The sequence below is a fragment of the Crotalus tigris genome, unplaced genomic scaffold, assembly GCF_016545835.1.
Source record: "Crotalus tigris isolate CLP2741 ecotype Arizona unplaced genomic scaffold, ASM1654583v1 scf7180000017716.2861928, whole genome shotgun sequence".
Classification (NCBI taxonomy): Eukaryota; Metazoa; Chordata; class Lepidosauria; order Squamata; family Viperidae; genus Crotalus; species Crotalus tigris.
In genome coordinates this window covers 1,158,580-1,225,379 of record NW_024096587.1, presented here as the reverse complement: position 1 = coordinate 1,225,379, position 66,800 = coordinate 1,158,580, and the positions used below count along the sequence as shown (strand labels likewise).

General features: G+C 40.1%; 1 protein-coding gene across 3 annotated transcripts; it reads left to right on the top strand.

Moving 5' to 3' along the window:
- The first annotated feature begins 34,472 nt into the window (after nucleotides 1–34,472).
- ZNF384 (zinc finger protein 384) lies at nucleotides 34,473–53,651 on the top strand. Of its 3 annotated transcripts, XM_039338736.1 has the most exons (10): nucleotides 34,661–34,800; nucleotides 35,763–35,860; nucleotides 36,807–36,877; nucleotides 36,959–37,199; nucleotides 37,671–37,995; nucleotides 46,102–46,326; nucleotides 46,876–47,058; nucleotides 47,848–47,926; nucleotides 49,743–49,901; nucleotides 50,095–53,651. In XM_039338736.1, the coding sequence occupies exons 3-10, from the start codon at nucleotides 36,812–36,814 to the stop codon at nucleotides 50,383–50,385; spliced, it is 1,569 nt and encodes a 522-aa protein (XP_039194670.1). In that variant the 5' UTR covers nucleotides 34,661–34,800; nucleotides 35,763–35,860; nucleotides 36,807–36,811; the 3' UTR covers nucleotides 50,386–53,651. The 3 variants fall into 3 exon arrangements, with proteins under 3 accessions (XP_039194668.1, XP_039194669.1, XP_039194670.1); XM_039338734.1 differs by lacking the exon at nucleotides 35,763–35,860 and having other exon boundaries at nucleotides 34,473–34,800; XM_039338735.1 differs by lacking the exons at nucleotides 35,763–35,860; nucleotides 46,876–47,058 and having other exon boundaries at nucleotides 34,477–34,800.
- Nucleotides 53,652–66,800: the final 13,149 nt, after the last annotated feature.

Sequence of the window (66,800 nt, the reverse complement as noted above, 5' to 3'; positions counted from 1 at the left end):
CAGTTTTAAATTCCTCTTATACCTCTCTCGTAGTAAATAATCAGTCATTCCAGCCATGGCAAACTGTCCATTGTTGGGGAAGAGATTGATTGCAGGTTCTTCCTTGTATCAATGTAAAGGGCTATCCTTGGGCCAACAGAAAATTATAATGGCATAACATTTGCTGCCCCACTGGTGATCCCTGTCTTCCCAGAAGCACAATGCCAGCCTTTAGATCTATAAATGAAACTGTCCTCATTTACAAAGTACAGAGCAAGTTAAGGACATGGACTGGAGAATTCCTCTGGTTTATTTCTCTCCTCTTCCACTGAAGGTCATTACCTGGCAAGAAAACATCTATTATCCACTCTCTTTAACATTGGATAAGGATGGGACTGGCAAAGAAGTGAATTTTAATAGATATTTTGACCACTGGGTTTAGCCATCTATCAAAACTCACTTTTGTTTCATGGGTGTTCTAAGAAGCTTCCTGATATCAGCTGATGCACAGATTCAGTATCATTCCAGAAGGCACTAAATCCAGATTCAAAGGCAAACCAGAACAATAGCTGGGAGTCATGGAGAGACTTGTGCAATGAAGCAGCAGGGAGCTGACTTCCTCTGTCCCACTTCACCATCCAGCAGCCCCATCACCACTCCTAAATAGTTGCTGTTCACTGTTCTATGACATATTGGCCACATAAAGTAGTGTACAAGGACCCACTAGCCAATAGATGTTGAAAAAAAGGTTGCAGGGCATGTTTTTGCTGTAACTAAATTCAAATGAGGAAAGGCTTCAAGATATGCAGGTAAATATTTCAGAGAAGGGGAGAAAGCAGTAGGATAGCAGGGAAAGAGTAGTAGAATGTGGTGAAAACTGCTGTTCATTTCTCTGCTTTCCCCCTAGTTTTCGTTTCCTTAAATTGCTCCAGTCCCATCTCTTGCCCACGACCTCAGTTGTGAAAAATGTCCTGTGCTGCTATCATTTCCATGTAGGAAACTGATGGGAACATCTAGAATAAAAGTGGGCAGTCAAGCATGGGGTACCAGCATGAGATTCAGCATGGTTTCCAGTCAGGAATGAGTTCTGCTATCAGCATTAAGAAGTTTTAATTATTTTTTAATGGTACAATTTTCTCTCAAGCGTGGCACTAGAAATACAGCATCACGGTATAATTGTGAATTTTTGTTTTCTTTTTCTTTTTTTGGGTGAAATGGTCTATTTCCTGAAACACTATGAGATGGCCAAGCACAGGGCAAGGATGGAGAATTGTTAGCAGGCATGGTTAAAGGAAGGGCAGTGTGGCTACTAAATTAAGGGCAACTATGGGCAAGCGATTTCTCTTCCGCCACTGCTTCCATCACTGTCACATGTAACAAATGCCTCCTTTGCTGTATGTGCCATGGAAACCCATCACTACTTGAGGCTACTTGTGGCAGAATAAGTGTGTGTTTATTTGTAACATGTGACAGTATTTACTTGCAGTTTCTCTCATGGAAGTGGAATATTTATGAAACCTTTAGCATGTGTGCAGGATCACTGTGTCTTTCTTCTCCCTCTTCTGCCCCTTGTGCACTGTATGATATATTTTTGTAGAATTCTTTTCTTCTTGTAGTGAAATTCTTAATACCTGTGGAATGTTAAGTTTCAAGAATTTTAAAATAAAACTGCAAAATGATGAAGAAAATGGCTGGCGTGTACGGGACTCTTATTGGCGAAGCTATCCAGATATTGTGAAGAGATGTATTGCATTCTCCACTGTGGGTTCAAGCAGATGAGCTAGAGTCTAGACCAGTGTTTCTCAACCTTTTCTTTTACTCATGGCCCCCTTCCAACCTTATTTTTCTCCCGTGCCTCCCCATCCATGTCCCATTACCACATATGGATACGAGACAGTAACTGGTATGTTTTCTGGTATCAACAAGACAGTATTTGCAATATAATACACTTTGCTTTTCTGCGGCCCCCTCAGCATTCACCATGGCTCTCATTACATGTTTTTTTTTACCTGTGGCTCCCTTAAAACATCATAAAGCCCGCAAGAGGCATATGGTCCCCCAGTTGAGAACTGCTAGTCTAGAAGACAGCTTCCGCAGTCCACAAGAAGTACAGCCGTCGGCTGCGTAATTAAAATTATGAGAATTGCATAATTGCCCCCATCTAGGGAAAAGAATAATGGTTGGCAAGAGTGAGTTGTGGCATAATAACACTCGTGCTTCTTAATATCCCAGTGTGGTCAATACATGATTCCTAAGAGCAGTGCTTGTTTTCTTAAAAAAAAAAAAAAATGTGCCGGAACTCACACATGTCATACAACCTGCCTTGCCTACCCTACAAGGTTTCATCCAAAAAAGGTACCGGAACTCCGTTCTGGGCATTCTATGAGAAAAAAAGTCCTGCCTAAGAGGATCTAATAGTAGATAGAAGATAGTGTTCTGATAGGGATCTTGGGAACATTTCAAATGAAGCTATCAAGAGATTGGACAAGATGACATATTCTATCCCGTACCATTAAGGGAAGACTGGTATACTGCATATTGAAAGGAAGACTTTGGCAGAGCTGAGCAGAAGATTAGATGAAAGCTGGAACCTCTTTGTAGAGATGCTTCTCTTTGGTGTCTATGATGAGATGGTGCATATGCTGCCTGGCATGCACTGGGTACTGTCAAAAATATCAACAGGTTTGGCCCAAGTCACTTTGGCATCTGAGATGAGAAATCTAAATGGCATTCTTCTTCCTGCCAATTAATACAAGACATTAGATTACTTCCACAAAGCTGGTGAAGAAGAAGCTACAGAAGCCCTTGCTGATCATTTGGGCTCCGTATGTCCTACTCAACAATATCTCTGATAGCACACAAATCCAGCATCGCACTGTTTTCCTTCATTCGACCTCCTGGTAAGAACCCTTCTGAAATTTCATCCTTGCTTCTGTAATTACTGCTTTGCCTGAAATGTACCCTTTCCCATCATAAAAACATTTTGTAACATTGTAATTTCAGGCTGCAGCAGGCAAGGGAGGAGGAAGGGGAGACAGAAATAACCAGAAGAAAAGGAAGAACAAGGCAGGGAGCCGAAAGCTCAGATTTTCCACCCTTTCTATTTAAGGCTCTCCTGTGGCTTTCTTTTGTGTCAAGGGTGCAGCTGCTGCTAGAGTTCTAGTTTTCCAAGAAGAAAACTAGAACTCCACTCGCCCACCTTCTACTTTAACACCTTCACTGTGTCAAGCAGGCAATCAATAATGGGAAATGAGTGTGCAGCATTAAGCGGACACATATTAGACCTTGGTTCTCCAGAGAGTTTGAAGTGGAGGATGGATTAATTAACTCCTTTCAGCCACAGTGAGGAGTTCTTTCCCAAAATGAATATAAGAAGTGCCAGAATTCTCAAACCTTTTCAGAAATGAGGCTATCCTCACTCGACATAAAGGAAGACATTACAATTAAAGGTTTTTAATTCAAACGGAACTTGTTCAGGACAGAGCACCGCACGGGGGTATTCTGACTAAACCTCTCTCTTTGCTCTCACCATAAATATGGGGTGGCTGTGCACCAAGCTAGGAGGTGGGTGGTTGAATGTAGACTTTACAAAGAAGTGACGAGCAAATTCACCCACATTTAACTGAGACGGGGGGGGGGGATGCTGAGTGGATCTATACATATTAGTAGAACTGAGGCTAGGCCAATTGTAGGCAGGCCTTTTTGCTCTGTGAAAATGGAATTACACTTGCGAAAGAGCCCAGTAAAGAGAAACAGAATAAGAAGTGGTGAGGATTTTTCTGCTTTAGAATGCATTTTATTCCCCCTTGTTCTTGCTACATTAATTTAATAAACCTACTACTCAATAAGACAGAAAAATGTGGGTTAGACAGCATCAGTGCCAGATGGATTCGTAATTGGCTGACCAACCACACTCAACATGTAATACTTAGAACTGCATCTAAATGGAGGGAAGTATGTAGTGGGATTCTGTCTTAGGCCCAGTACTTTTCAACATCTTCATAAACAATTTAGACCAGTGATTCTCAACCTGTGGGTCGGGACCCCATTTGGGGTTGAACGACCATTTCACGGGGGTCGCCAAACAACGCAGCCTACCATTTTTTTCCCCTTTTCCTTAGCTGTGCTACTCCCTTTTATTCTATTGGCTTTTGAAAGCCAATAGAATAGACTCTCTTGAATAGAGTCTAATTCTATTGGCTTTCAAAAGCCAATAGGAATTGTCCAGGCTGTCTCTGCCCTGCTGAGCCCGCCAAAAGTCCCATTCTGCAAACAGTGCTGCACCAGTTGAGTAGTCCTCGACTTACGACCGGTTGGGGGGTCGCAGCATTAAAAAGATTGAGAACCACTGATTTAGACAAAGGGATAGAAGGGGAATTTTATATTTCCAGATGAGGCTCAAGATCCAGAAGGATCTCAACACACTTGAACACTGGGCCCTATCTAACAAAATGAAACTCAATTGAGAAAAAAGTAAGGCTTTACACCTAGGCAAGAAAAACCAAATGAACAGGTATAGATTACCTGGCTCAATAGCAGTAACTGCAAGAGGGCTCTAGGAGTCCTAGCAGACAACCACTTAAATATGAGCCAGCAGTGTGCTGCAGTCACCAAAAAAGCCAAGGCAATCCTAAACTGCCTTAAGAGAGGGATAGAATTAAGATCATGTGAAATGCTAGTATCATTTCTTACTGCACTAGTAAGACCACACTTGGAATATTGCATCTAGTTTTGGTCACCACAATATTAAAAAAAGATGTTAAAACCAGTGGTGGGATTCAAATATGTGAAAAACCGGTTCTCTGTGTGGATGCCACTTCTGGAAGTCCATTCTGGGCCTGGGCAACTAAAAACTAGCTACCAGTTCTGCCAAAGTGGTGTGAACCGACTGAATCCCACCACTGGTTGAGAATCTAGAAAGAGTGCAGAGAAGAGCAGCAAAGATTATTAGGGGATTGGAGACTAAAACATGTGAAGAAGAGGAATTGGGTATGTCTGGTCTAATAAAAAGAAAGACTAGGGCTGATATGATAGCAATGTTTCAATATCTAAGGGGGTGCCACAAAGAAGAAGGGGGGGGTGTCAACCTATTCTCCAAAGCACTGAAGGCAGGACAAGAAGCAATAAATAAAAGCTAATCAAGGAGGGAAGCAACCTAGAAATTTCTTGACAATGTGAACAATTGACCAGTGGAATGACTTGCCTTCAGAAATTATGGGTGTTACATCACTAGAGGCTTTTAAGAAGAGGTTGGACAGCCATTTGTCTGAAATGGTATAGGGTCTCTTGCTTGAGCAGAAGGTTGGACTAGATGACCTCCAAAGTCCCTTCCAACTCTTCTGTTAATATCATACTTTGACTGCAAAACAGAATCCCATACTTGAGGTTAGAACAGTGGTTCTCAACCTGTGGGTCGGGACCCCATTTGGGGTCAAACGACCATTTCACGGGGGTCGCCAAACAAGGCTGTCCGCCATTTTTTCCCCCTTTTCTTTGGCCACGCCCCTGGCACCCGGTGATGTATAAGTGGTTGGGGGTCACCACAACATGGGGAACTGTATTATGGGGTCGCGGCATTAGAAAGGTTGAGAACCACTGCCTTAGAAGAGTTCCAAAAGGGAGAGTAGCAGGACTGAGTTAGGCAGGGAGGGAAATTTGTATCAAAAGCCCTCTTGGACCAAAATAGAGACTAGTAGAACAAACCCTGCAATTCCTGCCTTGTAAAGTAGGGTAGATCGAAAGAGCAGTCAACTTTATTGAAAAAGTACAATGATTTTTCCTTTAAGAGTTTTCCTTTAACTAGGATTTTTTTTTTTTACATTTCTTTGCCCTCTTCCTTTTCAAAGATGGGGCTCTCACAAAAACCCATGAATATTAACTTATGTTGGATAACCCAGTCTATTAGCAGCTACGCTAAAGTCTGAAAGAATTGCTTTCTTCTTCATCAAGCAACTTGTCATAAGGATACAATCACAAGGCTCCAAATTCAACAGACTAGTCAATTCTGGTAGTGAGCAAATCCTGAGGACCTCCTCCTTCTTGATTTAATGTGTTTCAGCTGCTTCAGCCAAGTCTTAATACTGGAAAAGAAATGTCACCTCCAAGGTTGATTTATCAAACATAGGAATACATTACTTCAAATGAAGAGTGGAAAAGTGCTGATAGTCATGAATATTCAGGAGATAATTCAAATAACCCCAGTAAGGAAATTAATTACAAGAATGATTAGGTCTGTCAGTTCCTTTTACTTAGAAGCACCAACAAGTGCCTTTACACAATCTAGTTCACCGGGAGAGGGGGGGAGGGTGCATTTGCAGAAAAACTGAAATCCCACTTTTCTGGGTTGTAATCTAGACAGTGGGCATAATCACACCTCCGTGATGTGTGATTGACTGGAGACATTCACTTTCTATATACTGTAGTTGGAATTAACTTTGCAAGAAGCTAAATGTTAATCTATTGTATGTGAGTATCGTGTTTTAATTTATATTTTTGGCATCATGTAGAGCAGTGGTTCTCAACCTGTGGGTCGGGACCCCATTTGGGGTCGAATGACCATTTCACAGGGGTCGCCAAACAACGCAGTCCGCCATTTTTCCCCCCTTTTCCTTAGCTGTGCTACTCCCTTTTATTCTATTGGCTTTTGAAAGCCAATAGAATAGACTCTCTTGAATAGAGTCTAATTCTATTGGCTTTCAAAAGCCAATAGGAATTGTCCAGGCTGTTTCTGCCCTGCTGAGCCCGCCAAAAGTCCCAGTCTGCAAACGGTGCTGCACCAGTTGAGTAGTCCTCGACTTACGACTGGTTGAGTAGTCCTCAACTTACGACCGGTTGGGGGTCGCGGCATTAAAAAGGTTGAGAACCACTGATGTAGAGCATAATTTTGATCTTCTGCTTCAGGCACCACAAAATACTGTATGACTGGAAAAAATAAGAGAAAGAGAAGTATTGCCCTTGAATTCTGCTTCTGTGTTTTCTCCCAAAATTTATTTCTCCGTCTTGGAAATAAGATATTGGACTTTATCCAGCAGCGTTTTGTATTTATATTTCTGCTAGTAGGACAAGAGGACATGATAATATATGTATATGAAGAATCTCATCACTATATTTCAAAGCTATTGATTTTCAAGAACAGCCCATTCCCAATTTTAATTTTCAATCTTAACTAAAAATCTAATATCTGAAATGAATATTTCTTAATATTTGGGTTTGTCAAAAACAGATCATGCCAGATAAATCTTATTGCATTCTTTGACCAAGTGACAAAATTAGTGGATCAACCTGCCTCCAGAAGCGGTGAATGCTCCAACACTGGAAGTCTTTAAGAAGAGACTGGACAGCCATTTATCTGAAATGGTCTAGGGTTTCCTGCCTGAGCAGGGGGTTGGACTAGATAACCTCCAAGGTCCCTTCCAACTTTATTATTATTATTATCGATCATCGCACAGTCAGCCAGATGTTCAGACTGGATTTGGCATTTTGTTTACCTATCGAGTCCTTACCCAGGACCTGGGATAGGCAGATGTGGATGTTTGATGGTATTACAGATATTGTCGCAGGATGGAAGCAGTTCCTAATAAGGCCGCCTTTTGCAATTGACTAATAGCGAATTTGTCAATGCCAATGGTGTTCAAGTGGTGCTCCAGTTGTTTTGGGATTGCACCCAAGGAGCCTATGACTATTGGTACTACCCTTGCTTGCTTTTGCCACAGTCTTTCTATTTCTATTTGTAGGTCTTTGTATTTTGTTATCTTCTCCAGTTCTTTCTCTTCTATTCTGCTATCTCCAGGCACTGCCACGTCCACTATCCAGACTTTTTTGTCTTTCTTATCGACAATTGTTAAGTCTGGGGTGTTATGTTGCAGGTGCTTGTCTGTTTGAATTCTGAAGTCCCAGAGCAGTTTAATTTTATCATTTTCTATGACTTTCTCTATTTTATGATCCCACCAGTTTTTGCTTACAGGCAAATGATATTTTTTGCAGATCTTCCAATGCACCATTGTTGCTACTTTGTCATGCCGCTGCTTGTAATCAGTCTGTGCAATCTTCTTGCAACAGCTTACCAAGTGGTCCACTGTTTCTTCAGCTTCTTTGCATAGGCGGCACTTACTGTCTGTTGCTGTCTTCTCAATTTTGACTTTGTATGCATTTGTCCTTAAGGCTTGGTCTTGTGCAGCCAGAATTAGTCCCTCGGTCTCTTTCTTCAATTTTCCTGCTCTTAGCCATTGCCAGGTTTTATTATTATCTGCTTTCCCAGCTATTTTTTTCATGTATTGGCCATGTAGTGCTTTGTCTTCCCATGCCTCTATTCTGTTCTTCATTTGGTCTTTCTTGTAGGCCAGTTTGGTCTCTCCAGTAGTTAGTAAGCCTTCCTGATATACTAATTTCAGTGCATCTTCATCATTGTTCTTCAGATATTCTTCCAAAGCCATTTTTTCTTCTTCAACCATCTGATGTACTTGTAGCATTCCACGCCCACCTATTTGCCTTGGTAGATAAAGTCTATCAATGTCACTGCATGGATGAAGGGCATGATTCATTGTCATTATTTTTCTGGTCTGCCTATCCATTGCTTTTAGTTCTGCTTGAGTCCAGTCCACTATTCCAGCTGTGTACCTAATGACTGGGATTGCCCAGGTGTTGATTGCCTTTATGGTATTTCCTCCATTGAGTTTGGATTTTAAGATCTTCTTCACTCTCTTGATGTATTCACCTCTAATCTTTTTCTTGACTTCAGTGTGCTTGATGTTGTCAGCTTGAAGGATACACAAGTATTTGTAGTACTCTTCCTCATCCAGACTCTTAATGTTATTTTCGTGGGGCATCTTGATTCCTTCAGTTTTCATTATTTTTCCTTGTTTGATAGTAAGTGTGGCACATTTGTCCAAGCCAAACTCCATTACAATATCTTGGCTATATTATTATTATTATTATTATTATTATTATTATTATTATTATTATTATTATTATTATTATTATTATTATTACTATGTTTATACAATTTATTCTTTGCCTGTCAGCCGAAGGCAAAAACTGTTGGGCTTTGTGAAAGCATAGATGGAAAGTAAGACTGGGAATGGTCAGGATTGGGATGGAGAATATCCGGGAAATACCTTGGTTGTAAAGTAGACTAGGAAGTTGAAAAATACATCCTGGAAAAGGGTAGTAGCAAATCACTTTGCTATAGAAGCCGAGAAATTTCCATGGAGGTGTTCATGAAGTTACAAGGTTATTAGCTTGAACTGAAGGAGGCTTTATCTTTTTTATATCTTGTACTATTTGTATGTGATATCTTTTATAATATTCTCCTCTGGGTTAAGTAATATTGTGGAAAGCAAAAAAGAATAGGAAACACGGGGCAAAAGAAATTAAAAGCATGAAACAAGAGATAAGAAATATCTAATTAAATGTAGCTTACACCAATACCAGTAATTTTACTTTTCCATATCTTCTTATCTTGCTTTCCCCATATCCATACATTGATTCATAATTGCCTTTTATTTTTTTTCACCTCACTGTCTGAAAATGTCATTAACTTGGTCAGCCACAACCTTTTCAGTTTTCATCTCCCCTCAATTCACTCAATCCGTCTTCGTATATTAATTTTACAGTTTCATCCTCATTAATTCCCTTTCCATGACCAGCACAAAAGAAGTTAGGAGGTGATTTGGCTCATTTTTGTATGTTCATTCATCATCCATTCATTCTTCAGCCTATCCCTTCTTTTACCACGCACATTCATTAAATAGCCCATTCCCATTGCATTCAGTTTATTTTTATATGTCTTTTTACACATCCTATCTTACCTTCACATAATAAGGTAGACAGAAACACACCCATATGCAGCACTTTAATTTATTTAGTCTTTACTTGCAATAGATTACCTCTTATCTATGACCTTTCAACAAACAGTTGCATATGTTAAAAAATTTTTATTCATTTTCATACCCTTTAATAAACTACCAAAGTACACAAATTCATTCAATTGCTCTATTTTGTTTCCATGTATATATAACCTGCAATCATTTATTCCCTTTCCCCTGTCAAAATATAACTACCTTGGTATCTGACACATTATTTTTCAGTTCCTTCCCCTCTGTGCATTATATAATTTATCTAACATTTGCTGCAAATCCTTCATGTTCTCATGTAACATGGAATCATCTGTATACAAAAGTACACACACACATCCATGTCCCCATCATTACCACAGGCATTCATTACACATTTATTCAAAAATGTGTTAAACATCAGATCCTTATTTTATTCCCTGCTCAATTTTGAAGCAACCCATTTATTCTCATCATGCTTTACTCCCATTATTTACTGCTCATATTGCATTTAACATCCACCTTTAACTCCATATTTGAATGAAAATTCCATAATTCAAAGGACTGTTCCTATACATTTTCTTTAAAACAACAAACTTGCTGGAAAGACCCGGTCTGCAACATCTCCCAGCTTGCATAAGTTCACACCGCAAATCCCAAATTGTACTCAAATTTTATTCATTGTCACCTCTTTTGCCCTCTCAGGTAGAAATATACTAAATACTTTCCTGGGCATACAAAACTAATTTCCCTTTCATTTCTGTATTTATTTCCTTGGTAGTAAAAGAAGTAATAACAGTGAAAACCTGGTGGAAACTGATGCAGGTCATATAGGAGGCTTTCCTCCACCAGATATCACTGGATACTCATTTCAGAAGTTGAATAAAAGGTTTGGAATTTCCTAAATCAGAAGCAACCAAAGTTCTTGTCAGGTCTGCCATCTTCAGCTTCTTCCTTTCACTGGCATCCTGTGAAAAATGTCAAGGGAGGGGAAAGAATTTGGGGTGGTAACATGTGGGCCTGGGAATCAGAAGACAATCGGCAGGAGAAGCAGAGATGCCAAACTGGAATGAACCAGCCTCCAAGGACACTTGGCCTGAGAACCGAATACAAAGTTGCAGTGAGAGGCACCAAACATCTGAGCCATTGTCAAAACATCCAAAAGGCATCCCATTGGGCACTGATGGACTGGTCAAAGTGGAGAGGGCCAGGAAGGGTCTTTGTGTGGGAATATTCAGATTTAGCTTTACTTTTGTTGCAACCACTTAACTTTAGTAAAAGAACCCATTACTTCAATCAAATTGAGTTGAGGGTCGTTCTTTCTTAAATGTCTAAGTTGGGGCAGGTCTGACAGTGCTCCTCTGGCTGTTCTTGTACAAAGGGCCACAAATGAACATTGAGAAGGAACAGAATAAACAAAAACCTGATGGGAAAAAAAGTGTACTGTTCTGCTGTCACTCAGAAAACAATGTATAATGGGCAGTAAACTGTATAAAAAATGAATGAAAAAAATGAATAAAACCCAGTCTAAACCACCAGTGTAGAATAAATGCATGCTACAGAGCTCTTCTTCACAGCTGTGTTCCTCCACTCCTTGAGATGACAAAAAAAAAAAAAAAGATGTGCCAACCTGAACTGTGCTGGCCTGGCAACAAATTCTCACCTGCACTCTTAATGAGGCTGGTGAGTGAAGTTGTCATTACAGCTTTAAGGTTACCAAAAAGCAAAACTACTGATCGTGCTAAATGTGGGATGTAGCTGGAGAGGAATCAAGAGCGGTAGGTTTACCTACAGGTCAAAATATGTTCTGATTTTGTACAAACAAGGTGCAAAGGTATCTGAAAGCTGGCTGGGTGACTTTGGGTCAGTTATTCTCTCTCTCGGCCTTACCTACCTCACCGGATTGTTTTTGTGGGGAACATAAGATGTTGGCTTATTAGACGTGTTCACTGCTTCACATTGATGAAATATACTGTAAAGGGGAGAGAGAGAGAGAATAAGGCAGGTAGGCAGGCAGGCAGGGAAGAAGGAAGGAAGGAAGGAAGGAAGGAAGGAAGGAAGGAAGGAAGGAAGGAAGGAAGGAAGGAAGGAAGGAAGGAAGGAAGGAAGGAAGGAAGGGAGGGAGGGAGGGAGGGAGGCAGGGAGGGAGGCAGGGAGGGAGGGAGGGAGGCAGGGAGGGAGGGAGGCAGGGAGGGAGGCAGGGAGGGAGGGAGGGAGGGAGGGCTGCATTCAAAGAATCTGACTAGCTGATATCAACTGATAGGTCAGGCTTTTTTTGCACTTTCATTTAGTGTAATTCTGGAATAGTATTGTTCTAGAATCATGCCAATTAATTGAAAAGCATCTTGAAAAACAACTGATGAGTGAGTACCTATGACGTGAAGTAGAAAAGAGCTCTCCCACTGCATTGAGTAACCACTCCCTGCTCCTGTCAGGTATTTTTAAAGAAGAGTGCCAAGCTGATGTCTAGAAGTTGACAAGTACTGCAGAGGTCATACAATGACTCTCTTCTTTCTCTATGCCGCTCTTCCCCCTTCCCATCTGTCAATTGTGTTTCAGGCTATTTTTAAACACAGGTTTACAAGAGTGCTAAAACCAACTTTAATAGCAGCCTTCACACAGACGTCTCTTGCCATCCCACCCAGTCCTGGCAGCCTAGAGATCAGCAACCATCAGATTTGGGAAGAGTATTAGGAGAGTGAGATATGGTTGAGAGCCCCCCTTTCCTCCTCATAAGATTAATCCCACTACCCAGGAAGTTGCAAGGGGTGAGAAGCAGGCATGTACTATAGCAAAGGTTTACTTTGGTGATAATAGCGCTTGTCAAGAATATATCACTTATCTATTACTCAGTGACGCAAACCCTTTTCCTTCTAAATTCCATCTGGGAAAATGGGACCAGTGTTTAAAGTGATATAGTACTGTACTGGGTACCCAGCTGGATGGTCCAGAAACACTCCCACACAAGGACCCTGAAAAATTAAAAATTGGTCCTTTCCTTGGCAAGAAGGTGTCCTTTGCTTCCTTCCCAGCAGAGCTGCAATGCCTGACTTAGGCTTGCCCGTTTTCCTGCAGGTGAACAAATTGAGTCCTACGCGGCTGTGCAGAATGACTAAATCTGGGTTTCACCAAGTGCTGATCTTGGCCAAGATTTGCAGTGGCTACAGCTGGAACCTGGATTCGGGGGAGTCAGGGGATATCTAGAGGCTGGAAGAGACCATGCAGATTCCTGGAAGGAATCTTTCTGATGATGCATTTGCTTTCCCCCACACACACACACACACCCTCCCCCACCCCTCAGCAAACTTGAAGGTATTTCATATGAGGAGGGATTCCATTTTAACAGCCTGGAAAAGATGCACAAGCTTTGTCAGCAGTCTTGGTGAGCACACCTCTGACGGCAGTAATCTGAACTACCCTCTAGCTGTCTAATTAAGACCCTTGCAAAGGTTTCTTTCCTCTTTGCCCCAAGCCCCACAGAAGATAGTTATGGAAGCCAGATTGGTCCTATAGTTGAGATGGCCATGGAGGACAATTCCCTGTGATCAGAGGGGAAGGGGTGTGACCATGGCAGCCTTACATAGCAATTAGAAGCTGGGCTCTGCCCTGACTGCATCATTGACAAAACACATCGCTTTGCATCTAGAGCAAAAATTGTATTGGGACAAGAGGGCAAATGGCAGTTTTAAAAGTAATTTATTATTTTTACAAACTGGAACAGCTAAATAGAGGTTCAGCCGCAGACTGGGAATGGGAATGGGGCAAAGCCAAATCATAACCATGAGTCCTTTAAAGTGATTAGCAGGGTTTTTTGCCACATTAGTGGGACATGACATAAGCCCAAAGAAATACGTATTTCACTGTGGCGACGTGAAAAAAGATGTGAAATTTCTTTTGGCACAATGCTTTTTTTTAAGGAAAAGATTAGCTGCTGGAGGAAAATGTTTATGCCAAATGAAAAAAATGGACTTTAATCCCATGTCTTTCATATTTGCTTTGATGAAAATCATTCATCTGAAGCTTGTATCTCCTTTGGGAGGAAGGCCCTCAAGGGTACCAATTATTCTAAAAGTGAAAATTCCCAGTCAGCTTCTGCATGATCTAAGACAGGGGTAGTCAATCTTGGCTCTTTTATGACTCATGGACTTCAATTCCCAGAATTCCTGAGCTGGCTCAGGAATTCTGGGAGTTGAAGTCCACGAGTCATAAAAGAGCCAAGGTTGACTACCCCTGATCTAAGATGTGACCTGAGGAGGTTAAACTGGAAGATGACATTCTTAACCTCTTTTACTTATTCCAGTGGTTCTCAACCTTTTTAATGTCGCGACTCCATAATACAGTTCCCCATGTTGTGGTGACCCCCAACCACTTATATATCACCGGGTGCCAGGGGCGTGGCCAAAGAAAAGGGGAAAAAATGGCGGACAGCCTTGTTTGGCGACCCCCGTGAAATGGTCGTTTGACCCCAAATGGGGTCCCGACCCACAGGTTGAGAACCACTGACTTATTTGCTGAAATTACCAAGACTTGTTGCCACTATAAAGTGAACTAGCCTGGATAGGTTGAAAAGATTTTGTCCTTGTTGGTATCTAGGCAGATAGACCAATCTCAGCCACTGCTTCCTGATAAAAGATATTATAGAGAAATATCCAGTTGGATCCATTATGCAGATTTTTAATTTTATTTTTGACTGCCACACAGACAGCCATCAATACAAAACTAATAAAGAAAATTAAATTTACTTAATTAGATGCTATCTTCTTGAGCAGAACCTCAGGGCCCATAACACGTGCCATATCCTTTGCAGAGACGGATTGAAAACGAGAGAGAAGTTCATACGTATCTTTGGTTTGAAGATTATATGCTGTTAGAAAGAGAGAGAAAGTCCTGCTTTTATGGAAAATTTCCAGAAGGGCTTGATACAAGTTACTTTCGTTTCAGGACTTAACCACGTTTTTACTTTGCCCAATACTGTCTTATTTTGCCTAATCTTCCATTTCTTATGTCAGCATGTTTAATTAGCAAGAAAATTACTTAGCAACTGAAATGAACTTCTTAATGATTTCTTACACGCGTGATAAAAGGATTAGTCAAGTATGGAAGAGATGTGAGAAAGAGCTTAAGGACAATACATATCAGATCTGGATTACTCAGGCTTCCCAGCATGGTACAACCTTATTCTATGCTCCATAGAATAAAAATGATTCACGTGAGAACCAGTTTGCTTTAGTGGTTAAGGTGCTGGTCAAGAAACCAGGAGACGGGGAGTTCTACTCTTGCCTTAGAATGAAAGCTGGCTGGGTGACCTTGAAGTGGTCAATCTGTGTCAGCCCAATCTACCCCACAGGACGGTTGTTTTTGTGGGGAAAATAGGAGAATGAAAGAGTATTAAGTATGCTCACTGCTTTGAGTTATTTATAAAGTAATAAAAATAGGATTAAAATTTAATAAGTAAATAATATAAATAACTTGAAGTTTTTGTTTCATAAAAATATGTTTCATTTAGGTTGCCCTATCATTAAAAACTAAAATATCAGCTGAGCTTCTTCATTCTGTACAACTCATTTTTGGGGGGGGGGCTATAAAAATCTGTCTTTCTACCTACTGATCTACTTACCAGAGTTTTTGCGTAGTCTTTTACTGTTTACAAGTGACAGTATACATGGGCATCCTGTACGAAAAACAAAACATTTCTCTGAAAAAGGATTAGATTTATCTCATAGTTCTTTACTAGGTGGGTTTTTTTTCCCCTTCAAATATATGCCACTTCAACACAAGCACAACTATCTTGCAATTGCTGAATAAGCCAGGACTCTCTACATAGTTGTATAGTAAATATGCTATTGAACATACAGCCGATTTCTTTTCAATTTTCCCAAGGGAATAAAATTAACAAAATAATAGTTTATTGTGATATTCAAATCTGAGATCCAGGTTTATTTTCCCAATCGCATCAAAACTGCAGGCCAGCAATAACTTAGCCTGTGAACTTTATCTTGCACAGGAGCTACAGCTTTTTATTTTGTCATAATATACTGTTGTGTCTTAATTAATTTTATATTAATAAATAGAAAGTATGCATTAGCATATTGCTGTTCACTCTAAGTCAAGATAAATCAAGAATTTGGGTATATAGTTTTAGTAAATGGGTCACTCATAATGAAAAAAGTTGTGTTTGGATTTCTCTCTTGCATATACTGACAAGATAGACTATGTTCATACATGATTAATTGAATAAACCACAGTTGCTTGGGTTTCCACTGCATACCAAATCATAGCAATATTTTATAAACCACAACTGGATTTCCATGAGACATTAAGCCAAAGTCAAAAATATAGTCTGGGGTTATGGTTAATCATGATATATGGATTCAATCATTATGCCAGATGGATCTAGTTACCTCCTATAAGAGGTATCTATCTATCTATCTATCTATCTATCTATCTATCTATCTATCTATCTATCTATCTATCTATCTATGATTCTATGATTCTGTGTGGCTTACAATTCAAAGTAACTGTAGGCATGAGGCAATTCTATATCACATAGAAACAAAACAAAGCAAAATAATTAAAGGAACTCAACAACTATCCAATCCCAAGGTCTGGGAGAAGAACCATATTTTTAATTTAGTTTACAGAAAGTATTAGGATATTAAAATAAAATATTACTTTTAGATTTCCAAGATTGATCTCAGCTTTTTCAGATAATCCACAGGAAACATGATCAGATGAACTAATTCTACTTTATTGTAAGGCTACATTAACAAAATCTTGCAAGTCTGAAAATACAAAATTCCTGCCATTTATTTTACCACCTGATAATTTAGGTACGGTGAGGGAAAAAATTATTTAATCCCCTGATGATTTTATACCTTTGCCCACTGACAAAGAAATGATCAGTCTATAATTTTAATGGTAGGTTTATTTTAACAGTGAAAGACAAAATAACAACAAAAAAATCCAGAAAAACACATTTCAAAAAAGTTATAAATTGATTTGCATTTTAATGAGTGAAATAAGTATTTGACCCCTTTGCAAAACATGACTTAATACTTCGTGGCAAAACCCTTGCTGGCAATCACAGAGGTCAGATGTTTCTTATAGTTGGCCACCAGGTTTGCATACATCTCAGGAGGGACTTTGTCCCACTCCTCTGTGCAGATCCTCTCCAAGTCATTAAGGTTTTGAAGCTGATGTTTGGCAGCTCAAACTTTCAGCTCCCTCCACAGATTTTCTATGGGATTAAGGTCTGGAGACTGGCTAGGCCACTCCAGGACCTTAATGTACATCTTCTTGAGCCACTCCTTTATTGCCTTGCCGTGTGTTTTGGGTCATTGCCATGCTGGAATACCCATCCACAACCATTTTCAATGCACTGGCTGAGGAAAGGAGGTTCTTACCCAAGATTTGATGGTACATGGCCCAGTCCATCATCCCTTTGATGCAGTGAAGTTGTCCTGTCCTCTCAGCAGAAAAACCATAATATTTTCACCTCCGTGTTTGATGTGGGGATGATATTCTTGGGGTCACAGGCAGCATTCCTCCTCCTTCAAACATGACAAGTTTAGTTGATGCCAAAGAGCTCGAATTTAGTCTCACCTGACCACAACACTTTCACCCAGTTCTCCTCTGAATCATCCAGATGTTCATTGGTAAACTTCAGACAGGCCTGTACCTGTGCTTTCTTGAGCAGGGGGACCTTGAAGGTGCTGCAGGATTTCAGTCCTTCACACTGTAGTGTGTTACCAATTATTTTCTTGGTGACTATGGTGCCAGCTGCCTTGAGATCATTGACAAGATCCTCCCATGTAGTTCTGGGCTAATTCCTCACTGTTCTCATGATCATCTCCATGAGGTGAGATCTTGCATGGAGTCCCAGACCAAGAGAGATTGACAGTTATTTTGTGTTTCTTCCATTTGCGAATAATTGCACCAACTGTTGTCACCTTCTCACCAAGCTACTTGGCGATAGTCTTGTAGCCCATTCCAGCCTTGTATAGGTCTACAATCTTGTCCCTGACATCCTTGGACAGCTCTTTGGTCTTGGCCATGATGGAGAGTTTGGAATCTTAGTGTCTTTTATACAGGTAACAAGCTGAGATTAAGAGCACTCCCTTTATGAGAGTGCTCCTAATCTCAGCTCATTACCTGTATAAAAGACACCTGGGAGCAGAAATCTTGCTGACTGATAGGGGATCAAATACTTATTTCACTCATTAAAATGCAAATCAATTGATAACATTTTTGAAATGCAGGTTTTTGGAATTTTTGTTGTTGTTATTCTGTCTCTCACTGTTAAAATAAACCTACTGTTAAAATTATAGACTGATCATTTCTTTGCCAGTGGACAAACATACAAAATCAGCAGGATATCAAATAATTTTTCCCTCACTGTAAGTTCTTTCTAAGTTTCTTTGACTACACCCCCCTCTTATCTGATAGTTTCCTAGGCGGCATCTCCCACCCCCACATCTCCTAAGGCAGTGTTTCCCAAACTGCACAATTTTAAGGCATGTGGACTTCAACTCCCAGAATTCCACAGCCAGCAATGCTGGCTGTGGAATTCTGGGAGTTGAAGTCCTCATGCCTTAAAATTGTCAAGTTTGGGAAACACTGTCCTAAGGTCATTCCCACATACCATCATATAAATGATTTTGTCATAATGACAAAATGTCTAAAGTGTCAGAACGGTCTTTGTTTTTCCCGGCCAGTATATTGTCTTGAAACGTAGACACAAATTGGTGACTTCTTGACCATATTTAATGCCAAGCTTTTTATGATAAAATGATTAATTAATTAATCAATTAGTTTAGTTTCCAGAGACAAGTATCCTCTTTGATGACGGCTCTACAAGATATCTTGCAAAAACTGCCTCCTTTCCTGTCCCCAAGCCTGAATTGTTTTTAGGATTACCACATTGCAGATTCAAATTTTAATAGTTTTTCCAATCGCCTTACAAAAATGACAGCGTATCTCTCAGGGAACCTAAGCAAGAATATTTTCTGTCCAAAAGTCTTGCACAAGCCACTGGCTGATACCAAGATACAAGCATGAATATAAAAACTTTCATATAGCATTAAACATCTAATTGCAATTCTCTCTCTCTCTCTCTCTCTCTCACACACACACACACACACACACACACACACATTTTTTTCTCTCTCCTTTAGTTTAAAGCAGATTTGAGAAGGAATTTTGTTCCATGATTCTAAAACTTAACCTTTTCTTTTTTGCCCTGCTACAAGAAACTGTCCATGGTACTGAAATTCAAAACTTTTCTTTCCCAGATCCATATGTCAAACTGTGTTTACAGCTTCTGTCTCCTTGCCCTTTCTCAAGCGTTCTGGATGCTATAGAATTTCCAACTTATTTCTCTATTTACAATATGTACAGGCTATCTATACAAAAAAAATTTCACTCAAAGCAATTTATAACAATAAAATATCAGTAACAAAAACATTATTAAGAATCACCAATAAAATAAAAGCCAGCAAAAATTATCATTAAGATTAAACAACAAACAAAAACATTCTACTAATAACTCAATAAAGCCCTTGGGAGAGAGCTATCCAAAACAAATGGAAGAATATATAAGGATGGAACTGTTTTAATGAGTTATGTAAATGTAAAATATCCATTTATTCATTTCTCTGTTATTCTTTTATCCTTTTTTCTTATTTTTTCTTGTTTATTTATCTCCTTTAAAATATTTAATTAAAAATAGGAAGGAAATTAAAACCCTTCTCATCTGGGCCCACCTATCGAGTTGTTTTTCAAAGAAGAGCAGTAAAGTTTTAATAATCTCAGAAGGCAGGAGGGATCATATTGGTCAACATATCTCTCAAATAATTTGGTCTTGAGCTATTTTAAATTTTAAAATTAAAACTAGTGCTCTAAACTAGATTGAAATCAAAAGGAAAATCAGAGCAGCTAATGTGGTATTTGTGTATTTGTTACATTTGTAAACCATTGAATACTACTCAAAGATTCTTGCAAGTACAACTGCTGCTTACACAACAATAATCTGCATGTAGCATCTTTGGAATTGGTCATCTAACTATGTAATCACCTATAGCCTGACTATCTGCATGAACTAACATTTCTGCTTCCAAAAAGTTCACCCATGTACAGGGCATAATAGGATCTAAATGGAATATCTATAGGACACCAAAACAACATCTCTGTATATTAACTATGATCTTAAATATTTAAAACACACCTGGCTAACACCATAACAGAGCTTCTTCAATTAATAATGAATCCAGGAAGACCCATGATGATCTATCCCTAACCTATTAATGGGTGAAAGCCTCCCAATGGTGCACTCACTGCCATCGGAACAGATAGTTAGCAAAAATTGTCTTATAGATCCTTGATTCCAGAATGATTTCTCAAAATAAAAACAGCCGCAATAGAAGTAAGCTGCAAATGAAATTATAAAAGAGCAAAACTCTTATGCACCGTGTGTACAGCCTTACACATCCTTGGATTTCTATGCTACTGCTGGGATTCAGATGATCAATATGCAAAAAGTGGAGTACACCCTAGTTCAGGGGTAGGCAACCTCGGCTCTTTTATGACTCATGGACTTCAACTCTCAGAATTCTGGGAGTTGAAGTCTATGAGTCATAAAAGAGCCGAGGTTGCCTACCCCTGCCCTAGTCCTTACACATTTTCCACTGTTCTCTCAACTCACACAGAGCTCCTCTGTGTACTCATCTCTTATTATTGTTGGAGTCTGACCAACTATCATCAATCTTGTCATGAAATATTACTACAATTTAAAAAGCAGTTTTCCTACTGTTTTCTCTGTGCTTATTTGTATACATATCAGTTTTGTATTTTTGATATGGCCAAATGACTAAATCAATAACATTCCCATTCTATCCTATTTTAGAAGACAATTTTAAAAAGGGATCTAGCTGTTCTTGGTCCATTCTTGGTTAATCAGTTCATGTCCTGATTTTTGGTAGTTTTATCCATCAGTCATGCTTTGATATCTGCCTGGTCTGTAGCAGCTCATTTTAATCATCCTGCTGCATTTCCATGTATCTCTGCATACAAAGGAACTATATGTACTGTTCTTCATTAATTAGGCTATTTACTGTAGTCATTAAGATCTTTACCCCTCATGATCATTAGACAATACCATTTGCTGATCCAGACTAAAAAAATAAGTTGTATTCCAATAAAATATGGAATATTCAGATATATCCAATAAGGACTGGATATATCTGAATATCCCAAATACTCTTTCAACAAGCTCATGGTTGGATTTTTCAAGAAACTCAATCTCTGAACACTAAAGGGTTGCTCTTGGGAGAAGAAACTGAAACTGTATCTGGAGAAGTCAGATTTTTTTTTTTAATTGATTCCAGGACATATAGGATTAGGGAATTATCATTCTTCGTGTGAGGGTCATAAACGCTAGTGATGATTGCATGCAGGATAATTTAAGATGGAATAGAGATTGAAATTAGCCTACAAAATTGTTCTGCAGCTAGTGTGGGGGGGGAGTACCTTTTCAAGATCCTTCATAGTTTCTGTGCTGAAGCAGATCCACTGGTTACTATTTACTTCCAAATATAATTAAAATACTCAGTATAATGTTGAAAATCTAACATGGTTTAGGCTCTTGTTACTAGTACTAATACTGCTTATTTCCACACAATTTATCCTGTACTTTTTATACATCTCTAGTGAAATCTGCATTTGGTTAAGCATCAACAAATCTGCCTTTTCACTAGTATGGCCTATGTTATGAAACAAATTGCCATTGGAGTAGAGTCTCTATCTTCTCATTACTTTGTCAAACAGGCCTTTGATAGTTACAGTATTTACGGATTTTATCATTATATAAATGCCACCACCTAGTGGCTGCAATGGGTAATTTCTATTGTTATTGTCTATTGCAGGGTTTTTCAACCTTCTCACCGATTGTACCACTTTTAGGATACGGCAATATTCAAGTACCACCAGTCGCCTAGCAAGGTATCAAAAACTTGATGACCAAAAAAAAAAAAAAAAAAAAAGGAAAAAAGTGATAAAGTACAGGTAGTCCTCAACTTACAATAGTTTGTTTAGTGATTGTTTGAAGTTACAACGGCATTGAAAAAAAGGGACTTATGACCATTTTTCACACTTATGACTGTTGCAGCATCCCGAGGGTCATGTGATTTACATTCCGATGCTTCGCAACTGATTCATACTTATGACAGTCACAGTGTCCCAGGGCCATGTGATCACCTTTTGCAACTTTTTGACAAGTGAAGTCAATGGCCAGGGGACCGTGGCCAGCTCAATGTTGCTCAGGTCGCAGGACACCTGTGGGGTGTGTGGGTGAAGCTGTGGGGGGGGGATCTGTGGGTCTCTGGTGGAGGGAGTGGGAGTGGGGTAGACGCCAGGGCATGGTCCACCGGAGGAGCCTCGCCGTCCCTCTTGGGCCATGCGGGGGACTCCCGGACAGTGACGTGGGCTGCCTGGAGCCCTAGGAAGCGGAGGGCAAGCACCCAGCCTGGCTCTCAAGCTCCCGGGGAATCAAGACCCTGCAGCCCAACCCACTCCAGCCCCACTTCCCTGAGGGGATGCCTGGCTGTGCTTACCTCCTCTTCAAGGCTGATGATGATGATATGCCCACTCTCCTTGGCCAGGTTGTTCATGGTGGGTGCAGGAGGGCAAAGTGTTTGGGTCAGAGGGAGGCCCACTTCCTCTCCATGTGAGGAAACCCAGCTTTGTAAACAAAGCATCCTTAGCGATAGGATGGGAGAGCATCAGGATAGGCCAGGAGGGGGCAAGGGGATGGAGAAAGGGCAGCAGGCCTGCTGGTGGCCAAGTGCTAAGGCAACACTTCCCTCAGACCCTTCCTCCCTTTCATTCCAATCTCCTTCCTTCCTTCGTCCCTCCCTCCCTCCCCTCCTTCTTTCCCTACCTCCCTTCCCTCCCTCTCATTGTCCCTTCCTTCCTTACTTCTCTGCCTCCTTTCTCGTTCCCATCTCCTTCCTTCCTCCCTCCATGCCCAGGAAGGGACAAGGGGAGGAGGAGAGCCATGGCTTGAAAGGCCACTGTAAATTCCTGGACAAGAGCCCCACCGCTTTAAGAACAGAGTGGCAGGAAGATATTTGCGATGAGGGAGGGAGAAAAACAGGCAAGAAATGCAGCTGGGGAAGGGTTGCCCTCTGGGAGGAATGAAGAAAGGCAGCATCCCCCAAAGGAGACCAGCAAATGGTCTTTGCCCACTTCACACACCCGTGGACTCCAGGGGAGGGGACGCCACAAGCAGCACACTCTCCTCACTGTGCAGAGGCTGGGCCAGGCAAGGCAAAGCTGGTGAGAAGCCAAACCTGCCTGGGTGCACACAGAGGGGTCGAGCGCCTGGCACAGCCTCTCCACACAGTGAGGAGAGAGCGCTGCTGCCTGCCAAAAATATGCAGCTAGGGTCTGGGCAGCATAGTGTACGTAATGTGGACTCTCACACTGCTCGCAGTGTCCCCTCCCCCGGACTGTGTGAAGTGGGTGTGTGAAGTGGGCGAGGGCTATTTGCTGGTCTCTTTCAGGGGATGCTGTCTTTCTTCATTCCTCCCAGAGGGTGACCCTTTCCCAGCTGCTTTTCTTGCCTGTTTGTCGCTGCCACCTATGTGCGCACTCAGCACAGATAGCAGCCACAGAAGTTGTAGATTGGCTCCCGGACAGCCTGTTTTATCTCCTCTCTCCTCTCCTCCTCTTCTCTTCAATATAGCTCCAGCTGACTCCTATTCATATGGCTGCATCTTTTTTTTCTATCCCTCTCCCGCCCAAACTGCCTCCTTTTATATCCCTTCCTGTCTCTGCCCTCCTCCTCCTTTCTCTTCCGGATGAGCTGGAAGTGCAGATCCTGGGGCCTTTGTCTGGCCCAAGCTGCCCTGCAGCTCCTGAGGACTCTCTCACGGCAAGTCCTGCGCTGCGCTGCTTTGGCTCATTCCCTCCCCTGCCACACTTGGCTAGGCTAGGGATGAACGTGTACCACTTGCCAGTTGCCAATGTACCATTAGTGGTACGCATACCACTGGTTCAAAAGCCCTGGTCTATTGAACTAATCAGAGCCAAAATGTTAGTACTTACTGAGCAGCTGCTCTCTCCTTTAATTTAGAAATGAATATAAGAATTCCCAATACAGTTCAGGACCGCTATTGTGCAACAACAGAGTAACAGCAGAAGCACCAACAACAGAAATTGAACAGTACTAGAAGAACCTGCCCCAGTCTTATTCCTTAAGGAAATAAAACTCTCGACTCCATTTGGCTGAAGTGAAAAGGCACTTTTACTAAGAGATGCTGACTGCAGTAAAGTCAAGCAGAATCTAAAATTCTTGTGCACCAATACAGAACTAAACCCCTGGTTTCCCCTAGCCCTCCCCCCGTGGTCCGCCATGAGTAGCCAATCCAGCACCATCCATATGTTTTAGGAAATGCTGAAGTGTTTGGGTTTGTGAAATTCCACTCAGGGCAAACAGCCTTGAAGATACCAGTATGCCAGCACTAACTGGAATCCAAAATGTTCTGTTCTTCCTTAATTGTCAGTTCCCCCATCCCAATTTCCCATCATTAAGGTACACAGCTTTATTGTTCATTTGTTCCTCTCTCCCTTCCCCAATTGATGGCAGAATGCAGCAAGGCATCAAGCCAAAACTGGTGGTGTCATAGTTCCAATAGATGAAATGCATCAAAAGAATTTCAAGGCAAGAATTCTTCCTCAAAGAACATTTTATTCAGGAAACAAAGTATCGGCACTACATAGTTGAACCCAAAACTAGATTCCCTTCCCCCAGATACAAAGTAGCAAATTGCAATTCCCACCCCCATGAAGCAGTCATTAATCACATTCTCCGATTAGCCTGAATCGCAGGCTTTCTCCCCAGCTCTTCAGTCCGCCAAAACATTATCAGTTTGTGTCCTTGAGTTCCCACGGAGCAGCATTATTATTATGGCTAACTAAGCTCAAGCATTCACCCCAACCTCCCTTCTACACCTGATTTCTAAATAGACGAAAAAGCATGTTAAAAGCAAAGCAAAAATGGTTTTTTGTCAGTTGTCAGAGCAGGAACATCCATTGTTACAGCGTTGACAGGTGGATCTGACATGCTGCCCCCCTTGACAAGGACATCATTCCTGCAAAACAAACAGAAAAACACAACAAAGAAAGAGAGAAACAAAGGAGATATACGGTTAGAATAAGGAACTATTTTGTTTATCAGGATATTAGTTATAGAAGCAATTGAGGAGTTTGGCTAGTTAAAGGAACTTAAGAGCCACTCACTCAGTTTCTGAGGGAGGAAAATCTTTCCACGCCACTAAATACTGGAATTTTCCTCAGTGTTTACGAGAGTCTAAAATATCCTTAATTTCAATTCTATCATGAATGGCTCAGGTGATGGAGGCGGCATTGGGAGCAGAGTTTCCAATTTTAGTAGACTAGTGGAAAATCAAGTGAATGCATCTAAGAGATTTTGGCAGACTGAGCTCAACTGTGACTGGATTGATGACCCTTTTGATGAGGAAAGGGCGAACTTACTTTGGTCCCAATTTTTTTTATTTATTTAAAAGTTTTATAAATTTATTACAATATAAACCCCCCCCCACCCCTTCCCCCCTCTCCCACTTCCCAGAAACGATTACAGGATAAAAAATAAAATAAACAAACATAATCTAACTAACATTAATCAACTATACTATCAATCAAAACCATAACACACTTTAACTCCCCCAACAAATATTAACAAATTAAGTCAAAAATAGTAAAATAATTAAAACTAATAATAATTATCTAGAATCTACTCAAAAGCAAGATAATACTTTTCAATCTCATATTTCTTCTGAATATAATCAATCCATCTTCTCCAAAACATAGTATATTTTTCTTGTGAATAATCCTTCAAATAGGTGGAGATTTTTGCCATGTCTGCTAAATTAGACACTTTAAGTATCCATTCTTCCAAAGTAGGCAATAAGTTTTTCTTCCAATATTGCCCCACCAATAATCTTGCAGCTGTTATAAGGTTCAACATCAAATTAATTTCTTTAACAGCAAAATCTACAATAATACCCAACAAAAACAATTGCGGAGTAAACTTTATCTTTCTCTTAAAAAATCTTTTGAATATTCCACCAAATCTTAATCCAAAAAGCTTTAGTATCGATACAAGTCCACCAAATATGAAAATAAGTTGCATCTAAATTTCCACATCTCCAACATTTGGGCTGTAAATTCGGATACATGCAAGACAACTTTTGGGGATCTAAATGCCATCTATAAAACATTTTATAAAAATTTTCTCTTAAATTTTGCGCCTGAGTAAATTTTACATTTCTAACCCAAATTGTCTCCCATGTATCCAATAAAATCAGCTCTTGAATATTTTGCGCCCATTTGATCATACAGTCTTTAACTAATTCTGTTTCAGAATCCAATTCTATTAAAACATTATAAATTCTTTTTATATGAGTTCGACCTTCATCTTTAATCTGTTTTACCAAATTCACATCCTCTAAGGTGATACCAACCATTTGATCTAAACTCCACCTCACTAACAATTGATTATAATGAAACCAAGAGTGTACAATATTTTCTTGCTTCAACTCAATCAATGACTTTAATTGCCAATCTTGCCCAACCAAACTAAGTAATTCCTTATAAGAAATCTTATCCAAATTCACTCCCCTGGATACTCCCTCTATCACGTGTCCAGGAATCCCGCAAATTGGAATTTTATAATTTAACCTATAATAATATTTCTTCCAGACATGCAACAAGGCACTTCTCAAAATATGGGTTTTAAAAACCTGATCAACTTTTTTATCATTAATTAAATAAGCGTGCCATCCATATAATAAATCCCATCCCTCAAGAGAAAGAATATTTTTATTTGTTAAATTGAGCCAATCACTAATCAAGGTTAAAGCCGCTGCATCATAATACAATTTTAAATTACCATAAATGCCGGCATACAAGGCGACCCGGCGTATAAGACGACCCCCGTCTTTATAGCTGGGCCGCATTCCTAGAACGTCGGCTTATACGCCGGAAACTACCAGTATTTCCAGCGTATAAGACGACCCCCGTCTTTGGCGCCGATTTCAGTCCTCCTCTTTCCCGTATATCTTGTATAATCTTGAATTTAACTCTTGGCTTTTTCCCTGCCCAAATGAACTTATTAATCCCTTTCTGCCATTCCTCCAAATTAACATCTTTCATCAAAATAGGTATCATTTGAAACAAGAAAAGAAACTTTGGAAGTATATTCATTTTAACTGCTGAAATTCTCCCCAACAAAGATAATTGTAGTTTTTTCCAATCATTTAAATCCTTTTGCACTTTTGCCCATAGTATCTCATAATTATTTTTATACAATTTAACATTAGAAGCTGTGATATATACTCCTAAATATTTAACCTTTCTCACTATTTCAAAACCTGTTAGTTTAATCAAAACATCCTTTTCCTTAAAATTCATTTCCTCTTCTACTTTAAATAAAAATTGCCAATCTAATTGATCAAAAGCTTTTTCAGCATCTAAAAAAATCAACACCGCAGGGATTTGATTGTTCTTATCCAAATACTCAATTAAGTTAACAATTTGTCTAACATTATATTTCATATATCTTCCAGATATAAATCCAGATTGGTCACTATGAACCAATTGTTTCAAAACTCACATTAATCTATTTGCCAATATTTTTGAAAAAAAATTATAATCTGTATTCAAAAGAGATATAGGCCTATAATTTTTGGGCTGAGTCAAATCTTGATCCTCCTTCGGAATCAATGATATAAAAGCCCTTCTCCATGATAGAGGTACCTCTGCTCCCAATAAAATATTATTAAAAAGTTCCTTCAATGGTTCTATCATTTCTTCAGATAACATTTTATAATAAATTGCTGTTAATCCATCTGTACCTGGAGCCTTACCAACTTTCAATTGTTTAATAGCCCAAATAACCTCATCCGAAGTAATTAAACCATTAATCTCATCTCTTTGATCAGTAGTAAGTTTAGGAAAATGTGATTCTTGTAAATACTTTTCTATGTCTGAGACTTGTATATTTTCACTAGCATATAACTTTGAGTAAAAATCTAAAAAACTCTTTTTAATCAAATTTTGTTGGTAAACTTCTTTACCTTTATAATTTATTTTTTCTATAATCCTTGATTTCTGTTTCTTTTGTAGCTGGTAAGCCAACCACCTACCAGGTTTATTTGCACTGCAAAATGTATTATGTTGCATATACCTCAAAATAATTGCAATCTGATCAGCTATCAACATATTAAATTGTTCCTTAAGCAAACTAATAGAAGCCTTTAAGTTTTTATCCAATAGATTTAATGTCAGAGCCTTTTCCTTAGCCTTAATCTCTATTTCCAACTCTTTACGTTTCTGCATCTGTTTATGTCTATGCATATTATTCATATAAATGGTCCCAATTTTTTGGAAGGCTGTCTGGATTGCAGGTATTTAGTGAAGAGGTAGACCCAGTCTCCTATTTTAAAGTCTTTGGGCTTTGTTTCTTGTCCGCGTGTTTTTTAATAAGTTTCTCTTGCTGCATCCAATGATTTTCTGACTATCGGCCAGAAATTCTGTAGCTAGGCAACCCAGTCTTTTAAAGATGGAACAGGGGGAATGGCTAGGGATAGCACAGGTATGGGCACAAACTCCTGTCCTGTAGCCACCTTGAAAGGGGTAAACCTAGTGCTGCTATGTATGGAGTTATTATAATCTACTTCAGCAAATGGGAGGTCTATCTAACTGTCCTGCTGATAATTTATGTAACATCTCAGGTATTGTTCTAGAACTCCATTTGCACACTAACTATTCATTTCTGGATGATGACTGGAACTGAAACTTTGGGACGTCCCAAGAAGTTTTAAAAACTCCTGTCAGAATTTGGAAGTAAATTGCACTCTGCGGTTGGAAATTATCTGTTGCGGAGTGCCGTGCAGTCTATAGACATGGTGGATGAACAGCTTAGCCAAGGTACAGATGGAAGGAATCTTTTGGCAAGGCACAAAAAGCACTTTTTTAGAGAATAAATCAGTGATCACCCACATTAGTGTTTCCTGAGCTTTCCAGCAGCTCTACAATCATTAAAATTTATTTCCAGGAGGCGTTACATTCTGCCACTGCTTGGAAGAGTCTTGGTGTTTTCCCTTGCTGCGGCTTGGCTGAAGTGCAAACTGGGCAGCTAGCCACATAACTCTGAATGTCTTTCTTCAGTGACAGCGCTTAATCAAGTATAATGTTTTCACAAAGCCAGAATGTCCAGCAGTCTTTGAATCATGGCTTATCTCCAGGACTAGTAATCTTTGGCTTTCTGGATCATACAGCTTGGCCCCCACCCAGGCTAACCTTCCTTGCATTGTGCATTTATATTTGTGAGTTTGGAACCACTTATCTACCTCAAATACTGCTTTTAGAGTGTCCGCTATGCCTTTGGAGTTTTGCTTTTATCTGCACTCGGTGATGACTGGTGCTGCAAACTGGCAAGAGGGAATAACTGGTCTATTTCCTGTTTGGAGCTGTTGTATTGGGGCATCCTGGATAGTGCATCGGCTAAAACAATTTTTTTCTCAGTTTATAAGGAGTTTTGAGTCAGCAATAAATGTAAATATTGTCTTTTCTCTAATCCAGAGAGTCAATTTAGTCTCCATGCAAGTTCCATCATCTTCACCAGCCAATCCTTCTTTGTGGGTAATATCGAATCTTTCCAACAATATGTACATATTAATTTCATACTTATGATATATAAAAACAAACTTTTCTCCAAATATTTGTCCATCAATCCTGAAAGAAAAGCCTCAGGTTGCAATTGTATATTAATCTGTAAGGTCTTCTGAATTAATCTATGTATTTGAATCCAAAACTTTCTAGCTTTTTTACATGTCTGCCAAAGATAGTAAAATGTCCCTTCTCCAAAGAAATTGCTGAAGACTTCTATAAAATGTCATACATGGCTATCATCTGGAAAAAGTTTCAAAATAATTTCTAAAGCTCTGGGATCCACAAATCCAGTCAGACATTTAATGCTAAAATGGAAACAATTTGGAACAATACTGACTTTTCCCAAGAATGGCCATCCGGTTAAAATCACTCCACAGTAAAAAAAAATTGTTCATGAAGTCATTCAGATATATATATAAGCTTTTCTTGTCTTGTTGAAATCATCAATCATAACTGCAACATCAGTAACTGTAACTGAGTAAAAAAGAAATTCATGAGACAGCAGTAAACCAAAAATCTTGTTCATTGATGCTTGTCTCGTGTTTTCTCCCTCCCTCTGGGGGAAATAAAAAATTTAAACTTCAGATTTCTGGAGGAATGTTGTTAAATGAGTCAAGAGTGGAACATTTTAAGCTACATGGATTTCGGTTTAATATTCTACATTCCACAATGAGAAACTCATACCAACTATCCAGAAAGAGTTCCTCATGGTGCATCCTGATAGTCATCACATGTTACGAAGTAGCAGCATTCACTCCCAGCCAGCTGCTGCCGGCCTACGGTGTCCTTGTGGTCATAGGCTAAGGTGTCCACCCCATTTTCTGCAATCCGCTGCTTGCTGTCGAAGGGGGACAGTGTTACCTTTTTCAGGTGATATCCATAGATGTGGTGACACCCAGATCGCAGCACATCCATACCATGATGGAAAATCCTCTTGTCCAAGAGGGCTTCTTTATAGTGTTCATGACAGATGTGCTTCTTCACAATGTTCTTTTTCACATCCTGGGCTTTCTTGATATTCTTGGCTCCTGGGCCACCAGCCTCCAGGACCGAGTACATCTTGGGACGCAGGCCAACATACTCAGCTATGGGAGACCCAGCACACTCATCCTTCATCTTCCCTAAGACCTTCTTGTTTGTTATGCTGTGGAGGAAGTGGTCTTCTGGGTAGTCAGATGTGTCATAGAGGTCTGCCTGTATGGTCATGTCCTTATATAAATCCTCTGTTTGGATCTCAAGGAGAAGGGAATCGGTAGCTGTATGGAGGAGTTGGCAGCGCTCCCCATATTGAGTCTTCATCTTGTTATAGTATAAGTCATACATGAGATACTTTGAGAGGTCAAGGATGTTCATACCCACATACCTAGGTCAGTTGAGGACTAGGCAGCTCTTGTGAACCTGGATGGCTACCAAGTCATCATCAACTATGTCTGCCTACGCAGATGTCGGGCTGGCTATCAGGCGCCGCAGTTTCTCCTTCTCCTTTGCATGTACTAGCTTGACATTGACTTGCTTGCAGGTTTTCTATGGTCTTTCCAAACACACTGTTGTTCATTAGCTTCTATAGGTCTTTCTCAAAGTCGCTTCTCGCTTCTTTGCGGAGGTCTGCATTCATCCTAATGTAGGGCTCCATCCAAGGGCTTTGCTTGAATTTCAAGGCCTGGTGAATCTTCTTCAGGCACATGCCAAGGGACAGGTAAAGCTGGAGATTGCAGTAATTTAGCACATAGCGTTCCTTATTGTGGAGGTTTTTTCAACCTCAGTAGGAGCCATCCCTTTGCCAATGAGGTTGTGCTGGTATGCCAACATCCACTCTTTCTGAACCACCATGCACTCCGGGGCCAGTGGGTAGGTGCTGTGCATGTCATGGAGCTCTACAGGGTATTCTAGGTCCACCTTGAGGATGTAACCCTCTGGGCTGTCTGCTGGATGGTTGGCTATGGTTTTCTCCAAACTCTGAAAATCCTTTTCCCACCTGAAGCCGCCTCTAGGAAGGGGCTGACTCATGGCCCATCCATATAGATTATTTGCATCTAAGTAGATGATGTAAGTATTCGGCTTGGAACAGTTATAGCCCTCTATAACCAGAGGGTTGTTGGCTCTTGCATAGCACTTGGAGATCATGGTTGCTCTACCTCTTATCCCTTTCTCAATGAATAGGTGTTGGTCACAGTCTGTGAGCAGCTCGAGCTCTACACCAGTCTTTTTTTAGCAGCACGTCCCAAGAAAGGCCTGAGCTAGAATAATAGTGGGCAGGGTCTAGACCATATTTCTGCATGCAGGTCTTCCAAAAGGTCTCGAAGATATCTGCTAGGAGGAGTATGTCTGTACACAAGTAGAGGTCATGGTAGTCCCCTAGCATTTGGCACCCAAAGGCATCCCAGACCTTTTGGGCATGGGTATAGTCGGCCTCCGATATGTGTTCATCTGTGAGCCTGCTGTAGAATGCTTCCTTTGGTGGAAGCTGAGACTCATTGAACCGTTCCCAAGAGTCTATGTACTCGAATGGGTAGACACCCTTATGCAGCAGGAGTTCTCGTCTATCTCTGCTGGGATCAAACCAAAGCATAATTTAGAAGGCTTCAGGTTGGTTAGCTGAAACAAGTTTGTCAAGGGAGACCAGCAGAAATTGGGCGCTATCAATGAACTGGAGTTGCCCTAGAGAGGAGATGTATTTCTCCATGTTTTTTGAAATGCACGTGATCTTACCCTCCATCTTTGAGATAGCCTACATCAAGAGGTGGGAGTCATAGTCTCTCAGGTTGTGGAAGACAACTGGAATTGGGGGTTTCTGTTTCAACCTCAGCTTAAGGTTACAGACTTTGTGGGCAGCATCTCAGTATTGCCCTGTGATGTGACAATGGTTGCGGACAAAGTCTCCATTAAGTGGCTTCTGACACACATGACAGATAGTGGCTGTTTTGTGAGCCCACCAGTTGTCTTGGGTCATCCTTATGCTTCGGGGGTTGGCCAGCACCATGTTGATTTTGCTTATTTCTTTTTGGAGAGATTTTAGAAAGTCCTCTGCTTCATTTGGCCCTCTGATTACAACCGGTGGCTGAATCTGACCATCACAGCGCACAACTATATAACCATAGCCACAGGCCTTCTGCTCTTTTATTTTCTGACTGTTACTCTTTGTAGTGTCCAGTTTAGAGTCCTTGATCTTTGTGGTGAGGGCCTCAGAGTCTGCAGAGATATGGGACTGGGAGCTGTTTGTAGCAGTTCTTGAAGAAAAGCTTATTTTTACCTTTTCCTGGCATCACCTTTCTCCTGCTGTTTGCCCAATCCTACAGCAATCATGCTTGAGGGCTTTCAGCAGGTCTTCTCTGGTGTAACTATGGAAACGGCGCTCACAATGTTTGCACTCTCAATGCCTACTTTGATCATGCAGCAATCTGTTGAGATCTTTCACCCAGGTGTAGTGGAATTTATCATCCTTCTCGATCAACAAAAAGTTGATCTTGGGTAGGTTTTCTGGCTGATGGCTAAGCCAGTGGATGATGACGCCCTTGTCCCAGCCAAAGACATTGATGACTAAATTGTTCTGTTTTTCTACTCTCTGGATCTGGGAGATGGGTGTGGGAGCTTCAATCCCAGTGAAATCAAGGCTGTTCTGAGTGGGGTATTTGGAGGTTCTGTCCACGTGGTCATTTGCCAGGAACAGAGCAGAGCAGAGTGCCCACCTCAGTGGCCTTTTTGTTTCTCATCACAGATGGTAGTGGGATATAAGAGCCACTTCAGAAGGGTTGGTACTGGGCAATGTTCAGGCAGAGAGTCTGCATTCTTTCAACCACCCAATCGCAGCCTCTCTGGGTCCATTTCTCAAGTGTCTCCTGAATAGAGGGGAATGCCTTGTATAATGCTATGCTGATCTCGCTGTTCTGCAAGACAGCTTCCTGTTTGTGACGAAGCGTAGCATCTATGCACTCTTCACTGCCTTTCCAGAGATCAACCTTTAGCACTAGCTGGAATTTGACACCTCTGAGAGCCCGAATCTCTTCTGTGAGCTTCTGGCAGATCTGGGGATGCACACCCTCTAAAAAGCTCTTGGGTCTGCACTCTGGGGATGACCTTGAGATACATCTATCTGCCAACCCCACAAATAGTTCCCTATTGCCTTTGATGTCTGCCTAAAGACAAACTTGCCTGTCTTTTTGTTTTGTTCTGGATCAAACAAGTCTAGGATCTCCTTCTGAGAGTCCTGAGTAATTCAAAAAGTTTTGGAGAGGGGATGTGGATTAGACTCATCCACAATGGCCTTCCTTTTTCTCACCTTGCCTTCATGAGGAGGAGGGGAAGATTCATCTTTCCCTGGCAGTAAAGGCTTTAGCAGATACTTATTTGATGTTTCAGTGATTGGTTTATCCAGGATGTTGTGAGCAACCCTCTGGGCTGGCTCAGGTGTTTGTATTTCAGCTGCTAACTGGTCAATGTATTCATCCATACAAGCCATGTTGCTGGATGGGTAAACAGTATACACGGCTATTCTCTAAATGAGACTTCGTATTGCAAGGAGCTCTGCCAACACTTGTTGATTTTTAGCCTTTCTTTCCAAGTGTCTATGCCGGCCTTATCTCTCCTACAACCTTGACGAAGCTGTATGACATTCTGAAGTCTCTTTCCGCAAGAGCTACAGGGTACAGGAATCCGACCATATTTACGGATCTTTGCCAGGCGGAGCTTGCCTCTACAAGCTGACCCTGTTTTACATTTAGACCAAATAGTCAATGCAAGAAAGGGAGAAACATGCTCTTCCTTAAATGCCGCCAGAAACCACGCCGCTTCCGAGAAGCTGTGAGGCGATTTACAGCCCTCCGCTGCAATGCCCCGGAAGTATTAACTCAAACGCCACCTCCTCAACTCGGAAGTGATTTTTTGCTCCCTTTTCCGGTGAGGAGGAGGTTGCCGTTGCCGCCACTTGGGCCAGAGGCTGGGGGGCTGTCTTCGGGGGCCGGGAGGGGCAGATGAATGGGCAGCGGGCGGGAGAATATGAGTGGCTTTCCTCGACAAGGAGGACTTCCGGGGTTAAATCACTCGGAAGCGGAAGAAAAGGGCTGCCTGCTGTCCGCCTGGCTCTCCGGGGGAGCGGCGGCGGCGGCGGGTGGCGGAGGTGGAGGCGGAGGTTCCGGGGCTGTCCCATCGCAACTGGTGGCCCGTGCGCCGCTGGACTCCGCGTCATCTCGACCACTATTCCCCGCTTCAGCCCGGGCGAGTCGGAGAGCGAGGGGCCGCGGGCGGGGTCAGTGCCAGCGAAAGGGCGCGAAGGGAGCTGGGGGTGCGGATGTGGGCGAGGGGTCCTGGGGTAGGGGGCCCTGGTTTTCCGATGGCTCCTCACCGATGGCTTCGCTCTCTGGTGCCTCGAAGGCGGGAGGGAAATTGATTATGACTTGGGACCGACTGGAGGAAAGTTGTTCTTCGTAGCGTGCATCGTGATCCTCTGCAGACAAAATAAAGCCTGTCATTGGCTGTTGACAGTTTTAGTTTTTATGGTGACCCTGGGGGTTCAAAGCCTGCATCCCTCTGAATAACGTTGCCAAAGGAAAAGGGAGGATCGGTGGCTCCCTAACTTGCTTGTGGGCTTCCCTGGAGCATGGGGGTCGGGCTTTGTAAACTCATGGCTTGATCTAACATAACGTATTTCAGAACGGTATAGATCTAATTTCCTCAACTATATTTACTGTAGACGGTTTCTTTAGATTCTCCCCCATATATGCACACATTTAATTATACTTGCTTTCAGAATGTGATAGACATTTAGGCCTGTGCTTGGGATACTTAAATGATCTTGTTTGCCATTTGTCTTTGAAGTCTAGTTCCTCGAAACAGGTGCATGTCCACAAGATGAGATTGGGAGAAAGATGGAGATGGAATACAGATTTCCAGGAAAGAAATAGTCTAGCACTGCAATTGTAGAATTCATGGATTGTTCATTTTTGAATAATTATAGCAGGCTTTTGGTATATTTCATCTACAATTTTAGCATTTTTAGGCTGAAAACTGCCTTTAAAGAATAGCACAGTTTTTCTTTGGGATGTTTGAGAGTATAGGAATGGGTTGCTAACTAGCTGTGATCTGCTAATATAAGTGTTAGATAACATACATACATGCCTTGAATATTTCAAAGTTCAGCCTGAAACATGTTTATTAAATTTTGGCCATTTCAATGAAACCAAGAATATTTGTTTTTTAATTGCTCCTTAGTTATCCTTCAGCACAAGAGAAACTAAATCCATTGTGAGCTCTATCAGAAGTTGGAGGCTACTGAAATTTGAATAAGTAATTTAAGTGGCATGTTCCTGGTATGTCTGTGTCATGCTATGTAAACTTTGTAAAAGCTATGTGATCAGGAGTTTCCAAGCCATAGATCTTGCTTTTCTACTATCAAGTTTTTAGATCAAAGATTATTTCACAGTCGTATAGCATTGAGAATTTCTTTTAACTTGTTTGATTAAAAATATAGCAGTCTGAGATTTTGCAAAGTGAAAGAATAAGGACTACATTACATCACTCATCATAATTTTAGAAGCTATGTATAATATTCTATTGGCAGGTGAGTGCAGAAATACAGGAATTTGAACCAGGACCTTTTTCCACAACTGGAGAGAGAGTGTCCAAAATTAGGATATGGTTATTTGTGGCTGATTGAGTATGAAATCCAGTAGTGCAACTTCCTCAACAGAATTAGAAAGACAATTCCACCTCTCCTACATAATGTGTAAAATGTTTTCTGAAAGATTGAAAAATTACCTGGGAATGCAGTTTTCAGCATATAATTTGTGTCCCTCATTGTATGCCAGAGAATTAAACAAGATCAGTTCTTGCAAACTCCCAGTATTTGGTACATTGGTAGATTCACAACATTGAGGTGCAAGGTCCTTTGCCGGTTCTTGGTGTTAAAATGGAGAGTCAGTCATTTCTAGTGATTCTAAACATCTTGCTGCTATGTTTTGCTTGCCGTCTTATCAATATTTTTGAAAGATACTGAGAAATTGGAATATTGATATATTCATACCATGTTTTTTCATGAAAATTGTAACTATGTGAAACACGATTTCCTTTAGATGATGTTTGGGAAATTTGAGAGATATTTTAATGTTTAAAACATCAGAACATGCTAGTAAATTTGTTTACAATGAACAAAGTCTCAGAACCAGAACTGGTATTGTGGAGGAATCAAGATGGTTCTTAGTACCATATAGATATGACATAGTTTGACAACCAGCTTTGTATCTTTATGTCTCCCAGCTAGAATGGAAGAATCTCACTTCAACTCCTCACCGTATTTCTGGCCAGCAGTGCCCACAGTCTCGGGACAGGTAAGGAATATCTGATATGTAAATTGCTTTTTATGAAGTTCGGCCCGTGACTGTTCTGAAACTTTTCCACTTTCTCTTTAGATTGACAACAGTATGTTCATTAACAAGATGAAGGAGCAGTTGTTGCCCTCAGAAAAGAGCTGTGGTCTGGCTCCTCCTCACTACCCTACTTTACTGACTGTACCCACTTCTGTGGCTCTTCCCACCAACATTTCTATGGATTCTGACACCAAACCAGAACATCTTACCCCAGTCAGCCAGACGTCAGTAACACAGAACATCACAGTGGTACCAGTGCAGTCTACTGGGCTCATGACAACAGGTGGGATAATTTAGATGGCTTAGTTGCTAACTCAATGTTTTAGGTTGTCCTTGATAAAAGAATATAGTTAAGCTTTTCTTAGACGTTGGAAAAAGGGCATTCTGATTAAATGTGTAATGTGACCTAAATATTGCTGTATCATAAAATATGTGTGTTCAGTTTTTCATCTAGATAACAGCTGATCTAGTCTAGGAAGTAGAATCACACTTGCCTGGGTGTGTGGCTTTATTGAAGCTTGCATTCATACCTTTTTTTTTTTTCTCCTCTGAATTTTTTTGCAGCAACTGAGAGAGGTAGATCGAAGGTTTTAGGATGAAGCTCGTGCGTGAACATTTAAATCTGAGCCCTGCAGGCCTAGCCCAGTAGCAATTATACATAATTATATTAATATGGTTTCCTTTCTTTGACACGCTGAAAGGTGGATTAGGACTTGTAGGATTTGAAACGATCCTTCTGTTTTGTCTCATACAGGACCTGGTCTGGTGATAACTTCTCCCTCTGGATCTCTGATGACCACAGCATCTTCTGTGCAAACCTTTCCCATTTCTGCACCCATGATTGTCTCAGCTCTTCCTCCTGGTTCCCAGGCAGCTCTCCAAGTAGTACCTGACCTTTCTAAGAAGGGCATCCTTGCAGAGGGTGGGGCAGTGAGTGCTGCTGGCAGTATCACCCCTAAGGCTCCCAGAGGAAGAAAAAAGAAGCGGCTGCAGGAAAGTGGCCTGCCGGAGATGAGTGATCCTTTTGTGCTACCCCATGAAGATGAAGAAGACCAGCACAAAGATGGCAAGGCGTACAGGTGAGATTGCGGGGATTTGAAATCCTGCATTCTATTTGACAGTTTTTATAGCCTACCCAACTCAAAAGGCTCTGGGCAGATTTCACAAGAATGCATATGAACAAGTAGTATTTCATTTGAATTACAGGGGAACTGTCTTCTTCCATGATGTGGCATTCTAGTTCATTGCGCTTCTGGTTTACTTGTGATTTAGGTAAGAGGGAAGTATGCAATAGAACCTAGCAGGTTATACTGAACAAAAACTTGTTGCTGGCTGGCTTTTATAATGTAGTTGATTTTGTAAGTTGATCTTTAAATTAGCATAATGTTATATGCAACTGCATGCCAGAACAACCTATGTGAATTTAGTCTGTCCCTCATGACTCCATTATGTGAGTTACAGTTTTACTCTTTCTGGCAGTGGTAAACTTTATATAGCAGTCGAAGTTTATTTCATGATTTATCCACTCTTTTCCACCTGAAGTACCTGAACAAAGTACTTATGTCTGGTTCTGGTATTGCTACTGAATACATTAAACTCTTGAGGCGCTAGTGAAAATTATCAAGGGCTATCTATGATTATATTATGGTATCTAATTCTGTCTGACAAAACTGTAGTAGACTGGATGGTTGTGTTGTCCTTGTTTTGGGATTGATAACGTATTTTAATATAATAACATAGTTGGATTGCTTGTATGAATGCAATAATATTTTTCTGAAGAATATATCTCCAAGATAATTTGTACTATGGATATTGCTGAACGGACTGGGCTTGGGAAGAGGCACTATAGTCCCACAAACCAAAAATCCTACTTTTAGCATGTAGCACAATAGGCTGTGTTTGAAATTAATATCTTTTTGGAGGAAACTTATTTATTTATCGGTGTGGGAATCTTGCACTTGTGATACTGAGTGTTTCCAAATATATTAATTTGCCTTGCCCTGTTTCTCTTACAATTGCCTTTAAAGCGACATTTGTACTTGTAGCATCCTTGTTAATGAAAAATGCACTTTGTACATAGAATTTGTGTTGGTGACCATAAGGAAAATTGATTTATTGATTTGCGCATTTATAAGTTGATGTATATTTTTTCACCATATAGTGGAATACTGGAAATACCGTTTATATGAATTTTATGTCATGTCAGAGGGCAGCATCTAATGAATATCAACTGATATTGGAAAAGCTAAGCAGAGATAGATTTGCCTAGTAATTGGATGAGAGGCCATCAAGAAATTACAGTTTTAACGATATCATTTGGCTTAATATCTATATTTTTCGGGAATGAAGAGATATGATTATTTTCTTCTCAGGTCATTTAGAAAGCAAATATGGAACGCCTTTCAAATCATGGCAAATGTTAAGATCTAGGTATATTAAACCCAGTTTGAAAGCTGCTACTCATATTTGCTTAACAGATAAGCAGTTTGATTCTGAATAACGTGAAAAGCTGACCATGTGGGATAAGTCAAATCTGAAAATAGCAGGAATGAAGTTCTATTGGAATATTTGGGCTGAAAGGGGAATTTACATAGCCGATTTTAATGGTAGTTTTACAGAATTTGAGAGATAGTTTTTTTTAATTTGTCTTCAACATTGCTCAGCAATACAGTACAGACGTAACAACTATTTGTTTACAAACTCTTACAATACCAATGAGAAAAGTGACTCACTATTAGTCCTCACACTTAGGACCATTGCGATGCCTCTATAGTTGTATGATCAGAATTCAGGCCCTTGGCCACTAGCATGGTTTTATTATGATTGCAGAGTCCCATGGTCAAGTGATCACCTTTTGCAACCTCCCAACCAACTTCCAACAAGCAAACTCGAGGGGGAAGCTGGATTTGCTTAATGATCACATAATCCACTTATCATCTGCAGCGATTCGATTAACAACCATGATGCAACTAGCTTAACAAGGGCGCAACTAGCTTAACAAGGCCTCACTTAGCAATGGAGGTTCCGATCCCAATTGTGGTCGTAAGTCGAGGACTGCTTGTACATACAACTGAAACATATATTAAATAAGCGGTATATAACCCAGATGCTTTATCTGAGATGCCTGCATCTATTGTACTCTTAAGAAATACTGTGCTTGAATTGAAACAAATAATTCAGTTATACAACACATTAAAACTAAAATAAAAGTTAGCATTTGCTATATATTTGATCTGTGAGGGGAAGAACTGGAATATCCAATTTTGAAAAATCAATGAATCCAGGCTTTTAAAAATGTGAAATATACATTATGAATTTAAAAAATGAAACTAGTTCATCAGAGAATATTACTTCATGTATTTTGCACTCTTTAAAGTCTATTTTAAAAGAGATGAATTTGAATGTTTTTTAACTCATATGGCTGGGTCTTGTTTTGTTATAGCTTTGTTCTTTCAAATTTTAAATTTATATGTTAATATAATTTTGGGAAAAATATTTAAGGAATATAATTAAATTGTATCCCAAAATATGGATAAAAAGGAGAAAAATGTCTTAAAATTACTATAACTGATGTGGAAGAGCAGATTTAGAAGTGTTATGAAAGATTCATAATCTGCAAAGCAGAAAATGGTTATTGGTCAAAGAAAAGCATTTATGAGAAAAAGTGGTCATACAGTACCCCAAAAAGGACAAATAGTCAGGGTCTGAAGTGTTACAACCCTACAGAGGAATAGAATGATTAGATTCCCAATAAGGCTATGTATTTTAAAAACTGTATGTAAGCGTTTTGTCAGTTTTCATTTTTGCCCAAATGTTCTATAGAAACCGTTAGGAACAGGGATAAATTTTCTCTAAAGTGTAAGTAAAATATTTCTTTTTCAAAAAATTTTTATATTAGGTAAAGTCTTTGCCAATTTAAAAAAAAAAAACCAACCTTGAAGATTCTTTCACATTTTTCTTTAACTATAACTTCTGTACTAAACTTTGATTGCAAAAATCTTATTTTCTGTTTGATGGAGTTCATAAATATCCCAGAACCTCAGCATTTATATAATATACTGGCAGTTTAAATAACCAATATAGTTGTCAGGTGTAAAGTTCTTTTTGCTTCCTTCATTGGCACTTCTGTGCCATTCAGAAGGGCGCATCAGATCCAAAGAGAGTGGAGTATACAACAAGGAGCCAGTGGCAACAGGCTCAGCGGTTTTGGCTTCTTTAGATTACAGTATGATGTGCAAGACTGTAGTTGCCAAAATTCCTATAGACTTTTAGGTGTAATAATTAATGAACCCAAAGAATGACTCAGTTGAGGTTAAGTCATTGACTGGGAATTCATTGAAACTCTTGAAATAGTCCCCACAGGAAACAACTCCATGTGTCTGAGTTATAATGCTGGCAGCTCCTGTTCGCCACCTCTCACATTTTCTAGGATATTGCTGTTTTCTGTACAAGCTTTATATTGATGGGAAAGATGAAGGGGTAAAATTTCTGGCTCCAACCATACATTACATAGCTAGATCCTCTGGGGTTATTAGTGTCAATTTCCTTCTATTGATACCATAGCTCAATTTTTTTAAGAAATTAGATTTAACTACTCAACTGATTAAATCTGGACTCTTGTTTTCATATTAGATCTGGTGGAATCATCTGAAATTAGTGGTCCCTGTTATATTAGATTCCTTTTAGCTTATGTAGCTGAAAAGATGTGGACAAAATGTCTTGAAAATAAGATCTAAAGTCTGTTTTATGTAGACAAATCAGCCACGGTGATGCTTGGTGTAGGTAATTTGTGGGATGGTTTTTGGGTATTTAAAGAGTGAATTTCATTTTTTTATCTCCAAGGTTTAGGCATCCATTTTAAAAATTCCCTGATCTCCCCCCCCCCCAAATGAAAAAGTGTCCACATTTTTAGCCCTGTCTTTTATGGATGTGTATGCTAATAGGCTTTGAGTTGGCCTTCAGAAGACTTTTTTGCCTTCTTAGTCTATAGCAGGGGTGTCAAATTGCTGGCCCATGGGCCGGATGCGTCGTAGTGAAACTGCACCCACCCCATTGCTGGCAATGGAATAAAAGTTGTGATACATCGCAACACGTCATGTGAGGTTGTGAATTTGACAACCCTGGTCTATATTGTTAGACTATTATATTCCCTTTTGCTGCTTATTAATTTATATAGAACTGTTGTGGGAGGCTATCCATAACTTTGGAACGAGATGCCTTCAATAAGTCTAGGCTGATATTTAGCCTATTTAAACTAAAATTTACTTCTTCTCAGTCAGGGAGAGTTCCCTAGACTCCCTGCCATCTTTGAGGAAGTGGAAATGGCAGCTAGTATGTTTTCATAAGCAAAAGTATGCCAGATATGTCTGTTCTTAATGCGATCAGATCTGCCAGTGATTACCCATACCTTTGTTACATCACAATTTTATTACTGCAGCATGTTTTATGTAGTGCTTCAGGCAGAGCAAAAGGCAGCACCCACTGGATACATAGTACTGTGTATTTGCCTGTGTTGAAAAGTCTGTTCTGGTTACCAGTTGTGTTTTCAACTAAATTCCAAATACTTACAGTAACTATCTTTAAAGCTCTAAGCAGGTAACTACTTATCTCAATATAAATCTATATACTAAACTTGACATAGGAGTCTCTCCTAGATTCCAGACATCTGTTTCTTGGACATGTGAGAGACGGTTTTTCCTCCTTGGCTTATGGAATGCAGGGGATTATAGTTATCATTACTCTGGCCATTTTTAGTCGACGAATCAAGACATTTCCCTGCAATTTGGTCTTTTTAAGTTGGGGTAATTATGACTTTTAATTGCTTTATGTTCAGAATATTCTTTCTAGATTCTGGAGCACCATAGCAAGATGAGATTAACAAGAGCACAACTGATTAGTGGAGAGATTCTACTATACCAAACTTTAATTTAGAAATCAGGATATTGAGTGCAATTATACCTCTTTGTTGAGAATATTTGCTTTATTGGGAATATGTTTGTTCTTATTTTACATATGCTCTAAAGAAGCTTAGAATGCATTTGTGAAAGATAGTTCCACTGCTGCAGAAGTTGAGGCTTATCAGAAAGTTGTAAGTTGTTGCAGTGTTTTGGGCTATATAATATTCCGCTACTATTACCATATATATTTGCACATAAGCTATGTATTTTAGTACAAAAATAAACCCCCCCAAACTGGCAAATAAGATAACTTTTATTGTCATTTTTTTACTGTGGGCACACTGGCACACATTAAAAATGAAATTCTGTTGCCTGCTTATCTATGAGCTTATCTATGATTATCCATGAAAAGTGTGTGTGTGTGTGTGTGTGTGTGTGTGTGTATATATATATATATATATATGTATTGACAGATAAGCTAGCCCTCAGATTTTCAAAAATACCAAGAAAAATGTGGCACTATTGGATAAGCTAATAATGAAAATTAAAACATTTTTGAAAGTTGGCTTATACATGAGTAGCACATTTTTCATGATATTTTGGTTAAAAATATAAGGATCATATTTTTATTACTTATATATTTATTAGGACCTGAGGGCAGAACAAGAAGCAACAGATAGAAGCTTGTTAAAGAGATAGCCTACCTGAAACATAAATTTCTTGACAGAACAATTAACCAATGGAACAGCTTGCCTCCTGGAATTGTGGGAGTTCCATCACTAAAAGTTTTCAAGAAAAGATTGGACATTTGTCTGGGATGGTAGAAGGATTCCCTCTCCAAAGTCCCTTTATAGCTTTATAATTCTATGATCCTATGCAAGGTTTTCATGAGTTTTTATGTTACCATTTATTTGGGCTATCTGGTCTTAGAAACACCTTGTATATACTATAATGACTGAAAAGAATGGAACATAATAGAAAGGTTTAAAAACCTAATTAAAGTAAATATATGCATTTTTCATCTAGTACAGACATGTCAAACTTGTGACATTGCGCAATGTATCAGGACTGTTTTGCCATTGCTGGCAATGGGGTGGGCGCAGCTTCCAGCCCCACGGGCCGGCAGTTTGACACCCCTGATCTAGTAATTTAATATCGTATAATATTAATTCAGTCAGAATAACAGAATAATGAAATAACAGAATTGGAAGAGATGTTGGAGGTCTTTTAGTCCAACCTCTGCTCAAGCAAGAGATCCTATACCGTTCCAGACAAATGGTTATCCAGTCGCTTCTTAAAAACCTCCAGTGTTGAAGCATTTACAGTTTCTGCAGGCAAGTCATTACACTGATTAATTGTTCTAACTGTCAGGAAATTTTTCCTTAATTTTAGATAGGTTCTCTCCTTGATTAGTTTCCATCCCTTGTTTCTTATCCTGCCTTCAAATACTTTGGAGAATAGGTTGACCCCTTCTTCTTTGTGGCAGCCCCTTAGATATTGGAACACTGCTGTCATGTCAGTGGTAAGTCCTTAAACTTACCATTAAATCTAAATCTAGAAACATATTTCATCTTCTCATTTTTAGAATATGAAGATTTTTTCAAATTAGATAACAGATTCATTTCCCAAATTTATTCCTTCATATCACAAGAATGTATGTTTCTATTTATGTATGATTATTCTATTTGCTAAACCACAGGCTCAGTGGATTACAGCTCTTCATCAAATGAAAAATTCCGTATTTTAAAAGTATGATTTTCCATCTCATTTATGCCTTTATTATATATCTTTCCAAATTTGTATTAATTTATAGTTTTATTTGAAGTTATGGCTTGACAAAACCAAAGCACATAGGTTAAGGAGCCCTCAAATATATATATATATATATATATAAACTATACACACGCACACACATTAATTTTATTGGTGCATATATAGAGAGAGAGAGAGAATCAAAGAATATATACTGTATATAATACACATTTCTGATGGATTAACTTCATTCTTAAATCCTAAAAAGTAAACTTTATATTTTTAAAAGCCTGGACTCATTGATTTTCTAAGATTGGCTATTTTATTCATTCACAGTTCAGGTATACTGTATAACTAATATTTATTCTATTTTTCAATGAATAGTTGATTGCACTTCAAGCACTGCATCCAGGTGTCCCTGAGGTGTGGCCTTCGGTGTTGTCAACCATATTTATATTGGCTTCTGTCAGTTCTGCCTGCTGAATGGGTCTTAGCCAGAAACTGAATGAGAAAACGGGAGAAGGATTTTCATTCATTAGTTTAAGTCAAGGACTGGGGACTCAAAGATAAAATGTTACTCTTGCATGAGATGATTCCCTGCATGAGAGGAAAACTATTAAACTCCAGTTTTCTGTTTTTAAACACTTTGTTTCTACTGGTAATTACTTAGGAAATACCACAATTTTTATATAAAAAACTTTATCATGACTCCTGCTATCTGGGTTCTCTTCTTCTAACTGTGATAGGGATGTTTTCCTCAAGTATAGCTTCTCTCCTTTTCTATAAGCCTGAGGAGAATATTTATAAACTTGAAAGTTACCAACATAATATGCTATCTATCCATCCATCCATCCAATATGAATACTTTCTAACACTTTCAGAACCTAAAGCATTAAAAAAATAAAATATTTATGTCCTCCATTGTATAATTGAAATGTAATCTATGATTTGCAAGATGTACTTCTTGAAATGATGTTATGGCTTTATTTGTATTAGAAATCTCTAAAACAAATATTTACAAATCTGAAATGTCTGCACTGTTTAGAAGCGGATAGGAGCATTTTGAAATGTCAGTGTGCTGGCTCGGGATTAACAAATTGTAGTACAAAACATCCTTCTCAACATGAAGTTGAGAAAGAATCTTTTAAATTTCAAATTCCGTGGTGATTAAAAAATGAGCACAAAAATATTTTTAATTGGCTATGTCTTTCCTGGTACTTGTTCTAGTTTCTTTAGTTAAAGGAAGATCAACTACTCCCAGCCTAATAGTCTCCAGATGTGCTGAGCTACCGTAGTACTTTTACTATTCCCAGGCTAAGGGAATACTATTCCCAAACTAAGGAAGGCCTTCCTGAAAAAGCTGAATCCGAATCAGTTTTATTCCTTTACCTCTTAACAGAATTGGTCAGGACTGGATGAGGGCAGCCTTCTTTCAAGTGACAGAATCTTTCTGATCAGTTGTGAATGATTCTAGGGATACAGATATTGGGCTGTCTGTGAGTGACTCTGTCTCTTTCCCCCTCAACCTGGTCTCAGGTGCCGGATGTGTTCCCTGACATTTTACTCCAAGTCAGAAATGCAGATCCACTCCAAGTCCCACACCGAGGCAAAACCACACAAGTGCCCTCACTGCTCCAAGAGTTTTGCGAACAGCTCCTACCTGGCCCAACATATACGCATCCATTCAGGAGCTAAGCCCTACACCTGCAGCTACTGCCAGAAAGCCTTCCGCCAACTCTCACATCTACAGCAGCACACACGGTAAGGTCCAGTGAGACTGGGGAGACATCCATGATGCATGCTGTCAACATCGTAGCATGAGGCAAATGCCCATGGGGAGACTGCTCAGAGCATCTCGGCCATTTCCTGCCAGTTGGTCCATGCTTATTTTGTGCAGAGAGCAGAGGGGCCTTTTAATGTATGCTATCTGGTCCTTTGCCAAAGAACAGTCTGAGAAAATGGAGAGGCTTATTGAGTCGTCAGAGACAGGAGTTCTTATGATGTCTGGGAGACTGAAATCTGTAGGTGCAGGACTGACAGCCTCCCCACTTCACATCACAAAAACACTTGCTGAGCAGCTTCTTCACCTTGCTTCCCCAGCCTGGGATTTCTCATACACACACTCCCACCACTCCCAACTCCTCTCTCTGGCCTCCGGGTCTTGCATTCCCTTTTGTGGAGTTCAGGGCAAGTATCCCACTTGGTTTTCCTCCACTGTAGTGAGACAGCATGGTACCATTCCTCATGTTGTCATTGCTAGCCTGCTGGCGGTCATGTCCAACTGCTGCCCCTGCTCCTCCTCTTCGGCAGGATCCACTCCAAGCTCCATACGGCGGTTGTCAAGCCACACAAGTGCCCTCACTGCTCCAAGAGCTTCGCCAACACGTCCTACCTGGCCCAGCACCTCCGCATCCATTCGGGGGTCAAACCCTACACGTGCCGTTACTGCCAGAAGGCGTTCCGCCAGCTCTCCCACCTACAGCAGCACACACGGTAAGGGCCAAGGAGGCTGGGGGCCCAGCCTGGCCCCCCGTGCCGTCAGCATGCACTATTTTGGAGCACACACGTCAAGCATGCAAGGAGGGGGAGGGATGAAGCCAGCCCTGTCAATTGGAAAGATGTGGCCCGCCAGAGAGGAAGGAGTGGGGGCTGCAGAGGAGACACTGACCATGCCAGGGTAGAATATATTGGCCCAGGGAAACCCTCTTTCACTAGCGGGGTCTCAGAGAGAGAGAGAGAGACTGAGGCAGGCATGCACTAGAAGGGCATGAAGCTACAGGGAATAAAGAAGTGGCACTGTACCTGTGGAATGTATGACAATGTTCCTTGATACTTTAGAGGATAAATATATGATTTCCTTAGTTATTTTGGCAGGCATTGCAAATGTGCGTGAGCAAGCACATCCTTTGGCATGGTGGAGGGCAGAATTAAGAGAAGCAACTTCAGTTTGGACTGAGATCCTGTTCTCCAGTCCTTTGCCCTGGTACTGCCACAGGTGGCTGAAGTAACTGAAAGTTTGCCTCTTGCCTGTGAGCTGCTTGTCCCTCTCCTTTTGTGGCTGCATGCTCTTGCGGGCTTTCCTTCTGAGCTTAGTTAGCTAAGCTGGACTGGGAAGGAGGTGGCATGTGGCTTGATCAAAGAAACCAGGAAATAAGTTGGTGAAGGGCGGTGCGTCTCTTGCTTGCCTAGCTCAGCTGGAGGGCATCTTCAGAACATCTGGGAGTGGGTTTCTGTACTGACGTTTCTCCTGCTAATCTTTTCTCTCTATCCTTTTTGTAATAGGATTCATACTGGAGATCGACCCTATAAATGTGCTCATCCTGGCTGTGAAAAAGCTTTCACACAACTTTCAAATTTGCAGGTAAGGCTTTAAGCTTCCTCTAGGTTAGTCTTTAAAGGAATTGACCCAAATATCCAAAAACTTGGGATTGTGGTTGGAAAGCATTGGGGAGTCCTCCATCCTTTCTCTGCCAGCATTCTGTTTTTAATCCAGGCTGAACATCTGTGCAATTATTCATAAACTGTTAACCACATTTTAAGGATGTTGCACTTAGCTCTTTTTTATTTCATTGGAATCAGTGTTGAATTACTAGTAATCACCATCCAATCTATAGTTGATATTAGTAAAGGTAAAATTGCTCACTAGACATTGTAGACTGTTTAAATACGATCCTAATCAGTGGGTAGCTTTGAATCAAAAGAAAGTTGACATTTATATATAGGGAGGAAAGTTTGTTTGTTTGTTACAATGTGTCATTTGATTTTGTTTTTAACTTTTGTAATCATACAGTTTATACCAACAGTTACTGTTAAGAAAATCTAACATTATGTGACCAGCAGCCTGATTGTGAACTATGACAAACCTAAATAGTTTTGAAGAACAATAAATGTGATCCTGAGAATCTGTTTTTATTAGGTTAAGAGGAGACTGGTGATTCAAAGGAACTACTTTATCAAATGTCACAGATAAAGAATCTAACCTTGCTAAGGCCCTTGTTCAAAAATTACCAGAGGATGTCATTCCTACAACCAGTACAGATCTTAATTTAAATATGCTGTTTTAGGTCTTGCTTGCTACCTTCAGTTCCCAGATTTGTTGCCAAGTGGAAGCATGTGTGGCAACCACAGCTATACTGCTCAGCTTTAATAGATTTTAATAATACTAACACATTTATTTGATTGTTTATTTGCTTAGCAACAATAAACTCACAGCTGTGGCTTTGCCTTTGTTTTTGTATTAAATTGAAGTCTACAGTATATACATGACATTTGAAATAGCATGATGTATAATTTAATTCTTCGGGAAGGTAAATTGGATGTAACCTGCAAATTTCGAACAAATTTGGGCAAGTTAAAACCATAACAAATGATAGGGAATATGATTACATAAATATTACGTAAATTGCCAGCTTAGAAAATACCGGTACATAGATAGCACCCATGCCTGTGTATACATATACGTGCATGATTTTTATTTAAGAAATGGCATTATTTATTATTATTTATTTTGTTTATTAAACTTGTTTGCTGCCCATCTCAACTGCAAGGCGACTCTGGACGGCTTACAACATCAAAGTAAAACCATGAATAAATATATATATGTGTGTGTGTGTGTGTGTGTGTGTGTGTGTGTGTAGGTCTTCATACAAATACCCGCGAAAACCTCAGAAAACACACACACACACACACACACACACACACACACACACACACACACACACAAATATGTAAAATCATAACAAAAATACAAATTATAACCAAAACTAAAAGATGGGGAGGAAAAGAACAGAATGTACAGGGGAGGGAGATGGGAGCTGCTATTAGTTGATCAACCACATCCAGTGTGGTGCTCCCCGGTCAGAGCCCCAAACTAACTGGCACAGCCAGGTCTTCAGGCTCTTGTGGAAGGTCAGGAGGGTGAGAGGTAAACTCACCTCAGGGGGCAAGATGTTCCAAAGGACCAGGGCTGCAGCAGAGAAGGCTCTTCTCCCAGACCCTCCCAGCCAGAATTCCTTGACTGAGGGGATCCGCAGCATGACTCATCGGCCAACAAAGTGGGACTGGCCTGTCCCAAACGGATGAGATGGTTTCTCGAGTAACATTAATAGACCTCCAACGGGATAAGACAGTACAAGGTTTGAACTCACCGCTCTTTTTCTCACTCCCCACCACTCTAGTCCCACAGAAGGCAGCACAATAAAGACAAACCCTTCAAGTGCCACAATTGCCACCGAGCATACACAGATGCCACCTCGTTGGAGGTTCATCTAGCCACTCACACAGTGAAGCATGCCAAGATTTACAACTGCTCCATGTGCAATCGGGCCTATACCTCGGTAAGCACAACTTAATTGAAAGAGGGGAACAACGGGAGAACCGTTTGGCCACTGCCCTCAGAAAGAGAGCCGGGGAAGCAGATTTCTGCTGTGCCCCATGGGTGTGCCCTATCCTCTCAGTGAAATGGAAGAGTTGGCCTCTCCACTTGTACCCATGGTTCTGATTTTATTTTGTGCCTCTTTTCCACTTCAGGAAACATATTTGATGAAACACATGCGGAAACATAACATCCCCGACCCCCAGCAGCAGGTGGCTGTGGTCCAAGCCCAAGTCCAGGCTCAATCGCAGGCATCGCAACAGCAGCAGCACTTCCAAGCACAGGGCAGTGGAGCAGCAGGGGGTCCATCTGGAGAAAACCCGTCCCATCCTCCCCCACAGTGTTCTTTTGACCTTACCCCTTATAAAACTTCGGAGCACCACAAAGACATCTGTCTCACGGTTAGCACCAGCACCATCCAAGTGGAGCACCTTTCCAGTTCTTAGAGACCATGTCTGAAGAGGGGAGTGGAAAACTTCTCCTGCATCATCTGTGCCCAAGGGCAGTTCTTTTGTGACGGCCTCTCCTCATGCAGCAGCCTGTGACAGCTTCCCTTAGGGGGAGGGAAATGGGGATTCTATCTATTTAGAGGGCCACTCCTTGGCTTTACCATTAGTGCCTCCAGAGGCACAACCTTCCCCTTGTAAACGGGACAGAACTCTCTTTGTGCAAGAAGAGGGCTCCTCCCTTGCAACAGGCCTCTCTTGTTCATGAAGGGAACCCCACTTTCTCTCTCACTTGATAAGGAATCCAGCAGAGATGAGAAATGAGGGGATACCAGTGGATGAAAGAAGCTTCAGTAATGACTGATTGCAGGTGAATGAGGGTGACCGGGAGTCTTCCAAAGATTCTCTTGGGGTGTAGACTGGAGAACGTTCACTCGTTATGTCGTTCCCTCACTCCTCTCTTTCCTGTGAGCTGGAGGAAGGAAGAATGGTTGCTCCTGTTCTAGGCATCAAATGTTGTTCGGCTTACAAAACCTTGGAGGTAATGGGATGTTGCCAGTGACTGACAGCTGGGTCTGCATAATCCATTATGCTAGGGGGCTGTGGGGAGTGCCTAATCTTTTCCCAGCCAACTTCAGGAAGAATTGGGGATGGGAAGGTGGGTACTGCAACTTATAAACTTACGTGGTTTAACCTCCACCGTAATGTTAAGCCTGCTGCAGGCATCAAGTCTAAACCAAAAAAAAAAAAAAAAATGCCTAGTGGTAAGAGTGCCAAAATGAACCTCCCCCTCCCCAAGAGACTGAGGGTTGTTTTTCTGTCTTCACTCCCCTCTCTCCCCCTCTCTGCAATAAGTGCAGTCTGGAACCCAAGGCTCAAAGGAGGTCTTTGGGAGAAGCCCCAGGGGAAGGGAACTGTTGGGCTACTTCTCTCTATGTGCGGTCCAGATGCCTCTTTCACTGTCCTTACTGCCAAGCCAGGCTGGATATAAGATGGCTGTAGTGTGGTGATGCTTGGAGAGCAAGAATCAGAGGAATCTTCCAGGGGTAAACAGTGGAGAAGAAGAAATGGTGGAAACAATCATTCCTGCACTGCACAGAGAGACCAATTGGAAGGGAAAATTTTCCAAGCAACAGACTCGAGCCCTCTCCCCACTTGAATTTATATATAAATATAAATATATATATATATATATATATATATATAAATCTATATACAAATAGTGGATAGATATAACTATTCACACTTCAACCCCATCCAGCCTGCCTCTGTCCTTGCTGTAACTGTTTCTATCCGTGTTTATAAAACCACATTATCCTGGCACACTTTTATTTTCAGTCCTTGATTTTTATCCTTCATACTCGATTGCTGCCTTCATCTTCAAAGTATTTCCCCCTTGCTTTAGTCTTGTAATTTCTTATTCCTTCATTTCAATATTCTGGTTATTCCTTGGGCCACAGAGGCACAAAAAGAGGTTCCCAAAAGCTAATTGGGATTTAAGTGAAAAAAAAAAATGTCTCTAATAGGCCTGCAAATGCTGTAGATTAAAGAGTGGAAGAACTTATTTTCAAATATTGGTGCATAAAAACAAATCAGTTCAGGTGCCTTTCCAGACACATGAAGATTCTGCCCATTGTTGGCAATAGAAGGCAAGAATATGAGATTTGCTTGTTCTTCCTCAGTAATGATGGAGCTTGTCCAGGGCAGACTGCTTTCTGTGCAATTTGCACTGCTTACCTGTCTGCTAAAAGTAGCATTGTGTGAGGACAAACTCATGAGTGACTTGATGATCCCTGACATTCGGGCTGGACCAGAACTGATTGATGTCTCTCCCTCCTGCCTTCCCCCTCTAGGGCACACAAAGGCCTATTGAAATCTAAACGGTGCATAAACATTTCAAGATTGTGCTTTGGCTGCAGGGATTATGGTGAACTTGAGTGTGTGTGTGTGTGTGTGTGTGTGTGTGTGTGTGTGTGTGTGTGCGTGCTGTTTCTATGTTGGGCATGGGTATGAATTTTATGTGCATGTGTCCCTACACTTTAAGTGTACATGCACGTCTGGTAAAATCCTGCACTTCCTTTCCCTCAGGGTATTAATTTTCTGGACCACATAACACGTCCATGATCATTACAAGCATTGTAAGAGCTACAACAGTTATCTCCCTTGTTTTCTGAGCACAAGGCTGAGAGGATGATGAGAGTGAGCAGACCTTGATTCAGAGCTGTAACTAGTTATGTGCTAATTTTTCTAGCTTGACAGAAGATGCTCACATTCATGAGAGAGATTGATGATTTTTTTTCCAGAAGCTTCCTTGTAATTAGACGAATGGCTTGAAGGGCCACATAGAGTGCTACAGAAAGAGTTCTTTTCCTGACAGGGCAGTGGAAAAACTAAGGCTGTGGGCAGGCAATAACTTTTTATATAACTGCAGCAAGAACACTGCTAATACTTAGCACCCCTCACGCATTTCATGTCAAGAACAGAATGAGAGTATTCTAGATCCTCAATTCTTGCCTGCTCTCAGGTTCCTGTTAGAACAGTGAGCATGCTGCTTTTTTCCACTTGTCATTTATCCTTCACTGTGCAGATTGTGAGAGGCTGAGAATATTGTCCTCTACCAGCCATTGGAATTGGGATCTGTGACCACTATCCATTTTTAAGAAAAAGCCTGGGGGAAATTGCTGCAACAATGATGGAAATTAAAATAAGTATACACATTTGAAGAGGCTGAGCGGGTGGGGAATATAAAGGTAGCTTGCCTATGTGTGAAGAGACTTTACCTTTTGCCTCTGTCTTACATGAAGTTTTTGGATCAGTATTCTCACTTCTAAAGTTATTTACAGAGAGAGGACATTACAGAAAAATGAAGCTTGGATGAGAGAAGTCTACAGTTTTCCTTATGGTGACAAATAAAGCACTTTTCCAGAGATGCAGTGTTAAGAGTAACCAATAGAGACACAACAAGAAATGACAAATGTTGAGGCATTTGGCAACATTTGTGTTTTCCTCGATATTTTTCTGTCTTCACTGAAGAGGACTGGTTACTGAATGTTAAGGAGACAAATTTGTTTGCTCTTACCTTTTCAAATTGCCACATTAGTTCAGTGTGGGTAATTTTCAGCTGTTCTTAAGAATCTTTCATATTGCATTTCCCAGAGGAAGGGGGGGTATTTTAAATTTCCAACCTTAATATTGCATTAGAATTTTTGTATTTAATTTCATTACTTTTTTTAAAGAATAAATTCCAAAAGCCCTCTTAATGTTAATGAAACTGTGTTTGTGTTTGTGGTTCAGTTCTCTACCAATTAAGGATGATAGTAAGATGGTTATTGGTGGATCCTCTATGTTCAAAGCCTACTAGAAATTATTAAAATATATGCTGTTACGGCCCACATTTTCCTGAAGATTGCATGACCATGTCTTTGTACACATTATTTCCTTTTTGCCCTTTTCCCTTTGTGCTACTTTTAAAGGAGGAGTGACTTTTTTGTCAGATTGATGCTATTCTTTATTGTGTATGTGGGTGCTCTGTTCTCTGATCTCATCTGGATCAAGCCTCTTAATTCTTTTCTCTTATTTTTTTTTTTAATCCGTTGAACTTGTCTTTTGCTCAGCCACTAGAGAAGCATGGATTTATGAATGTTTTGCTATTTCCTGAGAAACTCCCAGGTTTGTATGAATTTTGTGATCATTAAGATTATGAGCCTGGATGGCCAGAGCTCAGAAATGCTCTGGGTAGCCAGAATTCAGCTCATATGTGGTTGGCTTTTAGTATTTCTACATCAAAGATGGTTCAACAAATTAAATCAACTAATGAAACAGTTGAAATTACTGTACTTAATCAGATGAAATTAACTAGCAAAAATAGCAATGGAAATAACCCATTCAATAACCCATTTTTTTAAAGCTTGGGGAGATATCTTTGTCTAGATTTTTTTAAGACTAAGGGTCCAGCGAATCTCAACTTGTGATAAGCATTACAAAAATATAGCATGACGTTTCCGTTTACCTAGCCTTGGAAGATAAGCAAACCACAGAGGGGTTTTCTATGAGAATTGCAGTAGGCAAGCAAGTTTATGAGACAAGATTCTCCTGTATAACTTCAGTCATTTAGTCTAAAAAGTATATTGATCGAGAGCAATGTGTTTATGTTAACACTGATCCTCATCAACCTATTATTACTTCGAACCAACTGACATTCACCTGTCTCCAAAAGCAGATCCATTGACAATATTTTTCAGATGTCCTATTGGAATCTTATAAAGTAACAGATAAGCTTTGTCTAGGGCAAATTGTGGAATGCTGGGAGTTGAAGTCCATATATATTTAAGTTGCTATGGTTGACAAACACTGGTCTAAGGGGTACTTCAGCTGGGAAAGCTGCTTCATTTTGCATGAAGTTGCTTAGCCCAAATTGGTCAGTAGAGACTCATCAATAGCTTAGGCCAGTGGTGGCGAACCTATGGCACAGGTGCTAGAGGTGGCACTCAGAGCCCTCTCAGTGGGCACATGTACTGTTGCCCCAGCCTCACCTCCCACCGCGACCCCCTCCTATCCAGCAGTCCCCCTGAAGGAAAGTCACCCCTGAGCGTGGCCCACACAGAGCAGCGCAGCCAAGGACATGGCAGCCATGCAGCATAGACAAGACCCTGCCCTCACACCCATCATACACAGATGATGCTGCAGGGCACGGGCAGAGGGTGTAACCGCCATAGCGCTGCTGGGCTGCCTGGGCGATCTGTGGTGGGCCCTGGAGGCGGTAAGTGGCCCTGTGGGAAGGCGGGGAGGGGGATGGGAGGCGGGGCAGGGGGTGGAGCGGGTGGTGCCAGTTTTTGGGCACTCGGTCTCTAAAAGGTTCACCATCACTGGCTTAGGCTATACATCGGAATCTTAGGACCAAGAGTGAATTGAAAGCGTAAGACAGGAGTGTTAAACTGCCAGCCAACGGGCTGGATGTGTCATGGCGAAACCATTGCCGGCAATGGAAAAAAAGTCGCGACACGTCACGTGACATTGCAAGTTCGACACCCCAAGCGTAACAGGTTGATTTGAATTATTTGTAATAGATCTGATGAATATTTTTGACCTAGTTATAGTAAATGAGACTGCTCAAAGCATAAGTGAATTTGCATATGAGAAACAGGTATTGCTGAATACAGAAAACAGATTTGCATACTAAGCATAAACTAAGTCTAAGTAATTTATAATTGGTACTGAACAATGAATCTTGACATTCTAATTATAAAAAAAAAACCTCCAATGACTATTTCAAGGTTAGACCCTTCTGTGTTTCAACCACGTTAATTAGGTTGTATGTTGTAATCAATAATAAAGCTGCCCAGAAGTCCAGCTAAATTAAGATGGGTCACACTCCTAATTGTTTTAGAACAATTAAAGCTGATTTGGGATTGAAATCACGTCTGAAGTCAGATTGACTATTGATCCGCTTCAGTCTTACACAGGAGTGTATCATATCCTGTAGTAAATATGCACTGAAGTGAATTTATCTCACTTCAAAGCCATCACAATCCCTAGTGTAAACGAAAGCTCTCTTTTTGGTTAGCATTATAACTCTTTCAAAGAGGCAGAACTACCTGTCCTCACAGATGGATATTAAATTACCCTGCAGGACAAGTAAAGCATATTCTTAATGGGCTACTCTCTTTTATCTGCTAATTTATGTCTTCAGGACATAACAGATTCTTCCAACAAAGCCCTGAGGTTTTGGTAACTGCTACAAATTGCAAGATTGATCTATCTGCAATTATTATCTGCCATTTAATTGTGGATGTTAGGGCAAGCCTGATACGCATTACCAAAACCTGGATGAACAGCCGTCTCTCAGAGATATAGCCACCTGAAATTCAGGTTGGCACCAACTGTGATCCCAGCACATGGTGGGGATGGGAATAGATACTGTCAGCCATGAAATTACTAGCATCAAGAGGCTCTACTCTTCAGATAACTGAATGTGGGACCTTTTTTATGTGGTCAGGCCCAAAGTGGGGTAGTAGTTGAACTGACTGCTTTCACCTGCTGCATGGACAGCATCCCCGCTAGGGCTGCTTTGCCTAATTGCTGAGGTGGCAGTAAAGTTTCCCAAACTGTATCCCAAATACAGGATATTGTCAACCAACCTTCCCTGGCCAAGGGATTGAAGTGACCCAGAGGTTCTGGCTGCCATGACACCCATATATCTGACCTAGTTACTGAGGGCCCAAGACACATAAGAGTTCTCGCACTGTGTCTGGGTTTTGTACCAGGGCAGCCATAATGTGACTGAAAATTGGGAGGCATCAAAGTTATTCTTTGTCATGGACATACTGCTTTCTGATTGCTATGGATTTTGCAATAGGGAAGGTCTTAGGTCTGTGATGGTGAACCTTTTAGAGACCAAGTGCCCAAAAACCACCCCATCCCCACCCTGCCCGCCACCCCGTCTGCCCACAGGGCCACCTGCCTCCACAGCCCACCGCAACAGATCGCCCAGGCGGCCCAGTAGCACCATGGTGGCCACACCTCCACCCGCGCCCTGCAGCATCATCTGCGCATGACAGAGCGCGAGCACAGAGTCTTGTCCCTGCTACCCAGCTGCCATGGCCTTGGCTGCGCTGCTCTGTGCGGGCCATGTCCGGGGGCAACTCTCCTCTGGAGGGGCTGCTGGTGAGGGGGTCATGGGGGAGGCAGGGCTGAGGCGAAGGCACGTGTGCCCACAGAGAGGGCTCTGAGTGCCGCCTCTGGCACGCGTGCCATAGGTTTGCCACCACTGTCTTAGGTGCTTGAGAATCCAGTGGGTTTTCAGTTTCTTGAGGATCTGATGAGACCTTAGTCATCCATTAGAATAAAGGGGCAACTAGAATATATGATTGGATACACCAGAGGGGTTAAAGGTTGGATTCAAGCAGTAATCCACACTTCAATAATAATAAATTTAAAAGCATATGCCTATCATTTACTATTAAATAAAAGTTTTCCCCCGGCTGTTCGGGGAAATCTAAAAAAAAGTAGAAATGGTACTAACACCAAAGGCCCAGCCCTTTTCTTATACTGCTTTATTTAGCAAATTTCTATAGCTGCCCATCTCGTAAAAAAGTGCCTGTGGGCATCTTACAAGCAAAACAAAAAAACCATATCCCAATATTTTACTAAATCAGACATAAATAAGAAAAAGCATAAAGGAATAAAGAACCACAAGATTGTGGGAGGACAATTGTTATTTAGTCTCATTCAACTACTTCACAGACTTGCCATGAGATTCCTAAGATTGAAGGAATAACAACATTTTCAAAGTTTTCTGAGGGGTCCTTGGTGCTCTCTGAGCTTGGTTGTTTTCTTGCAGATATTTCACTGATGGTGTTACCTAGTTTGGGTAATGAAACATCTGTAAGAAAATAATCAAGCTCAGAGAGTACCCCTCATTTCAACCCTGAGCTACGAATATTCTCCTTTATTGATCAAGGCTTTCTGGAAGGCTAGCAGAGATGGGGCTAACTTCACCTCAGGGAGAATGATGTTCCTGAGGGTGGAGTTATAGCAGGAAAGGTGCATCTTCTGGGTCCTGACCACTGGAACTCCTTCACAGGCAGGAGACCCAGACCATACTTCTTCTGCTAGACCTGATGGATGGATGGGTAGATATAACTGGGAAGAGACAGCTCCTCATTGCACAACATACATATAAAAAGACTAGAGTTTTGACTACACAGTTGTGGCCATCTTGAGCTTTGATCTCCAAAGACTCATATTCTGTATAAATTCTAATTTGTATCTTGTGATAAGCCCTTTCATTTCACAAAAAATCAGCCCAGATCTTGGGCAATCTTACATTACTATGGCAACTTTACAAAGCTGGGCAGAAAATTCACTGTTTTGCTCCAACTGCTGTGTTGGAATTTGAAAACTTGCTTCTCATCTTAGGTACAAATGCAATTATTCTTTCCTTTCTCACCATCCCAATGGTGTCCTTCCTTCCCTGCCTCTTATTCACCCAGCTTTATCCCCATTCCTAAATAAGCATTGGCTAATCTAAAAATAGCCAGGTGGAGGTAGATTGTGAGAGGGGTTATCTTCCCCAGTGCTTAGTGGAATACAAGGTAGCGACCTCCTTACCTTCTTTCAGAAACACAAAAGGATCCTGCAGATGCTGGATCATTGGCTATCACTGTTAGAGGGGTCTGTCTGTTTGAGATAAGATTTCTAGATCATGGGAAAGTGCTATTGAGAAGGCCCTATAAATTAAAGGGCAAAAAAGAGGTAAATTAGAAAATATTCCTGAGGAAAAAAATATGACCCTAAAGAAAACCGAGATGGGCAACACCACAAGCACACTGTTGGAGTTGTCCTGTTGAAATTTTGGAGAAATGCATGAGAGCGGAACAAGAGTAGAACATTGCACAACTACCCCCGTTCTATGGAAATTTTTTCCCCTATGGTAATTAGTGTGAACACAGATCTCCTTTGAGTTTTCTGACTTAGAGGCTAAAGTATTTTGGACCAAGTCAGCTGCCATTTTGTTCTTGTTCAGTAAGACTAACTACTTCCTTTATTGATGCATTATTCACATCCCCTTTATGGATTACTGCCTTGTCGTGGCAAAGGGGCTTGCGTAACTCAATGAAGCTATAAGCTATGCCGTGCAGGGCCACCCAAGACGGACAGGTTATAGCAGAGAGTTCTGACAAAATGTGATCCACTGGAGAAGGAAATGGCAAACCACTCCAGTATCTTTGCCATGAAAACCCCATGGACAGTACTAAAAGGAAAAAGATATGACGCTGGAAGATGAGCCCCTCAGGTCGGAAGGTGTCCAATATGCTACTGGGGAAGAGCAGAGGGCTAGTACTAGTAGCGCCAGAAAGAATGAAGCGACTGGGCCAAAGCCGAAAGGACGCTCAGCTGTGGATATATCTGGTGGTGAAAGGAAAGTCCGATGCTGTAAAGATTTTTTCTCCATAGGAACCTGGAATGTAAGATCCATGAATCAAGGCAAGCTAGACGTAGTCAAAAAAGAGATGACAAGACTGAACATCGACATCTTAGGAATCAGCGAACTAAAATGGATAGGAATGGGTGAATTTAACTCAGATGACCATCAGGTACACTACTGTGGGCAAGAATCCCTCAGAAGAAATGGAGTAGCCTTCATAGTTAATAAAAGAATAGGAAATGCAATACTGGGATACAATCCCCAAAATGACAGAATGATCTCAATTCGAATCCAAGGCAAACCATTCAATATCACAGTAGTCCAAATCTATGCCCCAACCACTGGTGCTGAAGAGGATGAAATTGACCGGTTCTATGAAGCCCTACAGCACCTTATAGAATTAACACCAAAAAATGATGTCCTTATCATCATGGGGGATTGGAATGCTAAGGTAGGAAGCCAAAAGATAACCGGAATAACAGGCAAGTTTGGCCTTGGAGTACAAAATGAAGCAGGGCACAGGCTAATAGAATTTTGTCAAGAGAATACGATGGTCATAACAAACACTCTTTTCCAACAACCCAAGAGACGGCTCTACACATGGACATCACCAGACGGTCAACATAGAAATCAGATTGACTATGTGCTCTGCAGCCAAAGATGGAGAAGCTCTATACAGTCAGTAAAAACAAGACCAGGAGCTGACTGTGGCTCAGATCATGAGCTTCTCGTTGCAAAATTTAGGCTTAAATTGAAAAAAGTAGGGAAAAGCACTAGGCCACTCAGGTATGAACTAAATCATATTCCTGATGAATATACAGTAGAGGTGACAAATAGATTTAAGGAACTGGATCTGATAGACAGAGTGCCTGAAGAACTATGGATGGAAGTTCGCAACATTGTACAAGAGGTAGCAACTAAAACCATCCCAAAGAAAAAGAAATGCAAGAAAGCAAAATGGCTGTCTGAGGAAGCTTTGCAAATAGCTGAGGAAAGAAGGGAAGCGAAAGGCAAAGGAGAAAGAGAAAGATACACCCAATTGAATACAGAATTCCAGAGAATAGCTAGAAGAGATAAGAATACCTTCTTAAATGAACAGTGCAAAGAAATAGAAGAAAACAACAGAATAGGGAGGACCAGAGATCTCTTCAAGAAAATTGGAGATATGAAGGGAACGTTTCATGCAAAGATGGGCATGATAAAGGACCAAAATGGCAGAGACCTAACAGAGGCAGAAGAGATTAAGAAGAGATGGCAAAACTACACAGAAGAACTATACAAGAATGAGCTTAACATCCCAGATAACCACAATGAGATGGTCACTGACCTCGAACCAGACATCCTAGAATGTGAAGTGAAATGGGCCTTAGAAAATCTGAGCAACAACAAAGCTAGTGGAGGTGACAGTATTCCAGCTGAGCTATTCAAAATCTTAAAAGACGATGCAGTAAAAGTGCTACACTCAATTTGCCAGCAAATTTGGAAAACTCAACAGTGGCCACAGGATTGGAAAAGGTCAGTTTACATTCCAATTCCAAAGAAAGGCAATGCCAAAGAATGTTCAAACTATCGCACCATTGCACTCATTTCACATGCTAGTAAAGTTATGCTTAAAATCCTACAAGCTAGACTCCAGCAGTATGTGGATCGAGAACTACCAGAAGTACAGGCAGGATTTCGAAGAGGCAGAGGAACTAGAGATCAAATTGCCAACATACGCTGGATCATGGAGAAAGCTAGGGAGTTCCAGAAAAACATTTACTTCTGCTTCATTGACTATGCAAAAGCCTTTGATTGTGTGGATCACAACAAATTGTGGCAAGTTCTTAAAGAGATGTGAGTACCAGACCATCTCATTTGTCTCCTGAGAAACCTATATGCGGGTCAAGAAGCAACAGTGAGAACCGAACACGGAACCACTGATTGGTTCAAAATTGGAAAAGGAGTCCGGCAAGGCTGTATACTGTCGCCCTGCCTATTTAACTTATATGCAGAGCACATCATGAGAAAGGCAGGGCTAGATGAATCAAAAGCTGGAATTAAGATTGCCGGGAGAAATATCAACAACCTACGATATGCAGATGATACCACTCTAATGGCAGAAAGTGTAGAGGAACTAAAGAGCCTCTTGATGCGGGTGAAGAAGGAGAGTGCAAAAGTTGGCTTGAAACTCAACATTAAGAAAACCAAAATCATGGCATCCGGCCCTCTCAATTCCTGGCAAATAGATGGGGAAGAAATGGAGGTAGTGACAGATTTTATTTTTCTGGGATCAAAGATCACCTCAGATGGGGACTGCAGCCAAGAAATTAAAAGACGCTTGCTCCTGGGGAGGAAAGCTATGGCAAATCTAAACAGCATTCTAAAAAGCAGAGACATCACCCTGCCAACAAAAGTGCGTATAGTCCAGGCCATGGTTTTCCCAGTTGCAATGTATGGCTGTGAAAGTTGGACCATAAGAAAGGCTGAGCGCCAAAGAATTGAGGCCTTTGAACTATGGTGCTGGAGAAGACTCCTGCGAGTCCCTTGGACTGCAAGGCGTTCAAACCGGTCAGTCCTAGAAGAGATCAACCCCGACTGCTCTTTAGAAGGCCAGATCCTGAAGTTGAAACTCAAGTACTTTGGCCACCTAATGAGAAGGAAGGACTCACTGGAGAAGAGCCTAATGTTGGGAAAGATTGAGGGCAATAGAAGAAGGGGACGACAGAGAATGAGATGGCTGGATGGAGTCACTGAAGCAGTAGGTGTGAATTTAAATGGACTCCAGAAGATGGTAGAGGACAGGAAGACCTGGAGGAACATTGTCCATGGGGTCGCGACGGGTCGGACACGACTTCGCAATTAACAACAAAATTATTCATCATAAAATAATTAATGGAGATAAAAGGAATTATATTGCTTACTTTCTGATCAGTTGAAGATACTCTTGATAAATGGCATGAACAAAAATATCAGGGTAAAACAGTTCTCTGTGCTTCTCTATCACTGCAATAATATCTCCTGGGAAGAGGATAGGACATCCACCATCAATTCCTAATGTATATTTAACATTTTAGTGTGGAACTGATTTTAACTACATTTCCTTTCTCCGGGAATCTCTGAGATCTAAAATTCTGTGAACTGGGAGGTATAAGAATGCAGTCAAACATGTATTTCAGGAAGGTAATTCCCATTTATTCATTGGGCTTATTCTTAAGTAAGTTTACACAATGTATAAGTTAATCAAAATATTCATTCATTTATTCACATTTCTACACTGTCCATTTCATTTAGGTGACTCTGGGCAGTTTACAATATTAATTACTATTAATGGATCTTCACCCTCTGCAGATTTAACATTTATGATCAGATTATACTGAAACAGTACTGACAGGTTTCAGCCATCTAGCACTCATTTCAGAAGTTTTTTTTCAGGTCCAGGGAAACATAAGTAAATTGAAGCTTATGAAAAGCAGTGAAAAGCAAAATCCAAGTTAGCTCTCACTGAAAGCCTGATGGGTAGGAGGACACAAAGGAGGTATGTGCATATTAGCTTCCCAGTATTCAGACAACAGTTGCAGAGGAAGAAACTAATTTCATTTCAATTATCATAGATATATTTCCTTTTAGCTTTATCAGCTGGTACAAAGTTTAGTTTTCACATTTATCCATGTTCTTGTTTTGAAGCTTCCCAAAAAATGTAGTATTTATCCTGACACTGGGACTACCAAGGAAATACGTGTACTGTATGTTTACATGACAGTCTAAAGCCAAAGCCAGGGAAAACATATTCATCAGTTGCAGAGTGTGAATTATGGCAAATGGCTTTCAGAGCAATCCACTATTTAAATTTTATTCTGGAACAAGTCTAAAATTGCATAGGAATAAACAAATTATACAATACAAACAAAGCAAAGCTTTTGGTGTACCCAACTTGAAACTGTTTGATGCATTTAAACTAAAAATATCATTTAATTAGGAAATTAAGTAATGTTCCATGGATACTAATTGAATTAATATGGCAGAAATTAATGTTTATTACTTCAAATCTATACTTGAACATTTAGAAGGTTAGAAAAAATAGAAACAATTTTAAAGTCATGAACTTTTTCTTTCGTCATCCTCTTTTTAAGCATAAGAATATATTTTAGTACAAAATACATGTGCAATGTATGTGTACATACACACAAAACAATGGTAATGGCTCCAGTAACCCTATTACTGCTGAATATATTATATAAGCCATAAGTTCCCTCAAACAAAGTTCAATAATTCTTTTGTAAACTATTTACCTAAATTAACCTTCTCCATTAAGTTCATTGACAAGATTGCCAAACGACCTTCATTTAGGATGAGAATTTCATATATTTATAAAACTCTTACAGCACAACAGATTCTTTTGAAAGTCCTATACAAGTTACTTGGAATATGAATTCAGAAATTCTCAGTGCAGTACTCTGTTATTTAAAATGTTTTTTAAATTTATTTCACTGAGTCTTGCTTCTGAAATTAATCAGCAGGTGGCACTCTACTCCACATATAAGCCATAACTTTTCTAGACAGGTTTGACAAGATTCTAAAGTTATAGATATCCATTTTGACAGCAAAATCCATTTAGACCTTTTGGATGATTTTTTTTTTAAAGAGTAGTGGAAGCTTCCAGCAGAAGTAATAGGTCAATCATCAGTAACTGAATTTATTTTTTTGTAATATATTTTATTGATTTTTTTAACATAATATCACTTAATAATTGATGAACAGTGTGTTGTCTGGATTACATTTGTAATACAATCATTGATTTCGATAATCCATAATCACACAATTGTTTTAGTTGATTTCCTCTTTTCCCAAAATATCCTCTTTTGCAAACATTAATACAATTCGTATTGTTTTGATAGATAACAATTAAATATATAATTTTTCCCAATAGTCCTAAAAATAATAATCACATCAATATAATATTTCTTTTCTATTCAATCATTCTGGTTGCCTTATCATAGATCCTGTTTCAGTCCTTATTTTAATTTGTTTCTCCCACCAAATTCTAGGTATTCTTACTGGTTAAGATTTTCTGAAAAATTAATTACATTTAAAAATTTAATTCTATTTTTCCATATGAAGCATCTCACACTTTTACATTTCTTAAGGAATTGATAAAACAATGAAAAAAAAAGGAGAGCAAGAGTAAAGAAACATAAAAAATAACATACTACTTAAAATATATATCCCTCCTAAGCTAATATATATTTATTTCCTAAAACTCTTATTTTTTTTAACCATAATTAAAAATATTTAATCTTTAAACATTCCATTTAATACATCTAGTCATCTAGTCCTTTAACTCTTATTCAAAACATTTTTATCCATTATAATTTTCTTAAATTTAATCACATTTTACATTTCCTTTATCTAAGTCATTTAAACTTTTTTATATTACTCATATCAAGAAAGAGAACAAAAAAGGGAAAAAAGCATACTATATTATTTACGGAATTCATCCCTCTTAGAATGACATATATATTCCAAAATGTTTCTATTTCTTTAACCATATTCAAACTAATGTTTCTTTTTTAAGTATTCTCTCTGGTAAGTCCCATCATCTATTTTCTTGGTTTCCACTTTAGTCTTTTTCCTTTGCCCAGTATCTTTCTTAATCAAGGTATTTTGCTGAATCAAAAAGTTTTTCCATATGTTCATAAATGTTGCTGTAGATATAAAAAGTAAATCAGGAAGTGTCTTTGTAAGGGACTTCTGCCTTTCCACATTTATTGAATTTTTTTTCTTTTTCTTTCTCTCCGCTTCTCTTATCATTTTCTTTCTCTCCGATGTTCCTGACATCTCTACGAAGTCCATTTTATCCAATCTGTTTTCTTGTCCTCAGATTTATTTTGTAGTCTTAAGGGATAAGTTGTTTCTTCCAATTCTTGTGAATTGTTTTCCACTAGGATTAAATCATGTTTCCTTGTTTTGTTAAGTTCCATCTTTAAGTCTCTATTTTCAATTCTATATCCATTTATCTGTTTTATTTGCTCCTTCTCTGTTGTTGTTTTCTGGGAATTTTTTTGTTGTAGAGTTAACTTAGAAATATATAGATTGATTTATATTTTCAAAGTTATTTTGGATTTCTTTGTGGTTTAAAGTCATTGTTGTTTGAATTAGTTGCAGTATGTATACTATATATCTCCTCCTGTGAAGTACTTATGTTTTCTTGATATGTTCTTTCTACATGTCTCTGATCCATGATGGCCAAGAATTTGAGTTTTTCCTCTTCCTTTCTTTTTTCTGCAAATAGCTTTAGAGTCCCAATTAAATGGATATTTGTAATCCAAATAGTTCAAAAAAGATTTTTTTTCCTGAAATTTATAATTCTCTCTTTGTCTACAGCCCAGATTATTTTTTTGTCACAGCTGTTCTTTGTTGTTAAAACTTTGAAGGTCACAAACACAGATTAGCTTTTCCCAGGTTTTGCCAAGTCTTATATTAAAGTCATAGCTGTCATAGTCTTCATCCACCACTAGGAGTCAGCAACTATTTGTTTTTCAATTTCCAAAATAAACAATTATCTTTAAAATGAGAGTCTTAACCATTCAAACAATTTTATATTTATCCAAATTTAAGTTTTAAATTTCAGGTTTTATATTTATTTCACTTCCATATATTTTGATCCTCCATAAAAAGATTAACTCGCCACTTCCGTTAGTATAAATTCCCCTCCTTCCCTTTCAGAGGTATGTTGGTTCCTGGAGATCTTTTCCAGGAAATTAAATATAGAATAGAAAAGAAAAGATTGAATTCCTCATCCAGTTTCAAGCACGCTGTTCACAGTTGTGCTGGTTAGTGCTTTTGGACTTTGGTTGCTAGTAGCTTCGGCTGGTCAATGCAATACGGCCAGCCTTTCTCCTGTAGGGTTAGAAAGCTTTCCCCAAGTTGAACGGAATGGCCACCACCGCTCCAGAATCACTGGAACACTCTTCTTTCTTCGTTGCCTCTCTGGGGCGACTTAGACCCATTTAGGGTCCCCAGGCGGGTGAAATTAGTTGCGGGGGTGCGGAGAATCCGCACGCCCATGATTGGTCACTACTGCGCAAAACTGGAAATCTGTAACTGAGTTTAAACATGCTTGTAATAAACACATCTCTAACATCTGACAAAAATTAAAAAATAAATAAAATGAAATTATTAATAAATAAAAATATTTATAAAGAAAACAAAAAACTAAAAGGACAGACTCAATGGACCACTGAGTCTTTTTCTGCCTTTGGCTTTCTGTATTTCCAACAGGTGAACATTATCCTATAATCTGTCATAATGAATTATGTTATCTATTTATTTTGTAAACCTACATGCCATCAATCTCACTTATGTGGCTTATAATCATAAAAACAAGATAAAACCTTAAAATATGTGCATCCAACATTTTGGTTGGCTGGACCACATTGAGTAAGAGAAATTGTCTTGGACCACATATGAAATATATAATATAGTTAATGTACATAAATGACAAACTCCC

Excerpts from the sequence above, each read along its gene's own strand:
- ZNF384 (XM_039338734.1), top strand. The coding sequence starts at position 34,530 with ATGGGCAGCGGGCGGGAGAATATGAGTGGCTTTCCTCGACAAGGAGGA. Across the intron at positions 36,878-36,958 it reads TGCCCACAGTCTCGGGACAG|ATTGACAACAGTATGTTCAT; the intron begins GTAAGGAATATC and ends CTTTCTCTTTAG. Across the intron at positions 49,902-50,094 it reads GCAATCGGGCCTATACCTCG|GAAACATATTTGATGAAACA; the intron begins GTAAGCACAACT and ends TTTCCACTTCAG.